Raw genomic sequence first — 72,089 nt, forward strand, 5'->3', positions numbered from 1 at the left:
TTTGAAGGGAGATGCATCGACATGGTATAGGCTATGTGATGATATGGGGTCATGGAACTACAAACGATTGAAATTGGAATTTCATCAGAAGTTTTATCCTATGCATCTTGTTCATCGTGATCGCAATTATATATATAATTTTTGGCCTCGGGAAGGAGAAAGCATCGCTCAAGCTTGGGGAGGCTTAAATCAATGTTATATTCATGCCCCAATCATGAGCTCTCAAGAGAAATGATTATTCAAAAAATTTATGCTCGGCTTTCTGATAGCAGTCGCACCATGCTTGATACTTCTTGTGCTGGCTCTTTTATGATGAAGACTATTGAATTCAAATGGGATTTATTGGAAAGAATTAAACACAACTCTGAAGATTGGGACCTCGACAAAGGTAAGGAGTCAGGTATGACACCTAGTTTTGATTGTGTTAAATCTTTTATGGATACCAATGTTTTCCGTAAATCTAGCACTAAATATGGACTTGACTCTGAGATAGTAGCTTCTTTCTGTGAATCTTTTGCTACTTATGTTGATCTCCCCAAGGAGAAGTGGTTTAAATATCATCCTCCCATAGAAGTAAAAGTAGCCGCACCTATTAAAGTTGAAGAAAAGATTGTCACTTTGAAAGCACAAGTGCTCCCTGGGTGATTTTGGTAATTAATGACAACATATCTCTTGTTGGACTAACACTTTTACCTAGTATGTTTCAGATGAGTTCAACAATGAAGTGGCATGGACTAGAGGATGTGGAACCCCTTCAAAATGCTAAGGACAAAGGATTGGCCCAAGCTCCAAGCTCAAGACTCTACATTTTATATCTTAGTGATCCAAGATCACATTGAGTCTATAGGAAAGCCAATACTATTAAGAAGGGATGAGGTGTTGTTTAATGGCCTGCTTGCTCAAAGTGCTTAGTGATATACTCCAAAGCCCTCAACCACTTTCTCACTTCCAAATATGTCCTAAACCAAAAGTCAAACTCGGCCCCACCGATTCTTTCTATCCGGAGCCACCGAGTTCAGTTGACATAGCCACTACCAGAAACCCTAATCAGTTCGGTCTCACCGATGGGATCTCGGTCTCACCGAGATGGGCTTGCAAACTCTCTGTTACCTGTTGCAATATTTTCAGTTCCACCGAGATATGCAATCGGCCCCACCGAGTTTGCTTGGCCAACTCTCTGTTTCGCTTATTACCCAAATCGGTCCCACCGAGTTTGAGTAATCGGTCAAACCGAGTTTTGGATTTACCCTAACCCTAGCATATCGGTCCCACTGAGTTGATCCAGTCAGTCCCACCGAAAACCCTAACGGTCACTAGGTTTGCTAAATCGGTCTGACCGAGTTTTTCACTTCGGTCTCACCGAGATTGGTAAATTGTGTGTAACAGTTAGTTTTTGTGTGGAGGCTATATATACCCCTCCACCCACTCTTCATTTGTGGAGAGAGCCATCAGAACATACCTACACTTCCAATACACATTTTCTGAGAGATAACCACCTACACTTGTGTTGAGACCAAGATATTCCATTCCTACCATATGAATCTTGATCTCTAGCCTTCCCCAAGTTGCTTTCCACTCAAATCAACTTTCCACCAAATCCAAATCCTGTGTGAGAGAGAGTTGAGTGTTGGGGAGACTATCATTTGAAGCACAAGAGCAAGGAGTTCATCATCAACACACCATTTGTTACTTCTTGGAGAGTGGTGTCTCCTAGATTGGCTAGGTGTCACTTGGGAGCCTCCGACAAAGATTGTGGAGTTGAACCAAGGAGTTTGTAAGGGCAAGGAGATCGCCTACTTCGTGAAGATCTACCGCTAGTGAGGCAAGTCCTTCGTGGGTGATGGCCATGATGGGATAGACAAGGTTGCTTCTTCGTGGACCCTTCGTGGGTGGAGCCCTCCGTGGACTCGCGCAACCGTTACCCTCCGTGGGTTGAAGTCTCCATCAACGTGGATGTACGATAGCACCACCTATCGGAACCACGACAAAAACATCCGTGTCTCCAATTGCGTTTGAATTCTCCAAACCCTTCCCTTTACATTCTTGCAAGTTGCATGCTTTACTTTCCGCTGCTCATATACTCTTTGCATGCTTGCTTGATATGTATTGTGTTAGTTAAACTAGTGCCTAAGCTCCACTTCAACTTAAAGAAATTAAAAACTGCAACTTCTGACACTTAGTGTCTAATCCCCCCCCCTCTAGACACCTCTTCTCGATCCTTTCAATTGGTATCAGAGCTTTGGTCTCCATTGCCTTGCTTTAAACACCATTGGAGTAAGATGGATGAGTCTACTTTGGGGAGTCTTAGATGTAGAGTGCCTATTCTTGATGGAGAATATTTTCATGAGTGGAGAAATGAAATACTTGAGATTTTCAGTGAACATCACTTGAACAAGTATATTTCTAGCCCTTGTGCAGCTCATGTTGATCCCATGCATCCTACCCTTGATGAATCGATTGACATGATTCGCAATCTTAGAACTGTTAATCTTATCACTAGAGGCTTGCCTAGAAACTTGATTGGATGTTTGCCTACTCTTAAGTGTGCCTACACCATATGGAAATTTCTTGAGGAACTCTTTCCAAATTATTCCTTGAAAGATCTAGATGAAATTCTCCATAAGTCTATTGCCTTGATTAAGATGAGTTCCAATGATCCCAAATTTGGTGACCGCTTATTTGAGCTTACTAGTCTTACGAGTGCCAAATGAGATGCTGGAATCATTAGCAATATCATTTCTAGAGCTATTAGAATTCATAAGGATAACTATAGAAATGATCATTTATCTAATGAATTGCCCTCTCCAGGAATTGATCAATCACAAGATGATGTTGAACATGAATACTCGGATGAGGATGATGATGATAGTGACTATGATCTCGATGATGCGATGAGATGATAACCCACAAGTATAGGGGATCGCAACAGTTTTCGAGGGTAGAGTATTCAACCCAAATTTGTTGATTCGACACAAGGGGAGCCAAAGAATATTCTCAAGTATTAGCAGCTGAGTTGTCAATTCAACCACACCTGGAAACTTAGTATCTGCAGCAAAGTGTTTAGTAGCAAAGTAATATGATAGTGGTGGTAACAGTAACAAAGTAAAGACAACAAAAGTAATGTTTTTGGTATTTCTGTAGTGATTGTAACAGTAGCAACGGAAAAGTAAATAAGCGTAAACCAGTATATGGAAAACTCGTAGGCACCAGATCAATGATGGATAATTATGCCGGATGTGGTTCATCATGTAACAGTCATAACATAGGGTGACACAGAACTAGCTCCAGTTCATCAATATAATGTAGGCATGTATTCCGTAAATAGTCATACGTGCTTATGGAAAAGAACTTGCATGCCATCTTTTGTCCTACCCTCCCGTGGCAGCGGGGTCCTATTGGAAACTAAGGGATATTAAGGCCTCCTTTTAATAGAGAACCGGAACAAAGCATTAACACATAGTGAATACATGAACTCCTCAAACTATGGTCATCACCGGGAGTGGTCCCGATTATTGTCAATTCGGGGTTGCCGGATCATAACACATAGTAGGTGACTATAGACTTGCAAGATAGGATCTAGAACTCACATATATTCATGAAAACATAATAGGTTCAGATCTGAAATCATGGCACTCAGGCCCTAGTGACAAGCATTAAGCATAGCAAAGTCATAGCAACATCAATCTCAGAACATAGTGGATACTAGGGATCAAACCCTAACAAAACTAACTTGATTACATGATAAATCTCATCCAACCCATCACCGTCCAGCAAGCCTATGATGCAATTACTCACGCACGGCGGTGAGCATCATGAAATTGGTGATGGAGGATGGTTGATGATGACGACAGCGACGAATCCCCCTCTCCGGAGCCCCGAACGGACTCCAGATCAGCCCTCTCGAGAGAGATTAGGGCTTGGCGGTGGCTCCGTATCGTAAAACGCGATGAAACTTTCTCTCTGATTTTTCTCTCCTCGAAAGCCAATATATGGAGTTGGAGTTGGCGTTGGAGGGCCACCAGGGGGCCCACGAGGTAGGGGGGCGCGCCCAGGGGGGAGGGGCGCGCCCCCCACCCTCGTGGACAGGGTGTGGCCCCCCTGGTCTTCATCTTTGGCGAGGATTTTTTATTATTTATTCTAAGATATTCCGTGGAGTTTCAGGTCATTCCTAGAACTTTTGTTTTCTGCACATAAAACAACACCATGGCAATTCTGCTGAAAACAGCGTCAGTCCGGGTTAGTTCCATTCAAATCATACAAGTTAGAGTCCAAAACAAGGGCAAAAGTGTTTGGAAAAGTAGATATGACGGAGACGTATCAACTCCCCCAAGCTTAAACCCTTGCTTGTCCTCAAGCAATTCAGTTGACAAACTAAAAGAGAAAAAAGAAAAACTTTTACAAACTCTGTTTGCTCTTGTTGTTGTAAACATGAAAAGCCAGCATTCAAGTTTCAACAATTATTATGAACTAACCATACTCACAATAACACGTAGGTCTCACAATTACTCATATCAATAGCATAATCAGCTAGCGAGCCATAATAATAAAACTCGGATGACAACACTTTCTCAAAATAATCATAACATGATATAACAAAATGGTATCTCGCTAGCCCTTTCCGAGACCGCAAAACATAAATGCAGAGCACCTTTAAAGATCAAGGACTGACTAAACATTGTAATTCATGGTAAAAGAGATCCAGTCAAGTCATACCCAATATAAACCAATCATAATGAATGCAAACAACAGTGTGCTCTCCAGCGGGTGCTTTTTAATAAGAAGGGTGATGACTCAACATAAAAGTAAATAGATAGGCCCTTCGCAGAGGGAAGCAGGGATTTGTAGAGGTGCCAGAGCTCGATTTTTGAAATAGAGATAAATAATATTTTGAGCGGCATACTTTCACTGTCAACGCAACAACTATGAGATGGCTGTATCTTCCATACTACATGCATTATAGGCAGTTCCCAAACAGAATGGTAAAGGTTTATACTCCCCCTCCTCCACAAACATCAATCCATGGCTTGCTCGAAACAACGAGTGCCTCCAACATTCAACGGGTCCCAGGGGGAGTTTTGTTTAATTATTTTGATTTGCTTTGATCTTTTGGATCATGGGACTGGGCATCCCGGTTACCGGCCCTTTCTCGTGAATGAGGAGCGGAGTCCACTCCTCTTGAGAATAACCCACCTACCATGGAAGATATAGGCAGCTATAGTTGCACATGAGCTGCTCGAGCATACAAAACAGAATTTCATTTGAAGGTTTGGAGTTTGGCACATACAAATTTACTTGGAACGGCAGGTAGATACCGCATATAGGAAGGTATAGTGGACTCATATGGAACAACTTTGGGGTTTAAGGAGTTTGGATGCACAAGCAGTATTCCCGCTTAGTACAGGTGAAGGCTAGCAAAAGACTGGGAAGCGACCAACTGAGAGAGCGACAACAGTCGTAAACATGCATTAAAATTAATTCACACCGAATATAAGCATGAGTAGGATATAATCCACCATGAACATAAATATCATGAAGGCTATGTTGATTTGATTCAACTATATGCGTGAACATGTGCCAAGTCGAGTCACTCAATTCATTTAAAGGAGGATACCATCCTATCATACCACATCATAATCATCTCAATAGCATGTTGTCACGCAAGGTTAACCATTATAACTCATAGCTAATCAAGCATGGCACAAGCAACTATAATCTCTAAATGTCATTGCAAATATGTTTACTTCATAATAGCTGAATTAGGAACGATGAATCATCATATTTACAAAAACAAGAGAGGTCGAGTTCATACCAGCTTTTCTCATCCCAATGAGTCCATCATATATCATCATTATTGCCTTTCACTTGCACGACCGAATGGTGTGTATAATAATAAGAATGCACGTGCATTGGACTAAGCTGGAATCTGCAAGCATTCAACTCAAGAGAGAAGACAAGTAATATGGGCTCTAAGTTAAATAAACAATCTTGCATATAAGAGCTACTAAGCATTTTCAATATAGTCTTCTCGACCCCCAAAGAAAGGAAAAGAAAAATAAAAACTATTTACACGGGAAAGCTCCCAACAAGCAAAAGAAGGACGGGAAATATTTTTGGGTTTTCTTTTTAATTCTACTACAATTATGGAAAGTAGACTAACACTAATTTTTTTGTTTTTCTTAAGGTTTATTAAACACACAAGAAGAAAGCAGGAAAAAGGAAAATAAACTAGCATGGATATTACAGTGAAAGAGTATGAGCACCGACATCTAGCAATGAGTGTGAACATGAATGTAATGTCGGTGGGAAATACGTACTCCCCCAAGCTTAGGCTTTTGGCCTAAGTTGGTCTATTGCCAGGGATAACCTGGCTGATATCCGTAGGTGAAGCTGGGGTCGTACTGCGATGAAGAATAGTTGGGATCATAATGTGATGAAGAGGACTCTGACTGCCACTGGTTGGCAACCGCCTCAGGATCCCAAGAATAAACAGACATTCGTGGAGGCTCCGGTTCCGAGGCTGGTGCAGGATTCCGATAGGCTTGAACAGCCGCCCACGGAACAATGTAAGTACCTGCAGACAAGTTAAACAAAGAGGTAGCAGGCAAAGTAATAGTCTCAGGGTGATGTTTATGAAAGTACAATTTATATTTAAGCGCCCTTTCGGGATTCTTAACAAGAAAATCATGCGCTACCATACTCTTATAATCTAAATAAGCATGGGGCAGCGCTGTTTCTTCTTTCTCCTCATGCCTAATAGGTATTTCAAAATGTTCAGCTAGGCGTGAAGCATAAATGCCTCCAAAGATGGGGCCCTTAGTACAGTTCATACTCAACCGTCTAGCAACAATTCCACCCATACTAACAGAGTTATTGCGGTATAAACCATGGAGCAAAATAATAATATCAGGAATACTAAGGTTCCCACAGTTCCCGCGACCAATCAAGCAGCGACTAGCAAATAAGGCAAAGTAGCGTAAAACAGGGAAATGTATGCTAGTAATTCTTGCATCAGAAACCTTCCTGGTTTCTCCCACAGTGATAGTGTCAATATAAGCTTCCACTTCATTACGTGTGGTTCATCTAAAGAACCCTCGAAAGGTATTTTGCAAACCTCGCAAAATGCAGCTAATGTCATCTCCCTAGCAACATCATATAAACGGAACTCTACTATTGGAGGTGATTTCTTAGGGAAAAAGTAGAAGTTTTGCACAAAACTATTTGTGAGTAAGAGATACTGATGACGTTGGTCGCGGAGGAAGTTGGTGAGGCCGGCGTTCTCAATCAATAGACAGAAATCTATTGGAAATATGCCCTAGAGGCAATAATAAATTGATTATTATTATATTTCCTTGTTCATGATAATCGTTTATTATCCATGCTAGAATTGTATTGATAGGAAACTCAGATACATGTGTGGATACATAGACAACACCATGTCCCTAGTAAGCCTCTAGTTGACTAGCTCGTTGATCAATAGATGGTTACGGTTTCCTGACCATGGACATTGGATGTCGTTGATAACGGGATCACATCATTGGGAGAATGATGTGATGGACAAGACCCAATCCTAAGCCTAGCATAAAGATCGTGTAGTTCGTATGCTAAAGCTTTTCTAATGTCAAGTATCATTTCCTTAGACCATGAGATTGTGCAACTCCCGGATACCGTAGGAGTGCTTTGGGTGTGCCAAACGTCACAACGTAACTGGGTGGCTATAAAGGTACACTACGGGTATCTCCAAAAGTGTCTGTTGGGTTGGCACGAATCGAGACTGGGATTTGTCACTCCGTGTAAAACGGAGAGGTATCTCTGGGCCCACTCGGTAGGACATCATCATAATGTGCACAATGTGATCAAGGAGTTGATCACGGGATGATGTGTTACGGAACGAGTAAAGAGACTTGCCGGTAACGAGATTGAACAAGGTATCGGGATACCGACGATCGAATCTCGGGCAAGTATCGTACCGCTAGACAAAGGGAATTGTATACGGGATTGATTAAGTCCTTGACATCGTGGTTCATCGGATGAGATCATCATGGAACATGTGGGAGCCAACATGGGTATCCAGATCCCGCTGTTGGTTATTGACCGGAGAGTCATCTCGGTCATGTCTGCATGTCTCCCGAACCCGTAGGGTCTACACACTTAAGGTTCGATGACGCTAGGGTTATAGAGATATTAGTATGCGGTAACCCGAAAGTTGTTCGGAGTCCCGGATGAGATCCCGGACGTCAGGAGGAGTTCCGGAATGGTCTGGAGGTAAAGAATTATATATAGGAAGTGCTATTTCGGCCATCGGGACAAGTTTTGGGGTCACCGGTATTGTACCGGGACCACCGGAAGGGTCCCGGGGGTCCACCGGGTGGGGCCACCTGCCCCGGGGGGCCACATGGGCTGTAGGGGGTGCGCCTTGGCCTATATGGGCCAAGGGCACCAGCCCCAAAAGGCCCATGCGCCAAGAGAAGAGGAAAAGGAAGAGTCCTAAAGGGGGAAGGCACCTCCGAGGTGCCTTGGGGAGGAGGGACTCCTCCCTGGCCGCACCCTTCCTTGGAGGAAGGGCCAAGGCTGCGCCCCCCCTCTCCCTTGGCCCTATATATAGTGGGGGGAAGGGAGGGCAACCATATCTAAGCCCTGGCGCCTCCCTCTCCCTCCCGTGACACATCTCCCTCCTCCCGCAGCGCTTGGCGAAGCCCTGTTGGAATCCCGCTACTTCCACCACCACGCCGTCGTGTTGCTGGATCTCCATCAACCTCTCCTTCCCCCTTGCTGGATCAAGAAGGAGGAGACGTCGCTGCTCCGTACGTGTGTTGAACGCGGAGGTGCCGTCCGTTCGGCGCTAGGATCATCGGTGATTTGGATCACGACGAGTACGACTCCATCAACCCCGTTCTCTTGAACGCTTCCGCGCGCGATCTACAAGGGTATGTAGATCCACTCCTCCTTCGTTGCTAGATGACTCCATAGATAGATCTTGGTGACACGTAGGAAAATTTTGAATTTATGCTACGTTCCCCAACAGTGGCATCATGAGCTAGGTCTATGCGTAGTTTCTATGCACGAGTAGAACACAAAGTAGTTGTGGGCGTTGATTTTGTTCAATATGCTTGCCGTTACTAGTCTTATCTTGATTCGGCGGCATCGTGGGATGAAGCGGCCCGGACCGACCTTACACGTACTCTTACGTGAGACTGGTTCCACCGACAAACATGCACTAGTTGCATAAGGTGGCTGGCGGGTGTCTGTCTCTCCCACTTTAGTCGGATCGGATTCGATGAAAAGGGTCCTTATGAAGGGTAAATAGCAATTGGCATATCACATTGTGGTTTTTGCGTAGGTAATAAACGTTCTTGCTAGAAACCCATAGCAGCCACGTAAAACATGCAACAACAATTAGAGGACGTCTAACTTGTTTTTGCAGGGTATGATATATGTGATGTGATATGGCCAAAGGATGTGATGAATGATATATGTGATGTATGAGATTGATCATGTTCTTGTAATAGGAATCACGACTTGCATGTCGATGAGTATGACAACCGGCAGGAGCCATAGGAGTTGTCTTAATTTATTTATGACCTGCGTGTCAACATAAACGTCATGTAATTACTTTACTTTATTTCTAACCGTTAGCTGTAGTAGTAGAAGTAATAGTTGACGAGACAACTTCATGAAGACACGATGATAGAGATCATGATGATGGAGATCATGGTGTCATGCCGGTGATGATGATGATCATGGAGCCCCGAAGATGGAGATCAAAAGGAGCAAAGTGATGATGGCCATATCATGTCACTATTTGATTGCATGTGATGTTTATCATGTTTATACATCTTATTTGCTTAGAACGACGGTAGTAAATAAGATGATCCCTCACTAAAATTTCAAGAAGGTGTTCCCCCTAACTGTGCACCGTTGCGAAAGTTCGTCGTTTCGAAGCACCACGTGATGATCGGGTGTGATAGATTCTTACGTTCACATACAACGGGTGTAAGACAGATTTACACACGCGAAACACTTAGGTTGACTTGACGAGCCTAGCATGTACAGACATGGCCTCGGAACACAAGAGACCGAAAGGTCGAGCATGAGTCGTATGGTAGATACGATCAACATGAAGATGTTCACCGATGATGACTAGTCCGTCTCACGTGATGATCGGACACGGCCTAGTTGACTCGGATCATGTAATCACTTAGATGACTAGAGGGATGTCTATCTGAGTGGGAGTTCATAAGATGAACTTAATTATCCTGAACATAGTCAAAAGGTCTTCGCAAATTATGTCGTAGCTCGCGCTTCACTTCTACTGTTTAGATATGTTCCTAGAGAAAATTTAGTTGAAAGTTGATAGTAGTAATTATGCGGACTAGGTCCGTAAACTGAGGTTTGTCCTCATTGCTTCATAGAAGGCTTATGTCCTTAATGCACCGCTCAGTGTGCTGAACCTCGAACGTTGTCTATGGATGTTGCGAACATCTGACATACACATTTTGATGACTACATGATAGTTCAGTTCGTAATGCTAAATGGTTTAGAATTGAGGCACCAAAGACGTTTTTGAAACGTCGCGAAACATATGAGATGTTTCGAGGGCTGGAATTGGGATTTCAGGCTCGTGCCCATGTCAAGAGGTATAAGACCTCCGACGATTTTCTTAGCCTACAAACTAAGGAGAAAAGCTCAATTGGTGAGCTTGTGCTTAGATTGTCTGAGTACAACAATCATTTGAATTGAGTGGGAGTTGATCTTCCAGATGAGATAGTGATGTTTCTCCGAAGTCATTACCACCAAGCTGCTAGAGCTTCGTGATGAACTATAATATATCAGGGACATATATGATGATCCTTGAGATATTCGCGATGTTTGACACCACGAAAGTAGAGATCAAGAAGGAGCATCAATTGTTGATGGTTGGTGAAACCACTAGTTTCAAGAAGGGCAAGGGCAAAAAGGGATGCTTCATGAAACGGCAAATCAGCTGCTGCTCTAGTGAAGAAACCCAAGGTTGAACCCAAACCCGAGACTAAGTGCTTCTGTAATAAAGGGAACAGCCACTGGAGCAGAATTACCCTAGATACTTGGTAGATGAGAAGGCTGACAAGGTCGATAGAAGTATATTGGATATACATTGTGTTGATGTGTACTTTACTAGTACTCCTAGTATCACCAGGGTATTAGATACCGGTTCGGTTGCTAAGTGTTAGTAACTCGAAATAAAAGCTACGGAATAAACGGAGACTAGCTAAAGGTGAGCTGACGATATGTGTTGGAAGTGTTTCCAAGGTTGATATGATCAAGCATCGCACGCTCCCTCTACCATCGAGATTGGTATTAAAACCTAAATAATTGTTATTTGGTGTTTGCGTTGAGCATAGACATGATTGGATGATGTCTATCGTGATACGGTTATTCATTTAAGGAGAATAATGGTTACTCTGTTTATTTGAATAATACCTTCAATGGTCTTACACCTAAAATGAATGGTTTATTGAATCTCGATCGTAGTGATACACATGTTCATGCCAAAATATAGTAATGATAGTACCACCTACTTGTGGCACTGCCACGTAAGTCATATCGGTATAAAACGCATGAAGAAGCTCCATGTTGATGGATCTTTGGACTCACTCATTTTTGAAAGGTTTGAGACATGCGAACCATATCTATTGGTGTATATGCATGAAGAAACTCCATGCAAATGGACCGTTTGGACTCACTTGATTTTGAATCACTTGAGACATGCATATCATACCACATGGGCAAGATGACTGAAAGCCTCGTTTTCAGTAAAATGGAACTAACTTGTTGGAAGTAATACATTTTGATGTGTGCAGTCCAATGAGTGCTGAGGCATGTAGTGGATATCGTTATGTTCTTACTTCACAGATGATTTGAATAGGTGTTGAGTATATTTACTTGATGAATCATGAGTCTGAATTATTGAAAGGTTCAAGTAATTTCAGGGTGAAGTTGAAAGATCGTCGTGACAAGAGGATAAAATATCTATGATATGATCATAGAGATGAATATCTGAATTACGAGTTTGGCACAGAATTGAGACATTGTGGAAATTGTTTCACAACTAATATAGCCTGGAACACCATAGTGTGATGGTGTGTCCGAACATCATAACTGCACCCTATTGGATATGATGCATACCATGATGTATCTTATCGAATTACCACGATAGTTTATGGGTTAGGCATTAGAGACAACCACATTCACTTTAAATAGGGCACCACATAATTCCGATGAGATGACACCGTATGAACTATGGTTTAGAGAAACCTAAGCTGTCATTTCTTAAAAGTTTGGGGCTGCGACGCTTATGTGAAAAAGTTTCAGGCTGATAAGCTCGAACCCAAAGCGGATAAATGCATCTTCATAGGACACCCAAAACAGTTGGGTATACCTCCTGTCTCAGATCCGAAAGCAATAAGGGATTGTTCCTAGAATTGGGTTCTTTCTCGAGGAAAAGTTTCTCTCGAAAGAATTGAGTGGGAGGATGGTGGAGACTTGATGAGGTTATTGAACCGTCTCTTCAACTAGTGTGTGGCAGGGCATAGGAAGTTGTTCCTGTGGCACCTACACCAATTGAAGTGGAAGCTTATGATAGTGATCATGAAACTTCAGATCAAGTCACTACCAAACCTCGTGGGATGACAAGGATGCGTACTACTTCAGAGTGGTACGTAATCCTGTCTTGGAAGTCATGTTGCTAGACAACAATGAACCTACGAGCTATGGAGAAGCGATGATGGGCCCGGATTCCGATAAATGGCTCGAGGCCATAAAATCCGAGAGAGGATCCATGTATGAAAACAAAGTGTAGACTTTGGAAAAACTATTTGATGGTCGTAAGGCTGTTGAGTACAGATGGATTTTAAAAGAAAGACGGACAATGATGGTAAGTATCACCATTAAGAAAGCTCGACTTGTCGTTAAGATGTTTCCCGACAAGTTCAAGGAGTTGACTACGATGAGACTTTCTCACACGTAGCGATGCTAAAATTCTGTTGGAATTATGTTAGCAGTAACTGCATTATTTATGAAATCTTGCAGATAGGATGTCAAAACATTGTTTCCTCGATGATTTTCTTGAGGAAAGGTTGTATGAGATACAACCAGAAGGTTTTGTCAATCCTGAAAGATGCTAATAAGTATGCAAAGCTCCAGCAATCCTTCTAAGGACTGGAGTAAGCATCTCGGAGTTGGAATGTACACTTTGATGAGATGATCAAAGATTTTGGGTTTATACAAAGTTTATGAGAAACTTGTATTTCCAAAGAAGTGAGTGGGAGCACTATAGAATTTCTGATGAGTATATGTTGTTGACATATTATGGATCAGAAATGATGTAGAATTTCTGGAAAGCATATAGGGTTATTTGAAAGTGTTTTTCAAAGGAAAGCCTGGATTAAGCTACTTGAACATTGAGCATCAAGATCTATAAGGATAGATCAAAACGCTTAATGGTACTTTCAAATGAGCACATACCTTGACATGATCTTGAAGGTGTTCAAGATGGACCAGTCAAAGAAGGAGTTCTTGCTTGAGTTGTAAGGTATGAAGTTAAGACTTAAAGCTCGACCACGGCAGAATAGAGAGAAAGGACGAAGGTCGTCCCCTATGCTTAAGACATAGGCTCTACAGTATGCTATGCTGTGTATCGCACCTGAAGTGTGCCCTGCCATGAGTCAGTCAAGGGGTACAAGAGTGATCCAAGAATGGATCACAGGACAGCGGTCAAAGTTATCCTTAGTAACTAGTGGACTAAGGAATTTTCTCGATTATGGAGGTGGTAAAAGAGTTCGTCGTAAAGGGTTACGTCGATGCAAGCTTAAACACCTATCCGGATAGCTCTGAGTAGAGATACCAGATACGTATAATGGAGCAACGATTTGGAATAGCTCCAAGTAGAACAGTTATTTGAAATGGCTCCAAATATAGCATAGTAGCTGCATCTACAAGATGACATAGAGATTTGCGAAGTGCATACGGATCTGAATGTTGCAGACCCGTTGACTAAAACCTCTCTCACAAGCAAAACATGATCAAACCCAGAACTCATTGAGTCTTAATCACATGATGATGTGAACTAGTTTAGTGACACTAGTAAACTCTTTGGATGTTGGTCACATGGCGATGTGACCTGTGAGTGTTAATCACATGGCAATGTGAACTAGATTATTGACTCTAGTGCAAGTGGGAGACTATTGGAAATATGCCCTAGAGGCAATAATAAATTGATTATTATTATATTTCCTTGTTCATGATAATCGTTTATTATCCATGCCAGAATTGTATTGATAGGAAACTCAGATACATGTGTGGATACATAGACAACACCATGTCCCTAGTAAGCCTCTAGTTGACTAGCTCGTTGATCAATAGATGGTTACGGTTTCCTGACCATGGACATTGGATGTCGTTGATAACGGGATCACATCATTGGGAGAATGATGTGATGGACAAGACCCAATCCTAAGCCTAGCATAAAGATCGTGTAGTTCGTATGCTAAAGCTTTTCTAATGTCAAGTATCATTTCCTTAGACCATGAGATTATGCAACTCCCGGATACCGTAGGAGTGCTTTGGGTGTGCCAAACGTCACAACATAACTGGGTGGCTATAAAGGTACACTACGGGTATCTTCGAAAGTGTCTGTTGGGTTGGCACGAATCGAGACTGGGATTTGTCACTCCGTGTAAAACGAAGAGGTATCTCTGGGCCCACTCGGTAGGACATCATCATAATGTGCACAATGTGATCAAGGAGTTGATCACGGGATGATGTGTTACGGAACGAGTAAAGAGACTTGCCGGTAACGAGATTGAACAAGGTATCGGGATACCGACGATCGAATCTCGGGCAAGTATCGTACCGCTAGACAAAGGGAATTGTATACGGGATTGATTAAGTCCTTGACATCATGGTTCATCGGATGAGATCATCATGGAACATGTGGGAGACAACATGGGTATCCAGATCCCGCTGTTGGTTATTGACCGGAGAGTCATCTCGGTCATGTCTGCATGTCTCCCGAACCCGTAGGGTCTACACACTTAAGGTTCGGTGACGCTAGGGTTATAGAGATATTAGTATGCGGTAACCCGAAAGTTGTTCGGAGTCCCGGATGAGATCACGGACATCACGAGGAGTTCCGGAATGGTCCGGAGGTAAAGAATTATATATAGGAAGTGCTATTTCGGCCATCAGGACAAGTTTTGGGGTCACCGGTATTGTACCGGGACCACCGGAAGGGTCCCGGGGGTCCACCGGGTGGGGCCACCTGCCCTGGGGGGCCACATGGGCTGTAGGGGGTGCACCTTGGCCTATATGGGCCAAGGGCACCAGCCCCAAAAGGCCCATGCGCCAAGAGAAGAGGAAAAGGAAGAGTCCTAAAGGGGGAAGGCACCTCCGAGGTGCCTTGGGGAGGAGGGACTCCTCCCTGGCCGCACCCTTCCTTGGAGGAAGGGCCAAGGCTGCGCCCCCCTCTCCCTTGGCCCTATATATAGTGGGGGGAAGGGAGGGCAACCATATCTAAGCCCTGGCGCCTCCCTCTCCCTCCCGTGACACATCTCCCTCCTCCCGCAGCGCTTGGCGAAGCCCTGTTGGAATCCCGCTACTTCCACCACCACGCCGTCGTGTTGCTGGATCTCCATCAACCTCTCCTTCCCCCTTGCTGGATCAATAAGGAGGAGACGTTGCTGCTCCGTACGTGTGTTGAACGCGGAGGTGCCGTCCGTTCGGCGCTAGGATCATCGGTGATTTGGATCACGACGAGTACGACTCCATCAACCCCGTTCTCTTGAACGCTTCCGCGCGCGATCTACAAGGGTATGTAGATCCACTCCTCCCTCGTTGCTAGATGACTCCATAGATAGATCTTGGTGACACGTAGGAAAATTTTGAATTTATGCTACGTTCCCCAACAAAATCTTCATAAATCCCGGCACTCCTCAAGAAGTCATCGGAAGACCATTCACACAGCCGGACCTCCGCGATACGAGGCAAATTAAATTTGGGCTTCTGTTCTTCTTCCTTTTGTTTCTCCTTAGAACTTCGGCTCGACGAGCCCCTCAAAAGTCTCTTCATTATTTCCGAAACAATCTGAATTTTTTAGTAACTTGAAACAAAGTGAACCAACTTCAATAAGATTGATAGCAACTACTCATACAAGTACCTAGAGCATATATCAAGCATTAGAACTACTTGGAACCATATATATTTGACATGCAAGCTCAAGAACATGGTCACCTATGCAACACAAATTTTCAATGAATAAAGCACTAGAACAAAAACTAATTGGACCAATGGAGGAGTCACATACCAAGGAACAATCTCCCCAAGCAGTTTTGCGAGAGGTGCTTTGAGCAAGGAGATCGAAAATCGCAGCAAAAGTTGCTGGAACACGAGCTTGAGTTGGTTTTTCGGGTTTGTGCGAGACAGAGGAAAACGATGGGTGCAGGAATAAGTGGAGGAGGGCCACCGTGGGCCCACGAGGCAGGGGCGCGCCCAGGGGGGTAGGGCGCGCCCTCCACCCTCGTGACCAGGTGGCAGCTCTCCCCGCGGTAATTTTTGCACTAAAAATCCTTAAATATTCCCGAAAAAATTATATTAAATTGGCATGGCATTTTGAGGACTTTTATTTTCGGGATATTTTTATATTGCACGGGTAAGTCAGGAAACAGACAGAAAAATACTATTTTACTTTATTTCTACTAAAGAACAGAAAATATAAAGAGGGTACAGAAGGTTGTGCTTCTAGTTTCATCCATCTCATGCTCATCAAAAAGAATCCACTAACAAGGTTGATCAAGTCTTGTTAACAAACTCATTCCGATAATCATGGAACCAGAGAAATTTCGAATAACACTATGTTACCTCAACGGGGATATGGACATCCCCAACAATAAGTATATCATATTTCTTTTTGACAGTAGGAAGAGGAAATTCAAAACCTCCAAATATAATCGATGGAATTTTTCCAATAGAGTTGACACTATAAACTTGAGGTTGTTTCCTCGGGAAGTGCACCGTATGCTCATTACCATTAACATGAAAAGTGGCATTGCCTTTGTTGCAATCAATAACAGCCCCTGCAGTATTAAGGAAAGGTCTTCCAAGAATAATAGACATACTATCATCCTCGGGAATATCAAGAATAACAAAGTCCGTTAAAATAGTAACGTTTGCAACCACAACAGGTACATCCTCACAAATACCGACATGTATAGCAGTTGATTTATCAGCCATTTGCAAAGATATTTCAGTAGGTGTCAACTTATTCAAGTCAAGTCTACGATATAAAGAGAGAGGCATAACACTAACACCGGCTCCAAGATCACATAAAGCAGTTTTAACATAATTTCTTTTAATGGAGCATGGTATAGTAGGTACTCTTGGATCTCCAAGTTTCTTTGGTATTCCACCCTTAAAAGTGTAATTAGCAAGCATGGTGGAAATTTCAGCCTCCGGTATCTTTCTTTTATTAGTAATGATATCCTTCATATACTTAGCATAAGGATTTGTTTTGAGCACATCAGTCAATCGCATACGCAAAAAGATAGGTCTAATCATTTCAGCAAAGCGCTCAAAATCCTCATCATCCTTTTTCTTGGATGGTTTCGGAGGAAAAGGCATGGGTTTCTGAACCCATGGTTCTCTTTCTTTACCATGTTTCCTAGCAACGAAGTCTCTTTTATCATAACGTTGATTCTTTGATTGTGGGTTATCAAGATCAACAACAGGTTCAACTTCTACATCATTATCATTACTAGGTTGAGCATCATCATGAACATCATCATTAACATTTTCACTAGGTTCATGTTCATTACCAAATTGTGTTTCAGCATCAGACATAGAGATATCATTTGGATTATCAGGTGGTTCAACAATAGGTTCACTAGAAGTTTGCACAGTTCTATCATTTTTCTTTTTCTTCCTTTTAGAAGAGCTAGGTGCATCAATATTATTTCTTTGAGAATCTTGCTCGATTCTCTTAGGGTGGCCTTCAGGATACAAAGGTTCCTGAGTCATTCTACCAGTTCTAGTAGCCACTGTAACAACATAATCATTTTTCTTACTATTCATTTCATCAAGCATTTCTTTATGAGCTTTAAGTACTTGTTCTACTTGAGTGGTAACCATAGAAGCATGTTTGCTAACAAGTTTAAGTTCACCTCTAATATTATCCATATAATCACTCAAGCGTTTAATCATAAAGGTATTATGCTTTAATTGTCTACCAAAATAAGCATTAAAGTCATCTTGCTTAAACATAAAGTCATCAAACTCATCCAAGCACTGACTAGCAATTTTAGTAGGAGGGACTTCAACTTTATCATATCTATAGAGAGAATTTACCTTTACTACCTGTGTCGGGATATCGGGAGGTTCTTCAGTAAATAAGTAATTGAGATCATATACTTCTTCAACAGGCGGTAAATTAAGACCATGTATTTCTTCAATAGGAGGTAAATTCTTAACATCTTTAGCTTTAATACCTTTTTCTTTCATAGATTTCTTTGCCTCTTGCATATCTTCGGGACTGAGAAATAGAACACCTCTCTTCTTCGGAGTTGGTTTAGGAATAGGCTCAGTAATTGGCTCAGGAGCTGCCTCAGGAGTTGGCTCGGGAGGTGGCTCAGGAGGTGCCCAATTATTTTCATTTGCCAACATATTATTCAATAAAATTTCAGCGTCATCCGGTGTTCTTTCCCTGAAAAGAGAACCAGCACAACTATCCAGGTAATCTCTGGAAGCATCAGTTAGTCCATTATAAAAGATATCAAATATTTCAGGTTTCTTAAGAGGATGATCAGGCAAAGCATTAAGTAACTTGAGAAGCCTCCCCCAAGCTTGTGGGAGACTCTATTCTTCAATTTGCACAAAATTGTATATTTCCCTCAAAGCAGCTTGTTTCTTATGAGCAGGGAAATATTTAGCAGAGAAGTAATAAATCATATCCTGGGGACTTTGCACACAGGCAGGATCAAGAGAATTAAACCATTTCTTAGCATCACCCTTTAATGAGAACGGAAATATTTTGAGTATATAAAAGTGGCGCGATCTCAGATTATTAGTAAACAGGGCAGCTATTTCATCTAACTTACGAAGATGTGCCACAACAGTTTCAGATTCATAGCCATAAAAAGGATCAGATTCAACCAAAGTAATTATATCTGGATCAACAGTAATATCATAATAATCCTGATCAGGAACACAGATAGGTGAAGTAGCAAAAGCAGGGTCGGGTCTCATCCTACCTCTAAAAGATTCCTTACTCCACTTAATTAGTAACCTCTTACGTTCAGGTTTATCCGGACAAGCAAGAATAGCTTCATAAGATTCATTATTAAAAAGATAACCCTCAGGAATAACAGGCATAGGTTCATCATCACTAACATCATCGTGTTCAGGTTCACTAATTTCTCTATCTCTAGACTTAGAAATTTGCTCATCTAGAAATTCACCAAGTGGCACAGTAGTATCAAGCATAGAAGTAGTTTCATCATAAGTATCATGCATAGCAGAAGTGGCATCATCAATAACATGCGACATATCAGAATTCATAGCAGTAGTAGGTTTAGGTGTCGCTAGCTTACTCATAACAGAAGGTGAATCAAGTGCAGAGCTAGATGGCAGTTCCTTACCTCCCCTCGTAGTTGAGGGATAAATTTTTGTCTTAGCGTCTTTCAAGTTCTTCATAGTGTCCACCAGATATAAATCCCAAGTGACTCAAAGAATAGAGCTATGGTCCCCGGCAACGGCGCGAGAAAAAGGTCTTGATAACCCACAAGTATAGGGGATCGCAACAGTTTTCGAGGGTAGAGTATTCAACCCAAATTTGTTGATTCGACACAAGGGGAGCCAAAGAATATTCTCAAGTATTAGCAGCTAAGTTGTCAATTCAACCACACCTGGAAACTTAGTATCTGCAGCAAAGTGTTTAGTAGCAAAGTAATATGATAGTGGTGGTAACGGTAACAAAGTAAAGACAGCAAAAGTAATGTTTTTGGTATTTTTGTAGTAATTGTAACAGTAGCAACGGAAAAGTAAATAAGCGTAAACCAGTATATGGAAAACTCATAGGCACCGGATCAATGATGGATAATTATGCCGGATGTGGTTCATCATGTAACAGTCATAACATAGGGTGACACAGAACTAGCTCCAGTTCATCAATATAATGTAGGCATGTATTCCGTAAATAGTCATACGTGCTTATGGAAAAGAACTTGCATGACATCTTTTGTCCTACCCTCCCGTGGTAGCGGGGTCCTATTGGAAACTAAGGGATATTAAGGCCTCCTTTTAATAGAGAACCTGAACAAAGCATTAACACATAGTGAATACATGAACTCCTCAAACTATGGTCATCACCGGGAGTGGTCCCGATTATTGTCACTTCGGGGTTGCCGGATCATAACACATAGTAGGTGACTATAGACTTGCAAGATAGGATCTAGAACTCACATATATTCATGAAAATATAATAGGTTCAGATATGAAATCATGGCACTCGGGCCCTAGTGACAAGCATTAAGCATAGCAAAGTCATAGCAACATCAATCTCAGAACATAGTGGATACTAGGGATCAAACCCTAACAAAACTAACTCGATTACATGATAAATCTCATCCAACCCATCACCGTCCAGCAAGCCTACGATGCAATTACTCACGCACGGCAGTGAGCATCATGAAATTGGTGATGGAGGATAGTTGATGATGATGACGACGGCGATGGTATCTAGACTTGCTGATTTCAGTTTCAATGTCCTATTTACTGAAGTAGACTGCCAAGTGTTTCATAGAGATAATCACAAAATTGTCTTTACCGGTATACGTAGAGGAGATCTTTACATTGTTGATTTCACTAAAAAGGCTCAACCTAAAACTTGCTTAATTGCTAAATCTTCTAAAGGCTGGTTGTGGAATAGAAGGCTAGGCCATGTGGACATGCGAAACCTTGACAAACTCATTAAAGGAAATCATATCCTTGGCGTTAACGATGTCATATTTGACAAGGATAGACTCTGTAGTGCTTGTCAAGCAGGGAAACAAGTTTGAGGAAGTCATCGCGCTAAGAACATCATGACCACAAGAAGACCACTCAAGCTACTTCACATGGATCTCTTTGGTCCAAATTCCTACAAGAGTCTCGGTGGTAACTCATTTGGTCTGGTCATAGTTGATGATTTTTCAAGATTTACATGGGTGTTCTTTCTTGATGACAAATCGCAGGTCCAAAAGATCTTCAAAAACTTTGCTAGGAAGGCCCAAAATCAATTTGACGTGAAGATCAAGAAGGTTCGGAGCGACAACAGAACGGAGTTCAAGAACGCAAATGTGGACACCTTTCTTGACGAAGAAGGGATCGCACATGAGTTCTCGGCTACGTACACACCTCAACAAAATGGAGTTGTTGAGAGGAAGAACCGGACTCTTATCGAGATGGCAAGAACGATGCTTGATGAGTACAAGACGCGAAAACACTTTTGGGCAGAAGCGGTAGAGACAGCTTGTCATGCAAAAAATCGCTTGTATCTTCACAAGCTACTCGGCAAGACAGCATACGAGCTCCTCACCGGTAACAAACCCCAAGTTGGATACTTTCGAGTATTCGGCTCAAAGTGCTACATTCTTGATAAGCATCGTCGTTCTAAATTTGCTCCTAAGTCTCATGAAGGTTTCCTACTTGGTTATGGCTCAAACTCTCACACATACCGTGTCTACAACAATTTCACCCGAAAGGTTGAAGAAACGGTAGATGTGAAGTTTGACGAATCTAAGGGCTCGCAAGTAGAGCAATTGCCAATTGATGTAGGAGACAAAGATCCCTCGGAAGCAATCCAAGACTTGTCTATCGGCTAGATTCGTCCAATGGAGGTGAAGGAGAGTACCTCGTCCGTCCAAGTGGAAGCTTCTACCTCACGAAAAGGTGAACCAAGAGTTGATACAGAAGCATCCACGAGTGGGACACACCAAGAAGAAGAAAATGAGGAAGTGCACCAAGACGAATGTCAACAACCTCCTTCTCCACCACGACAAGAGAACGACAACGCCAACAATGAAGAAGGCCAAGAAGAAGAACAAGATGAAGAAGATGTTCAACAAAGACCCAAGCAAAAGCTTTCACGAGTTCGAGCAAGAATTGCTAAAGATCATCCCGTGGAGCAAATCTACAATGATATCCAAACCGGGAGAATCACTCGCTCAAAAACTCGTTTAGCTAACTTTTGTGAACACTATTCATTCATCTCTCGCATTGAACCTATGAAGGTTGAAGAAGCATTGGAAGATCCGGATTGGATAAACGCTATGCATGAAGAGCTATACAACTTTGAGAGAAATCAAGTGTGGACATTGGTTGAAAAGCCCGACAACAACCACAACATCATCGGTACCAAATGGGTGTTTCGCAACAAGCAAGATGAAGATGGACAAGTGGTTCGCAACAAAGCGCGTCTCGTCGCCCAAGGCTACACACAAGTCGAAGGTATGGACTATGGTGAGACGTATGCTCCCGTTGCTAGACTTGAGTCCATTCGCATCTTACTCGCCTATGCTAATCACCATAATATCACCTTGTACCAAATGGACATTAAAAGTGCTTTTCTAAATGGTGAAATTGAAGAGGAAGTTTATGTTAAGCAACCTCCCGGCTTTGTCAACCCTAAGAAACCTAATCATGTTTACAAACTTCACAAAGCCCTGTATGATCTTAAACAAGCTCCTAGAGCATGGTATAAATGCTTGACCAAGTTCCTTATTGAAAAAGGCTTTGAAATTGGAAAAATAGATTCTACTCTTTTTACTAAAAGGGTTACTGGAGAACTATTTGTATGCCAAATTTATGTCGATGATATTATATTTGGATCAACTAACCCTCATTTTAGTGAAAAGTTTGGGAAGCTAATGTCAGAGAAGTTTGAGATGTCCATGATGAGTGAACTCAAATTCTTTCTTGGTTTGCAAATAAAGCAAACTAAGGAAGGCACCTTTGTCTCTCAAACGAAGTACACCAAGGACTTATTCAAGAAGTTCAACATGCAAGAATGCAAAGGTATGACTACACCCATGCCTACTAGTGGACACCTTGATTTGACCAAAGATGGTGAACCGGTCAATCAAAAGGTTTATCACTCTATGATTGGTTCATTGTTATATCTATGTGCTTCGCGTCCCGATATCATGTTAAGTGTGTGCATGTGTGCACGATATCAAGCTGCTCCTAAGGAATGTCATCTTAAGGCCGTGAAAAGGATAGTGAGATACTTAATACATACACCAACTTTTGGCATTTGGTATCCAAAGAGAGCTTCCTTTGATCTTGTTGGCTACTCCGACTCGGACTATGCCGGTGACAAGGTTGATAGGAAGTCCACTTCGGGTACTTGTCAATTCCTTGGTAGATCTCTTGTGTCTTGGTTTTCCAAGAAACAAAACTCGGTATCCTTATCCACCGCTGAAGCGGAATACATTTCTGCGGGTTCATGTTGTGCTCAATTACTCTGGATGACCCAGACTCTTAAAGATTATGGGATATATGTGAAACATGTTCCATTGCTTTGTGACAATGAAAGTGCTATCAAGATTGCTCACAATCCCGTGCAACACTCTCGAACTAGGCATATCGAAGTTTGTCATCATTTTATTCAAGATCATGTTGCTAAGGGTGACATAAACCTTAAGCATGTTCGCACCGATAAGCAATTAGCGGATATATTCACCAAACCACTTGATGAGAAAGTGTTTTGCAGGTTATGAGGTGAATTGAACATCATTGATGCTTCAAACTTGGAGTAGGAACTCCATTGGATACATGCAAGACTTGAGCTTACAACTAATCTCTTGATATTTCTCCTATGATGATTATCTTATGTCTTGAAAATTTGCATCTTGCATGTTATCTAACCCTTGTAGGTACTTGGATGAATCTAATTCTATGAGATTGCAATTCACTCACATCTTGAGCAATCTCTACATCATCAAGTCTCTACACAATGGTGATTGATGACAAGGAAGCACGAAACCTTTCAAACATATCCTTTGACAAATTCTATGTTAAGTTTCATGATTGTCATGTTGGATACACAAGTGCTCTTCCTTGAGAAAACTAACCCATGCAGGTGGATGAACTCAAAATCCAAAGGGTGCTCCCAACTCTTGATGGGCTACATCAACCTTGAGCAACCCACACAAGTTCAACTACATGATCAAGATCAACACCGCCACCCAAGGTATGTTATTCCATCTTAGAGTAGCTTTACTCCAAGTCATGAGTCAAAGAAACTCGACAAGATGTGAATACATCAAGATACTTAAACGAAAAATGGTAACCCCATTTTGAGCTTAAACAATGAGTACGACCTATGATCAAGTGATCTCACTTGACTCCTAAGTCAATGTACTCTAACATAGGTGACTTTGTCACCGCCCAACTCTAGATGAAGGTCTCTTGTGTTCTTTTTGTGTTCTTGCACTTGTCTCATGCATATTTGTTTCCCCTTTAAAACTTCATCTAGACCTTTTTGTTTCTTTTCTTTGTTCTTTGTTCTGCATTTTCTGCATCCAATTCATTGCAAATCTTTGTGAGATCGTATTTGTCTAGTGAGCTGAGGTGACAAGTGTTTTTCTATGATGAACTCGGTTCCACCGGTTTCATGCTTCCGGTCTAACCGAAGATTTTCGAAGCAACCGAAGCATACAACTCGGTGACACCGATTGCACTACAGGAAAAACATTTTGCCATTTATTCCTGCTTCATTCTTGATCCAGCTCCACTCAATGAATCTTGTCCTCTGCAAGCATCACATTTATCTTAATGCTTTGTACTATGATTCAAGGACCGAACCCATTCACAACAAATTCCAGAAGACCCTTCTTGGAAATTGATGTCAAAGGGGGAGAGAGAGATCACATCAAAGCTTAATCATATCTCTAGGGGAGAGATCTCTAGGGGAGGGAATACTCCAGGAAAGAGTAATCTTCAAGGATCCCAGATGCTTGATGTTCAAGAGGAGAGATGCCACATGTCTTCTTGGGGGAAAGACATGTTCATATGTGCTTATTTCATTTGTTTCTTTGAGCTCTGTTTTTTTGTTCCCTATCTTCTCCCAGTATCCCATGCGAGATTCAGGGGAGCAAGACATCCAAGGGAAAGAAAATTCTTAAATTCATTGCATATCCTTCTCTTTGGGGACATGTCAATACCTGTCATGGTACTCTGTACTCACTCTACATGTGTCGGGGGACTAATCCACGAGCACCTATGGGACCGGCGGACCGAGTCCCTTGCGGTTCGGTGGGGGCGAGGGTCGCACGAAGAGCGGATCGAGGCGAAGCACACGAGCAGTTTACCCAGGTTCGGGCCGCACGGATGCGTAAAACCCTACTCCTGCTTTGTGGTTTGTATTGAGTTCTTGCTCAGGAGCGCGGAGTGCTACAGTACACCCCGGCAGCTAACGAGACCGAGCGTGAGTGTTCTCTTCCTCCCCCCCTACGTTGCGCATGGGCCTCCTTTTATATGCTCAAGGGGTCACCGACAGGTGGCAACGAAGACAAGGGTAAAAATGGAAAGGTGTTGCGGTTGGTACAGCTACCTGCTACAGTGTATCATACCTAACCCTGACGGCAGGGGACAAGGGCATTAAATGCCCGTCTGCGTCGCCTAAATAGTGCAAAAGGGACCGTTAGGGACGCCACCGCTCGCCACGATGGCAATCTTGTCAGCACCGCTTGCCACCGCGCACCGCTGGTTGCACAGCCTCCCGCCACGTACGCCTGGAAGGGTCCCAGAGCGACACGTTGGTGGATGTGCTGGAGCGCGGACACAGAGTGGTGGCTTGCCACGGCAAGCGCCTTGCCGCGGTCGTTGTCTTGTCGCGTCCGGGAGCTTGTCGCTCACCGGGCCTTGCCGGGACGCGTGGCGCGTCGCGGCAAGTTCCTTGAGATGCCTTGGTTGGCCTTCCCGGCAAGCTCCTCTTGCCGGGGTCTTGTCTCCTTGGCTTGGATACTTTGTCCTTGAATGGCTCCAAAGGAACCACGGAGGACCTTGGCGGTCACCCGGCAAGCCTTGCCGCGGGATGCTGCGACTGCCCGTGCACAAGTTCGGGATACTAGGGTACCCCTACTCTAGTACACCGACAGGAGCCCCCGGGCCTGGGCCACACACGGTGCCGAGCGCTGTTGGGCCAGGCCCAAAACAGGGCACGGGCACGCGCGGCCTGGGTTACGCCGTATCTCTCCCCGTATCCACCGCGCCCTCCCCGAACGGCACACGTTGAATGCGGCGTCGTGGGATAGATCGTGGGTGGTTTCTTTATTCGGAAAGGCGGAACGTCCGCCCCCTCCCTCTTTATAAGCATGGGAAATAGGGGTAGTTCGCCCATTCGCCAGTTTCTACTCCAATCTCGGAAACCTCCGCCGCTCCCTCGTCTTCCCAAAGCTGAAAGAGAGCAGCGCCCCGCCCCCCATCGCCACCAGCACCACCAACGCCGTCGACCTCCTCCACCACTTCCGCCATGGCTCCGAGAGCCGACAAAGGGAAGGTTGTGAAGTCGACCGAGGCGCAGCGGCTTGTGGCGCTGCGAAAGGAGCGGGCAATCTTCCCCCCCAAGCTCGCCGCGAGGGAGCTGAGGGAGAATTACTACCTCTTCTGGTCGACGGAGACGCGAGCGCATCCGTGCACGAAGGTACTTCTAGCCGCCGCTTGGAAAATGGCTCCAAACGGATATCCTTTCTTCGCCTTGTTCTTCTACTGCGGGCTCTGCCCGCCCTTCTCTGAGTTTTTCTATGATATTATGAACACCTACGGGTTCCGCCTCCTTGACTTCACCCCCAATGCTGTTCTGACCATGGCAGTTTTCGCACATCTCTGTGAAAACTTTGTCGGAGTCTATCCCAATGTAGCCCTTTTTCGCCACTTCTTTATGCCCCGAGTAGAGAGAGGAGAGCCTTTATCCGGCGGAATCGCCTGGATCTCGAGGGCCGGCAAGAAGGACACTTATCTGGAGGGAGAGTTCCGCGGCAAGTGGGAGGAATGGAGAGCAGACTGGTGCTGGATTGCCGAGGAGAACCCGCAGCCGTTTACCGCCCGGCGCCAAGCCCCAGTAGCACGCGGCAGCGATTGGAGTGACGTGGCCCCGGAAGACGATAGGCTTAAGATTGCCGTCACCCGGATCCTACGCCTCAGGCTTGCCGGGCTCACTGTAGGCGCTGTTGGCGCAGATTTTCTTCGCCGCCGCATCGCCCCCCTGCAGGAACGGAGGAGACCCGCCTGGGAATTCAAGAATGCGGCGGATATCATGAGGCTGCGTCCGGGCCTCAACTTCAACTTCACTGTTCTGGAGCTTAACGCGATGCTCCATGAGCTGTTCAAGTACGACCCTCAACATCCCGAAGTGTTCAGGTTGCCGAAGGGTGTCGTTTCGCTGTGCAACAACTCCGCGCTCGACCGCATCCGTGCAATGATGCCGCTGTGCGATTCGCATGGAATTGTCCCAACTTGGCAAGAGCCTGCAGACGACGTCGTGCAGAAGTTCTTTGACGGCTTGGTAGAAGTGCCAGTCCGCTCCGATGAAAAGAATAGCCTCACCCGCGACACCACCGATGCGGAGATGACACGCATCGCCACTAGGCTGAAAGAGGCGGCGGCAGCCGCAGCCACTGGCGAATTTGGATTCACCGTGGAGGAGGCAGAGGCAGCAGAGGCGGCAAGCCGTGCCGAGCGAGAGGAGCTCGTCGGCGAGAAAGAGCTTGCCGGGCATGACGTCGAGTCGAGCGAGCCCGCCGAGGATATGAGCGGCTCGCTGGAGATCAACTCCTCTTCCTCCTCATCTTCAGGCAGCTTGCCGCAAGCAGAGCCTCCATCCCCACCAAGAAGGCGTCTCCGCAAGGCCAGGGACGTAGCGGGGCGGCGGGCGAGTGAACAGTCGCCATGCCGCGCGACACGCTCCACCGCGGCAAGCACTGTTGCTGCGGGGGCACCTCACGCTGCTGCGGCAACTGGAGCGGGGTCCACCCAGACCACCGCTTCTGCTCCTGCCGCTTCTCACGCCGCGGCGGCAGCCGGAGCGGGGTCGTCTCAGACCACCGCCACTGTTCCCGCCAAGCGGCCAAGGGAAACTACTCCTCTGCCTCCTCGCGCCGGACGTGAGCCGGACTTCGACTTCTCCGCGTTCAGCTCCCACGAGGAAGAAGAAGAGTAAGATTCTCTTGTTGTACTTGTAGTTCTTCAATTCTTGCTGTTTTGTCTTGTATCTCATTTGCTTTATTCTGAACTTATTCCTTTTTAGGACTCTGGCCCAGAGAGCAGCGAAGAGAGTCAAGGTCCCCCCGAAATGCCAAGGGAGAGTCCTCCGGCAAGGGACAGCACCAGCGTCCCCCCGGCGGCGGATACTATGACTGCCGAACCCAGTACAGGTAATCTTCTCTTCAAAGCTTCCCTTGGGTTCTTCTTCTTTTTGGGTATTTGCTTGACTTTTCTCACTTTTCCGGCCATCAGACCCATCTGCTGCGGAGCCGATGGAGACCGAGGTTGCTGCCGACGACGCCGCTGCCACTGAAGAAGCAGCCGGCGCTGATGATCCCGCCGGCGACGAGGCTGCCAAAGCTGCCGCCGCAGCAGCTGGCGAGGGGTCTGACAATCGCATTGACGGCCCTGAGGCCGCAGGAGCGCCAGGCGCTACGTCGACCGCCGACCCGTCCGCCACTGCCGTAGCGCCAGGCTCTGAAGAGCCCCAGCCAGGCGTCTACTTGAAGGTCGGCGATGGCGTCTTCATCAACCTCCCTTGGGCGTCAAGCTCCAGGGCGCCGGTCGAGGGAGAGAGCTTTGATGGAGAGGTGCTCGCCTCCGCTAGGCTGACACTAGTTGATGCGCCGAGCAGCAGCAGCGGCGAGCTTGAGGAGGAGCGGCTGCTGCGGAAGCTGTTGTCGCTCTACCGCGCGCGGCAAGCCAAGCTGGAATCCCGTGAGGCGCTTGTCGCGAAGGCGGGAGCGGACATCGAGAAGCGCGCGGAGGAGCTCCGGGGTCTCAACCAGGAAGCTCTCCGGTCCCTGGCAGAGGAGCGGGAGCAACTCGCCGAAGAGCAGAAGGCCTTCTTCCTCGAGAAGGCCGAAGTTGAAGAGCAACAGCGGCTTGCCGCTGAGAAGCTGTCTGCGCAGGAGGGCGAGCTGGTGCAGCGGAAAGTTAACCTCGACAGCCACGAGGAGGAGCTTGCCGCGCGTGAGCAAAAATTCGGTGGAGCCCTTAAGCAAGCAGAGGATGCTGCCGCAGTTGCCGAGGCCGCCAAGAAGGAGCTGGAGACGAAGGTGGCGCAGCTGGAGGCCGATCTCAAGGCGAGTGGTGAAGAGCTTGCCGCGCTCAAGCGTGAGCGGGAGAAGGACGCCCACAGCAACTCAGAGCTGCAGATTCGTCTCGCCGAGAAGGGCAAAGAGCTTAGCACCGCCAAGGACTCCAACGCAGATCTTGAGTTGAAGTTGACCACTTTGACCAAGACGCTGGAGAAAGTGGAGCACTGGACGGAGGGTCTCGTGAATGCTGCCGCAGATATCGACAGGGAGCTGGCGTAGCTGGGGGTGGAGGATCTCGGGTATCCCTCTGATGAGAACCTCCAACCCAGCACCAAGCTCACCTTGTTCTTCAAAGGCGTGGCGACGGACCTCCAGCGGCTCCGGGAGAAGATCCCAAAGCAGCTGGCCGACGAGTCGCGCAAGATCTGCGCGGGAGCTCTTCAAAAGGTGTTGGTGAAGGTGGCCTTCCGCAACCCGGGCCTCAACCTCACCAACATCCTCAAGACCCTGCCGCCGGATGCTGATCTGGAGGCGCTCAAGACCCTTGTCGCACCCATTGTGGATAAGGTGAGCGGGATCAAGAGGATTGAGGGCGATCGCGTAGACTAGGCCGCCCGTTTTCTTCTTTTCTTGTCGCTGCTGGTCATGTTATGAGAACAATCTGTTAGAGCCACGACAAGCTACCTTGTAATATAACTCTATTCCGGGTAATGATTGCAATGTTATTCCCTTTACTTGATTCCTCCCTTTGTATGTTTTTTCCCTACGCTTTTAGGGAACTTGCCGGTGCAGGCACCTTAGCCGCGAGCGCTGAGTGCGGGACGTCAGCAGCCTGCTGGCGGTGCCGCTACCGACAAGAAACCTTGTCGCAACTAGTCGCAGCTCACTTAAGTTGTTGAGCGGACTCGAAACAAAGTAAGGGCGCAACTAGCTACGAGTTGGTTCCTCCGCGCACAGGTTTTCCATACAAAGTGCGGTCGTTCAAGGGAGATAACTTAAAAATTTAAAAAATCTGATTGCTCAAACTTTGGCAACTTAGCTTTTCTGTTGTTTGCTTCCCGGTAAGGTGAAACTTTCTTGAACGACGCCTGGTCCATACCATTATCTTCTCCTGTCCCCCCAGCAAACTTGTGGGCGAGGGAACCTTCCTTTCCTTGAGAAAAAAGAAAGAGGAGAAAATAAAGATATGGAGCCTTACGGCTCGTTATTGCTTACCGGGGAGTAGGTGCTGCACAAAGTGTCAGATCACATATGCAAAAAATAGAAAGCATGAAATTGACAAGGTGTGCGGAGCACATGAGCTTTATGCACGGGGTCTGCGCCCGGCTTTGTACAAAGGATTACATGCAATAGCGACAAGACTTGTACAAAAGGTGGTTGCCGGAACAGGTTCCGGCAACCGCGCCTTACGGGTAAAACTTACAAAGATGCTCAATGTTCCAGGAATTGCTCACTGGAATGCTATCTTCGGTCTCAAGGCGGACAGCGCCAGGCCTAGTGACTCGTTTCACCCAGTAAGGGCCTTCCCACTTCGGCGTCAACTTGTTGGAATTCTTGGCGGACTGAACACGTCGAAGAACAAGGTCGCCTTCCTCGAGACTTCTGGCGTTAACTTTGCGGCTATGGTAGCGGCGCAAAGCTTGCTGGTAGCGAGCAGCTCGTACAGCAGTCTGAAGACGGTCTTCCTCAAGGAGCAGCGCGTCATCTTGTCGCAGCTGCTCTTGCTCAAGCTCATCATAAGCGAGCACTCGAGGTGACCTGTATACGAGTTCCGTGGGGAGAACTGCCTCTGCTCCATAGACTAGAGCGAAAGGTGTCTGGCCAGTGGCTCGATTTGGCGTCGTCCTGATCGACCAAAGAACCACCGGCAGCTCCTCAATCCAGTTTCTTCCGCACTTGTGCAGCCTGTCGAAAGTCCTAGTCTTGAGCCCACGCAGCACTTCAGCATTTGCCCTCTCCGCTTGACCGTTGCTTCTTGGGTGAGCAACAGAAGCGAAGCAGACCTTGGCGCCAAGATCTTGGACGTACTGCATGAAGGTGCGGCTCGTGAATTGCGTACCGTTGTTGGTGATTATCCTGTTAGGGATCCCGAAGCGGCAAACAATCGACCTGAAGAACTTGACTGCTGACTGTGCTGTCACCTTCCTCACTGCTTCCACTTCCGGCCACTTTGTAAACTTGTCGATTGCAACGTACAAGTACTCAAAGCCCCCGACTGCTCGGGGAAAGGGGCCGAGGATGTCGAGCCCCCAGACCGAAAATGGCCAGGATAAAGGGATCGTCTGGAGAGCTTGAGCTGGTTGGTGTATCTGCTTGGAATGGAACTGGCACGCTTCACACTTGGTTACTTGTGCAGTTGCATCCTGGAGGGCTGTCGGCCAAAAGAAACCTTACCGGAATGCTTTGCCGGCAAGTGCTCTTGCGCCAATGTGGTGACCACATATGCCTCCATGTATCTCTGCCAACAGCTTTTGTCCGTCTTCCCGGTGAATACACTTCAATTTCACACCGTTGAGTCTTCTTCTGTACAGTGTGTTGTCGACAAACTGGTACATACTTGACTGCCGGGCTACTCTTTCCGCTTCTTCTTGCTCTTCGGGAAGTTCTCCTGTCTGAAGGAAACGGACAATCTGCTGTGTCCATGCTGGAGCTTGTGGCTCGACAACAAGGACTAAAGGCAAATCTGCTGCTGCGGGAACATCCACTTCTACGGCGAGAACCTGCGGCTCTGCTGGAGCTTGACGTTCCCCGGCAAGCTTGCCGGAGCAAAACTTGTCGGGAGTTTGTGCTTCAACGGAACAAACCCTAGGGCTTGCCGGAGCAGACTGCTCCTCAGCACTCTTGGCGTTGATCTTGGGGACCTTCTTGGCGGCGGCTTCGGGAAGCTCTGCCAGAAAATAGTCACCAGAAATCAACTTCCTCTTCTTGCTCTGTCCAGTTGATGGCGTTATAGACGGTTGAGTCAGCTTGAGCACAAAGATCCCTGGTTCCACAGGTAACTTAAGTGCGGCGCACTTTGATAGGCCATCGGCAATGGCGTTCTGAGCTATTGGAACATGCTCCATCTGTAGGCCGTCAAAGTGCTCTTCTAGCTTTCTCACTTCGTCGACGTAGGCTTCCATCAACGGACTCTGATAGCTCTTGTTCACTTGGCGGACGATAAGCTACGAGTCACCCCTGACAATGAGCTTCTTGATCCCAAGGTCTGCCGCGATCCTGAGACCGGCAAGCAAGCCTTCATACTCTGCAGTATTGTTTGTTGCTTGCTCCTTGGGAAAGTGCATCTGGACTACGTACTTGAGGTGCTCTCCGGTGGGTGCAATAAGTAGCACGCCAGCGCCGGCGCCTTGCAGCGAAAAGGCACCATCAAAGTACATCAGCCACTCTTTGCTTGCTTCCTCGACGGGGATGCTCGTTTCTGGAATTTCTTCATCTGGTGTTGGCGTTCATTCTGCTATGAATTCTGCCAATGCTCTGCTTTGGATAGTTGAAGTACTCTCAAACTTGAGGCCAAAGCTTGACAGTTCCAGTGCCCACTCAACAATCCTGCCTGTCGCTTCTGGATTCTGTAGTATCCTCTTCAGCGGAAAACGAGTGACAACTGTGATCTCATGTGCTTGGAAGTAATGGCACAGATTTCTCGAGGTCATGAGAAGGCCGAAAAGCAATTTCTGCACGCCAGAGTACCTTGACCTAGCCCCCTGCAGAAGGGAACTGACAAAGTAAACTGGGCGTTGTACCATTCTCTTCTGTATCTCCCCGCGCGTCTGCGTAGATCCATCCTTGTCGGGACCAGAGCTTGTCGGGGAAGCCCCCTGCTTGTCGCTGGATGCGCCTGCCGTGGCTGTTGGCTCGTCATCTGCCTCCCTCTCTGCTACTAACGCAGCACTAACCACTTGATTGGTTGCCGCTATATACAACAGCAACTTCTCTTGTGGCTTAGGTGCGACAAGTGTTGGAGTGGAGGACAGGTATCTCTTCAAGTCTTGCAGCGCAGCCTCCGCTTCCGGAGTCCATTTCATTGGACCCGCCTTTTTCAATATTTTGAAAAACGGCAGGGCGCGCTCAGCAGACCTAGAGATAAACCTGCTGAGAGCAGCCACGCAACCGGCAAGTCTTTGTACATCCTTGACGCGCTTTGGTGCTTCAATCTGCTCAATGGCCTTGATCTTGTCGGTATTGGCTTCGATTCCCCGCTGAGACACGAAGAACCCGAGAAGCTTGCCGAAGGGGACTCCAAACACACACTTCTCGGGGTTGAGCTTGAGGGTGATCTTGCGCAGATTTGCAAAGGTCTCGTCTAAATCTTGAATCAGAGTTGCCTTGTCCTTGCTCTTGACCACTATGTCATCCATGTAAGCTTCCACATTTCTGTGTATTTGTGGCTCAAGAGCGACATGGACTACCATTGCAAATGTTGAACCAGCATTTTTTAAACCGAAAGGCATCCGTATGAAACAGTACGTGCCACATGGAGTGATGAATGTGGTCTTCTCCTCATCCTCTTCTGCCATGAAGATCTGATGGTATCCTGAGTATGCGTCAAGGAATGAAAGCAAGTCACATCCGGCCGTGGAGTCAACAATCTGGTCAATGCGCGGCAAAGGAAATGGGTCTTTTGGACAAGCTTTGTTAACATCGGTAAAGTCGATACAAAGTCTCCATTTCCCGTTCGCCTTGCGCACGACTATAGGATTGGCCAACCACGTAGGATGGAGCACTCCTCTGACAAGGCCTGCTGCTTCCAATTTCTTGATCTCTTCTGTGATGAATTCTTGGCGCTCCACTGCTTGCTTCCTGACCTTCTGCTTGACGGGCCACGCATGAGGACAAACGGCAAGATGGCGCTCAATTACTTTCCTGGGTACACCGGGGATGTCAGACGGTTGCCACGCAAACACGTCGACGTTCGCCCGCAGGAAAGCAATGAGCGCGCTTTCCTATTTAGGGTCGAGAGTGGCACTGATGGTGAAGGTACCACCAGTGCCGTCCTCCTTGGCGGACACCTTCTTGGTCTCTGGCGGAGCTGCCATTGTCTTCTTACACTTGCCGGTGAAGCTCGATGGTGCGTCCTCGACGGCAGCGCAGCACTCCGAAGAGGTGCGCTTGCCAGAGTGGGCATCAGAACTCTTGCTGGACTTGGTCTTCTTCTTCCCCCCGGGAGCTTCAACAGCAGGTGACTTGCGATCTGTTGCGGCTGCCACTTCCCGGTAGATCTTGTCGGCGCAGATAAGAGCATCTTTCTTATCGCCAGGGACAGAGATGACGCTTATCGGGCCTGGCATCTTCAGCATGTTGTATGCGTAGTGAGAGGCTGCCATGAACTTGGCGAGTGCTGGACGGCCGAGTATCCCATTGTAAGGCAATGGAAAATCGGCAACGTCAAAAGTGACCCTCTCAGTCCTGAAGTTCACCTCGTTGCCAAATGTTACTGGCAACGTGACCTTCCCCTTCGGCTTGCTCCTTCCCGGGCTGATTCCTTGGAGTGTGCCGGTCTCTTCAAGCTCGCTGTCAGGGATCTGGAGTTTCTGGAGTACAGCGGAGGAGATCAGGTTCAAGCCGGCCCCGCCGTCAACTAGCATCTTAGTGACCTTGAGGTTGCGGATAGTTGGTGAAACCAACATCGGCAAGCACCCGACCGCAGTTGTGCGATCAGGGTGGTCCTCAATATCAAAGATGATAGGCGTGCTGGACCATTTCAGAAGCTTGCGTGACTCGATAGGTGGTTCCGCCGCATTGACTTCCTGCACCCACTGCTTGAGTTGGCGGTGCGAAGTATGCAGAGAAGCACCGCCGTCAACACACAAGACCTCTGTGGCTTTCTGGAACTCCTGCTCACTGGTCTCGACATCATCCATGTCTTCGTCGTCATTGTCATCTTCATCCTTGTCGCGGCCGCGGGGAGGTCTGTCTCCTTGCCGCTGCTTGGCCTTGCCGCGGCGTCCTCCCCGGCCGGCGCGCTTCTTGCCGGATTCTCCAGCGCCTCCTTGGGCCCTCTCCTTGTCGCATTGCTCGTATTCAGCCTTTTGCTGCTGGACAAGCTGCTCGACCTTCTTGCAGCTCTGGAGGTCATGGCCCTTGGTGCGGTGGATCTTGCAGTACTGCTTGTCGGTGCCGTCCTGCTTGTCGGCGGACGCCACAGCCTGGCAGTTGGTGCATGCGGCAATCTCCTTACCGGAGCTACCAGCTTTGGCTTTCTTGGCGCCACCTTCGTTGCTGGACTGCTCAATGACTAGCACATCTTTGCCTTTCTTCTTCCTGTTGTTCCGCCGCCGGTTTTTCTTTGCCGAGGCAGCATCCTCGCTGTCAGATCCTCCTGCTCCTGTATTCTCTCCGGGGAGTTTCCTCCCTTCCTCAGCACGTGCACACTTGTCGGCCAGGGCATACAGCTCACTGACGTCTCTGATCTTGCACATCGCCATCTCCTCCCGCATCCTGCGGTTACGCACGTTCTGATGGAACGCGCTGATGACCGCGGCAGGGTGGACATCTGGGATGTTGTGCTATACACGGCTGAATCTCTGAATGTACTTGCGCAGGGGCTCTCCTTCCTTCTGGGCGAGTAGATGAAGGTCACTCTCCTGGCCATGAGGTTTGTGGCCGCCTGTAAAGGCGCCGACAAACTGATGGCATAGGTCTGCCCAGGAGGATATGGAGTTGTCCGGCATGTGCATGAGCCAGGACCTGACGTTGGGCTTGAGCACCAGCGGGAAGTAGTTGGCAAGGATCTTGTCGTCCCGCCCCCCGGCAGCCTGCACCACGATGGTGTAGATGCTGAGGAACTCCGACGGATGCGACTTGCCGTCGTACTTCTCTGGTACGTCTGGCTTGAAATTCTTCGTGGGCCACTGGACTTGCCGCAGCTCACGAGTAAACGCCGGGCAACCTACCGCGTACGGCAAGTCGCCTGGTTCCCCTGGCGCATGCATGTCGACAGAGGGCCCAGCGCGCTGGTCCGATTGACGTCGCGCTTCTCTTCGGCGCTCGATGCGAGTACGAGCGTCTTCTTGCTGTCGTTCATGAAGAACTTGGCGTTGATCGTGACGAGCTCGTGGATCTGATGACGCGGTGGAGTCGCTGTCGAGGTGGATCTGGCGAGTCGGCGATCTTGGCCTTCGGGGCGGAGAGTGCACAGTGGTTGCACCCCCACTGGTCTTGTCGCCACCGGCTCGTGCCTGGCTGACTTGCCGCGGCTGCGACGTGCTCGGCCGCCGTTGAGTGTCGCCGTTGGCGAAGCCGATGGGACTCTGAATGGTGGCCCTCCAGTCGTCGATCTTGTCTGCCGTTGGAGGGTAGTCCAGGAGCAGTTGAGCTCGCGCCAAAGCTTCTGCTGTAGTGGCGGGTGGCGGTGGCGAACGGTGCGAGGAGCAGGATATGCTCGGACTTCTAACTATGTTAGAAGGAGCAGTATCCCGTCCAGGCGACCGTGCCTCGCTTGTGCCAGCATGTTGGCGTGTATGCTGGTCTTGAGCACTCCGAGATCCACCAGCTCGATCTTGGTCCAGCAAACGCATGGTACCGTGAGTACCATGACGCTGCCGGTCCCGCGCCTCCTGAGATGGGCGTGGTGCGTGTACGGACGCCGAGGTCTTGGAGTGCGCCCGGTCGTTGTGGGAGCCGGCTGCGCCGCCGATGGGCAGCGCAGCCTTGTCCTTGGACCTGGCAGCACTGTGAGCTCCCTCGTCGACACCCGTTCTTCCGCCGGCGTCTGCCCCATCAGCCGTTTGCTCCGGCGGTGGTGGGTTCGGCGCGGACGGAGCAGCCGCCTCCGAAGCCTTCTTCTTCGGCGGCATGTCGATGAAGATGATGAAGATCTAGCTCGTGTGAACGCCGGATCTGGTTCACACAACCTCGACACCCCCTACCTGGAGATGTCGGGGGACTAATCCACGAGCACCTATGGGACCGACGGACCGAGTCCCTTTCGGTTCGGCGGGGGCGAGGGTCGCACGAAGAGCGGATCGAGGCGAAGCACACGAGCAGTTTACCCAGGTTCAGGCCGCACGGATGCGTAAAACCCTACTCCTGCTTTGTGGTTTTGTATTGAGTTCTTGCTCGGGAGCGCGGAGTGCTACAGTACACCCCAGCAGCTAACGAGACCGAGCATGAGTGTTCTCTTCCTCCCCCCTACGTTGCGCATGGGCCTCCTTTTATATGCTCAAGGGGTCACCGACAGGTGGCAACGAAGACAAGGGTAAAAATGGAAAGGTGTTGCGGTTGGTACAGCTACCTGCTACAGTGTATCATACCTAACCCTGACGGCAGGGGACAAGGGCATTAAATGCCCGTCTGCGTCGCCTAAATAGTGCAAAAGGGACCGTCAGGGACGCCACCGCTCGCCACGATGGCAATCTTGTCAGCGCCGCTTGCCACCGCGCACCGCTGGCTGCACAGCCTCCCGCCACGTACGCTTGGAAGGGTCCCAGAGCGACACGTTGGTGGATGTGCTGGAGCGCGGACACAGAGTGGTGGCTTGCCGCAGCAAGCGCCTTGCCGCGGTCGTTGTCTTGTCGCGTCCGGGAGCTTGTCGCTCACCGGGCCTTGCCGGGACGCGTGGCGCGTCGCGGCAAGTTCCTTGAGATGCCTTGGTTGGCCTTCCCGGCAAGCTCCTCTTGCCGGGGTCTTGTCTCCTTGGCTTGGATACTTTGTCCTTGAATGGCTCCAAAGGAACCACGGAGGACCTTGGCGGTCACCCGGCAAGCCTTGCCGCGGGATGCTGCGACTGCCCGTGCACAAGTTAGGGATACTAGGGTACCCCTACTCTAGTACACCGACAACATGTCATCCCAGTCTTGGTACTCTTGTGGTTTCTTTTGTTTGCTCTAGCTAGTAGGTGCATCTGTGTTATCTAACCTTGTTTACGCAGGTTCATACCATCCTAGCCAACTCAAGACCACAAGGTAAGTATATGCATCATGGTCATGTGTATGAGAAATTCTTGCTGATGTACATACTGTTTGCAACAAGGACTCATGGGCATGAAGGTACATTTCTCATATTTTCATCACTTGCTCTGATGCATATAGCCAAGATATATGTAACACATTGCTACTCTGTCATGGTTATTCTCTCACATGCTTCTATATACCATATTCACATGATTGCATACATGTAGGGGGAGCCTATGCTTGTTACATGTCTTTCCAAAGCTTTCCTTGCTATTCTCTATATCTTTATCTAAAGCTTTGATGTATGTTGCCATCAATTACCAAAAAGGGGGAGATTGAAAGCACAAGTGCTCCCCGGGTGATTTTGGTAATAAATGACAACATATCTCTTGTTGGACTAACACTTTTACCTAGTATGTTTCAGATGAGTTCAACAATGAAGTGGCATGGACTAGAGGATGTGGAACCCCTTCAAAATGCTAAGGACAAAGGATTGGCCCAAGCTCCAAGCTCAAGACTCTACATTTTATATCTTAGTGATCCAAGATCACATTGAGTCTATAGGAAAGCCAATACTATTAAGAAGGGATGAGGTGTTGTTTAATGGCCTGCTTGCTCAAAGTGCTTAGTGATATACTCCAAAGCCCTCAACCACTTTCTCACTTCCAAATATGTCCTAAACCAAAAGTCAAACTCGGCCCCACCGATTCTTTCTATCCGGAGCCATCGAGTTCAGTTGACATAGCCACTACCAGAAACCCTAATCAGTTCGGTCTCACCAATGGGATCTCGGTCTCACCGAGATGGGCTTGCAAACTCTCTGTTACCTGTTGCAATATTTTCGGTTCCACCGAGATATGCAATCGGACCCACCGAGTTTGCTTGGCCAACTCTCTGTTTCGCTTATTACCCAAATCGGTCCCACCGAGTTTGAGTAATCGGTCAAACCGAGTTTTGGATTTACCCTAACCCTAGCACATCTGTCCCACTGAGTTGATCCAGTCAGTCCCACCGAAAACCCTAACGGTCACTAGGTTTGCTAAATCGGTCCGACCGAGTTTTTCACTTCGGTCTCACCGAGATTGGTAAATTGTGTGTAACGGTTAGTTTTTGTGTGGAGGCTATATATACCCCTCCACCCACTCTTCATTTGTGGAGAGAGCCATCAGAACATACCTACACTTCCAATACACATTTTCTGAGAGAGAACCACCTACACTTGTGTTGAGACCAAGATATTCCATTCCTACCATATGAATCTTGATCTCTAGCCTTCCCCAAGTTGCTTACCACTCAAATCAACTTTCCACCAAATCCAAATCCTTTGAGAGAGAGAGAGTTGAGTGTTGGGGAGACTATCATTCGAAGCACAAGAGCAAGGAGTTCATCATCAACACACCATTTGTTACTTCTTGGAGAGTGGTGTCTCCTAGATTGGCTAGGTGTCACTTGGGAGCCTCCGACAAAGATTGTGGAGTTGAACCAAGGAGTTTGTAAGGGCAAGGAGATCGCCTACTTCGTGAAGATCTACCGCTAGTGAGGCAAGTCCTTCGTGGGCAATGGCCATGATGGGATAGACAAGGTTGCTTCTTCGTGGACCCTTCGTGGGTGGAGCCCTCCGTGGACTCGCGCAACTGTTACCCTCCGTGGGTTGAAGTCTCCATCAATGTGGATGTAAGATAGCACCACCTATCGGAACCACGACAAAAACATCCGTGTCTCCAATTGCGTTTGAATTCTCCAAACCCTTCCCTTTACATTCTTGCAAGTTGCATGCTTTACTTTCCGCTGCTCATATACTCTTTGCATGCTTGCTTGATTTGTATTGTGTTAGTTAAACTAGTGCCTAAGCTCCACTTCAACTTAAAGAAATTAAAAACTGCAACTTTTGACACTTAGTGTCTAATCCCCCCCTCTAGACACCTCTTCTCGATCCTTTCACACTTATAATGATCCAATTGTTCCTACTTCTTATATTGAGAAACCACCTTTCCCTGTTAGGATAAAGGATCATGCTAAAGCTTCAACTGTGGTTCGTAAAAGCAATATTAAAACTTATGCACCTCCTGAGCAAATTAAAGTTGAACCTAATACTGCTATTGTTAAAGATCTCTTGTCTGATAATATTGATGGGCATGTTATTTATTTCTGTGATGAAACTGCTAGAATTGCTAAACCTTGTGCTAAAGATAAACCTAGAACTGTGGTAGGCATGTCTGTTATTTCTGTTAAAATAGGAGATCATTGTTATCATGGCTTATGTGATATTGGTGCTAATGCTAACCTATTAGCCTATATGGAGAAATCATGCATGATATTGCACCTGTTGAGTTAGAAGATATTGATGTCACAATTAAACTTGCCAATAGAGATACTATTTCACCAATGGGAATTGTTAGAGATGTTGAAGTCTTGTGTGGGAAAACTAAATATCCTACTGATTTTCTTGTTCTTGGTTCCCCACAAGATAGCTTTTGTCCCATTATTTTTGGTAGACCCTTCTTAAATACTGTTAATGCTACCATAGATTGCAAAAGGGATGTTGTTACTATTGGTTTAGATGATATGACTCATGAATTTAATTTATCTAAATTTAGTAGACAACACCGTGAAGAATAATTACCTAGTAAGGATGAAATTATTGGTCTTGCTTCTATTGCCGTACCTCCTAGTGATCCTTTAGAGCAATATTTGCTAGACCATGAAAATGATATGTTTATGAATGAAAGAAGGGAAATAGATGAAGTATTTTTTAAACAGGAACCTATCTTGAAACACAATTTTCCTGTTGAAATCCTAGGGGATCCTCCTCCACCCAAGGGTGATCCCGTGTTTGAGCTTAAACTGTTAATTGATACTCTTAAATATGCTTATCTTGATGAGAAAAAGATATATCCTGTTATTATTAGTGCTAACCTTTCAGAGCATGAGGAAGAGGGATTATTGAAAACTCTAAAGAAGCACCGTGCTGCTATTGGGTATACTCTTGATGATCTTAAGGGCATTAGTCCCACTCTATGTCAACATAAAATTAATTTGGAAGAAGATGCTAAACCAGTTCGTGATCATCAACGACGGCTGAATCCTAAAATGAAAGAATTGGTAAGAAAGGAAATACTAAATCTCCTTGAGGCAGGTATAATCTATCCCGTTGCTGATAGTCAGTGGGTAAGTCTTGTCCATTGTGTCCCTAAGAAGGGAGGTATTACTGTCGTTCCTAATGATAAAGATGAACTGATTCCTCAAAGAATTATTACAGGTTATAGGACGGTAATTGATTTCCACAAATTAAATAAGGCAACTAAAAAGGATCATTACCCCTTACCTTTTATTGATCAAATGCTAGAAAGATTATCCAAACATACACATTTTTTCTTTCTAGATGGTTATTCTGGTTTCTCTCAAATACCTGTGTCAGCCAAAGATCAATCAAAGACTACTTTTACTTGCCCTTTTGGTACTTTTGCTTATATACGTATGCCTTTTGGTTTATGTAATGCACTTGCCACCTTTCAAAGATGCATGATGGCTATATTCTCTGTCTTTTGTGAAAAGATTTGTGAGGTTTTCATGGACGATTTCTCCATCTATGGATCTTCTTTTGATGATTGCTTGAGCAACCTTGATCAAGTTTTGCAGAGATGTGAAGAAACTAATCTTGTCTTGAATTGGGAAAAGTGCCACTTTATGGTTAATGAAGGTATTGTCTTGGGGCACAAAGTTTCTGAAAGAGGTATTGAGGTTGATAAAGCCAAGGTTGATGCTATTGAGAAGATGCCATGTCCCAAGGACATCAAAGGTATAAGAAGTTTCCTTGGTCATGCCGGATTTTATAGGAGGTTCATTAAGGACTTCTCAAAATTTTCTCGGCCTCTGACTAATTTATTACAAAAAGATATACCATTTGTTTTTGATGATGATTGTGTAGAAGCATTTGAAATTCTTAAGAAAGCATTGATCTTTGCACCTATTGTTCAGCCACCTGATTGGAATTTACCCTTTGAAATTATGTGTGATGCTAGTGATTATGCTGTAGGTGTTGTTCTAGGGCAAAGAGTTGATAAGAAATTAAATGTTATTAAATATGCTAGTAAAACCCTAGACAATGCTCAAAGAAATTATGCTACCACTAAAAAAGAATTCTTAGCAGTTGTATTTGCTTGTGATAAGTTCAGACCTTATATTGTTGATTCTAAAGTAACTATTCACACTGATCATGCTGCTATTAAATATCTCATGGAAAATAAAGATGCTAAACCTAGACTTATTAGATGGGTTCTCTTGCTACAAGAATTTGACTTACATATTGTTGATAGAAAGGGAGCTGAGAACCCCGTTGCAGACAACTTGTCTAGGTTAGAAAATGTGCTTGATGACCCACTTCCTATTGATGATAGCTTCCCTGATGAACAATTAAATGTCATAAATGCTTCTTATACTGCTCCATGGTATGCTGATTATGCTAATTACATTGTTGCTAAGTTTATACCACCTAGTTTCACATACCAGCAAAAGAAAAAGTTCTTCTATGATTTGAGGCATTAATTTTGGGATGACCCACATCTTTATAAAGAAGGAGTAGACGGTGTTATTAGATGTTGTGTACTTGGGCATGAACAGGAACAGATCCTACGCAAGTGTCACTCTGAAGCTTATGGAGGACACCATGCTGGAGATAGAACTGCACATAAGGTATTGCAATCTGGTTTTTATTGGCCTACTCTCTTCAAGGATGCCCGTAAGTTTGTCTTATCTTGTGATGAATGTCAAAGAATTGGTAATATTAGTAGACGTCAAGAAATGCCTATGAACTATTCACTCGTTATTGAACCATTTAATGTTTGGGGCTTTGACTATATGGGGCCTTTTCCTTCCTCTAATGGATATACACATATTCTAGTTGTTGTTGATTACATTACTAAGTGGGTAGAAGCTATTTCAACTAGTAGTGCTGATCATAACACTTCTATTAAAATGCTTAAAGAAGTTATTTTTCCAAGATTTGGAGTCCCTAGATATTTAATGACTGATGGTGGTTCACATTTTATTCATGGTGCTTTCCGTAAAATGCTTGTTAAATATGATGTTAATCATAGAATTGCATCTCCTTATCACCCACGGTCTAGTGGTCAAGTAGAATTGAGTAATAGAGAGCTCAAATTAATTTTACAAAAGACTGTTAATAGATCTAGAAAAAATTGGTCCAAGAAACTTGATGATGCATTATGGGCCTATAGAACTGCATATAAAAATCCTATGGGTATGTCTCCGTATAAAATGGTTTATGGAAAAGCATGACCCTTACCTCTCGAACTAGAACATAAGGCTTATTGGGCTATTAAAGAAGTCAATTATGATTTTAAACTTGCCGGTGAGAAGAGGTTATTTGATATTAGTTCACTTGATGAATGGAGAACCCAAGCCTATGAAAATGCCAAGTTGTTTAAAGAAAAGGTTAAAAGATGGCATGACAAAAGAATACAAAAGCGTGAGTTTAATGTAGGTGATTATGTATTGCTATACAACTCTCGTTTAAGATTTTTTGCAGGAAAACTTCTCTCTAAATGGGAAGATCCTTACGTTATCGAGGAGGTCTATCATTCCGGTGCCATAAAAATCAACAACTTCGAAGGCACAAATCCGAAGGTGGTGAACGGTCAAAGAATCAAACATTATATCTCAGGTAATCCCATAAATGTTGAAACAAATATTATTGAAACCGTAACCCCGGAGGAATACATAAGGGACACTTTCCAGAACATTTCAGACTCCGAAAAGGAATAGGTATGTGGTACGGTAAGTAAACCGACTCCAAAACAGTTTTAAGGCAATATTTCTCCGCTTTGGAATATTTAGAAAAATAGAAAAATAAGAAGCAGTCAGGGAAGGACACGCGGGCTCCACGAGGGTGGAGGGTGCGCCCTACCCCCCTGGGTGCGCCCCCTACCTCGTGGGCACCTTGTGTGCTCTCCGGACTCCGTTTTCATACACGACACGTATTTTGGTCGGTAAAAATTCATTATATAATCTCCTGGAGGTTTTGACTCCCGTATCACGCAAAAATCTCCTGTTTTTGTTTCGAGCTGTTTTTCTGACAGATCCAGGTCGTCATCTCATCTTCAAGCGCCCCCAAGGACCAGTTCTTCGAGAAGGTCATCAACCCCTACCTCGCAGAAGTGTTGCAACACCCTCAAACCATTGAGATGCGTGAGGGGTTGTTGCACATCCGTGATGCTGAGGGACCAAGGAAGACCGGAAGCACGGAGGCAAGGCTCGAGGCATTGGAGCAAGAAGTTTTCAAGTCTAAGGAGATGGTGGAGCATGGACTCGATTCCAATCACATTATGATCACGGAGTTCACCAATAACCACAATCTGGACGTCAAGGACATTGGGGAGGCGATCTTCAAGCTTCATGAGAAAAACGAGCACCTCCAAGCCCAGATCTATGACCCGCAAAATCAAAACTGTGAGTATGAATATAGATTCAAGAGGATGAGTTTGGCTGCAGATTTGAGGTTTCAGGAGACTCGATCATCCTTCTATGATGGTGAGCCTGTGCCTTGGAAGAAGGATGACAAGCCTACGCCATCAACAAAATAACCACCGTCTCCACCAACAAAGAAGAATTGAGTATCTTGTATGGGCACTCCCCTTGGCAACTGCCAAGCTTGGGGGGAGTGCCCCAGTATCGTATCACCATCACTTTTATCTTTACCGTTTTCCTTAGTTCGATCCTTTTGGTAATATCTTGATCTAGTAGAATAAAAGTTCTTAGTATGATCTAGTCGTGAGTTTTGCTTTATAATCCTTCTATGTAATCGAGTCTGTGAGCTATATAATAAAGATTAGTGTTGAGTCAAGGGCTTGATTATTTTGCCATGATCCTAAGGGAATAAAAGAAAGGAGAAAGAAATAAAAAGAAACAAAGAGATCATGTGAGTCTTATGGAGATTAATGAGCTCACATAGAAAAAGGTATGATGATAAAAGTTGTTGAGGGTTGACAAACATAGTTTTGGTCATCGTTGCAATTAATAGGAAGTAATAAAGAAAGAGAGGTCTTCACATATAAATATACTATCTTGGACATATTTTATGATTGTGAGCACTCATTAAAATATGACATGCTAAAGAGTTGACGTTGGACAAGGAAGACAACGTAATGGGTTATGTTTTCTTACATCTGAGATAAATTATATTGTCATGGATCATCCAATATGGTTGAGCTTGTCTTTCCCCCTCATGCTAGCCAAATTCATCGCACCAAGTAGAGATACTACTTGTGCTTCCAAATACCCTTAAACCAGTTTTGCCATGAGAGTCCACCATACCTACCTATGGATTGAATAAGATCCTCCAAGTAAGTTGTCATCGGTGCAAGCAAAAAAAATTGCTCTCTAAATATGTATGACTTATTAGTGTGGGAGAAAATAAGCTTTATACGATCGTGTGATATGGAAGAAATAAAAGCGACAGACTGCATAATAAAGGTCCATATCACAAGTGGCAATATAAAGTGACATTCTTTCGCATTAAGATTTTGTGCATCCAACCATAAAAGCGCATGACAACCTCTGCTTCCCTCTGCGAAGGGCCTATCTTTTACTTTTATCTCCTACATTGCATAAGAGTCATGATGATATTCACCCTTCCTTTTTACATTTTATCCTTTGGCAAGCACAGTATGTTGGAAAGATCCTGGTATATATGGCTAATTGGATGTGAGTTTTCATGAACTATTACCATTGACATTACCCTTGAGGTAAAACGTTGGGAGGCAAAACTATAAGCCCCTATCTTTCTCTGTGTTCGATCAAAACTCCATACCCATAAGTATTGTGTGAGTGTCAACAATTGTGAAAGACTCTTATATGTTGACTCTTTCCTATGTTATGATAAATTGCAATTGCTCCATTGACTGAGATTATAGTTTCTTAGTTGTCAATGAAGTTTACTATTCATACTTGAAATTGTGATTGAATTATTACTCTAGCATAAGAAATCATATGACAAGAATTATATAAGTTTCTGTTCCAAGAATGATCATGATGCCCTCATGTCCGTATTTTATTTTTATCGACACCTCTATCTCTAAACATGTGGACATATTTTTCGATTTCAGCTTTCGCTTGAGGACAAGCGAGGTCTAAGCTTGGGGGAGTTGATACGTCCATTTTGCATCATGCTTTTATATCGATATTTATTGCATTATGGGCTGTTATTACACATTATGTCACAATACTTATGCCTATTCTCTCTTATTTTACAAGGTTTCCATAAAGAGGGAGAATGCCGGCAGCTGGGATTCTAGGCTGGAAAAGGAGAAAATATTAGAGACCTATTCTGCACAGCTCCAAAAGTCCTGAAACTTCACGGAAGACGTTTTCAGAATATATAAAAAATACTCAGCGGAAGAAGTTCACCAGGGGGGCCACACCCTGCCCACGAGGGTGGGGGCGCGCCCTACCCCCCTGGGCGCGCTCCCTACCTCGTGGGCCCCCTGGTGGCCCTCCGATGGCCATCTTCTGCTATATGAAGTCTTTCGATGAGAAAAAAAATCGGAAGCAATCTTCTCGGACGAAACTCCGCCGCCACGAGGCGGAACCTTGGCGGAACCAATCTAGGGCTCTGGCGGAGCTGTTCCGCCGGGGAAACTTCCCTCCCGGAGGGGGAAATTATTGCCATCATCATCACCAACGTTCCTCTCATTGGGAGAGGGCAATCTCCATCAACATCTTCATCGGCACCATCTCCTCTCAAAACCCTAGTTCATCTCTTGTATCCAATTCTTGTCTCCAAGTCCGGGATTGGTGCTAGTAGGTTGCTAGTAGTGTTAATTACTCCTTGTAGTTGATGCTAGTTGGTTTAATTGGTGGAAGATCATATGTTCAGATCCTATATGCATATTAATACCCCTCTGATTATGAACATGTTTATGCTTTGTGAGTAGTTACGTTTGTTCCTGAGGACACGGGAGAAGTCTTGCTATTAGTAGTCATGTGAATTTGGTATTCGTTCGATATTTTGATGAGATGTATGGTGTCTCTCCTCTAGTGGTGTTATGTGAACGTCGACTACATGACACTTCACCATTATTTGGGCCTAGAGGAAGGCATTGGGAAGTAATAAGTAGATGATGGGTTGCTCGAGTGACAGAAGCTTAAACCCTAGTTTATGCGTTGCTTCGTAAGGAGCTGATTTGGATCCATATGTTTCATGCTATGGTTAGGTTTACCTTAATACTTTTGTTGTAGTTGTGGATGCTTGCAATAGAGGTTAATCATAAGTGGTATGCTTGTCCAAGTAAGGACAGTACCCAAGCACCGGTCCACCCACATACCAAATTATCAAAGTACCGAACGCGAGTCATATGAGTGTGATGAAAACTAGCTTGATGATATTCCCATGTGTCCTCGGGAGCGCTTTTCTCTATATAAGAGTTTGTCCAGGTTTGTCCTTTGCTACAAAAAGGATTGGGCACCTTGCTGCACTTTATTTACTTTTGTTACTTGTTGCTCGTTACAAATTATCCTATCACAAAACTATCTGTTACCACTTGTTTCAGTACTTGCAGAGAATACCTTGCTGGAAACCGCTTATCATTTCCTTCTGCTCCTCGTTGGGTTCGACACTCTTACTTATCTAAAGGACTATGATAGATCCCCTATACTTGTGGTCATCAATCCATTTATGTATTTTGATAATCAAAGTGCAATTCAGCTTGCAAAAGATGATTTTTTTAGGAAAGAATCAATCATACTGATGTGCGCAACTTATTCCTTAGGCATGATGCAAAAGACAAGACTTTCTATATTGAGAAGATTGGCACAAAAGACAATCCAGCTAATATGTTAATGAAGGAGGCCGCGAAGGAGAAGTTTGAGCATCGCTTGAACTTGGTGAGCATCCCTGCATGCCCGAGCTAACTCTCGTGTGGAGCATTGGAGGCAGTGAGTATGTCACTTGTCGGTTTGTTCATGTGGAAATGACTCTTTTAGAGATTGGGTTTTTGGCATTGATAAGCTTGATGTGTTTGTTATATGGTTCAATCATCGCTGACGTGGAGAATTATGATAATGTGCACCTCTATTTCGCCATTTAGAAGCAATTTTGCCATTCTAACATGTGAAACAACACATAAACATGTTATAGACTAAAATATGGGTTGTTTGACATGGTTACGAAGCTGAGGATGCTTTATGTAAACTTGTTTGTTTATCCCCCTCTCCCCCCGCCTAGTTCAGGAATAGACAGATGGTTGAGTTTTTTCTCTTCTTGGGAGAGTTATAGAGTAGAAGAGAGAGGGAGAGAGATATGGAGAGAGGGAGAGGGAGAGAGTGAGGCCACCTAATCTACAAATTCACCCAAATCTGAGTGCTACAATTGGCGATTTGGAGCCTCCCTTTCTTGTTGGCTTCCACCTTGTACTAGATTCATCTCTATAGTGGAAGATTGCTCTCCATCGCCTGCGGTTTTTCCACGCAAGGGGTTTCGACATAAATCCTTGTGTCTCCCCTTGATTTGTTGTTTGTCTTGACATATTGGTTGTTTCTCAAGTGCTTGCTTGTTATTAGTGCCTATTGCTCAAGTCTGGTACAATTTTATTGTGTTGAGATTGGAGGCATGTTGTTATGTTGAGGCATTGGTGTTGTAGTGACCTGCTCTTGCAAGTATATCATTGTGATGAACATTTGATAGCTTGGTGCTTGTCAATTTCATGATATAATTTAGATGTTCTACATGCACACAAATTGCTTGTTGAAATGTTTGTGAAGAACTAACTCGTTGTTTTAGTCGCTTTCCTTGCTCCTCTACGCTCACACAACTAATCTTAGATTTGGCGCTCCTGTTATCTACACAATTATACTAACTAGCTAATTGCCCTTGCTTTACAATGTGGCCACATATATTCTAGTGGTTCAACACCAATCGTGTCCTACATATACCTTACACCCACTGTCGGTGTCAAAACTGGCGGATCTCGGATAGGGGGTCCCGAACTGTGCATCTAGGCCGGATGGTAACAGGAGGCAGGGGACACGAAGTTTTACCCAGGTTCGGGCCCTCTCTACCCGAGATCCGCCGGTTTTGACACCGACATTGGTGCTTGCATTGAGAGTTCCTCTGTGTCGTCGCCATCAGGAAGGATGCCTCACCCCGTCTTTAAAGACGGCACCGTTGCTAAGGGAGCTTTGGCTGTCGGCCAAACCCTCCGGCTAGGTGGTTTTCTTATGACCACCTGTTCGGCTTCTACGCCGACGATGACCTCTTGAGCCATCGAAAACAATCTTCATGTCAACTCGGAACTGGCCGAGCAGTTAAATCCAATAGAGCTTTCCTCCATAAACGAGCTCTTGGATCGCTTCGCCGCCCTGGGAGTCGCTACGGATTATGACTAGATTGGGCCTAAAACCAATCTGAGAGAGATTAACTCTCCCCAAGCCACCCATCACGTTGCCATGGTAGAGGGACAGTGCGGCGACCCTTCATCTATCCTAAGGACTCGCTATGTCCGGATTCCCGATCCCTCCAAACCGGATGACCGCGGAGGGGAGGATATCACTCAAGACCTGAACCGAGAATCAGGCTCCGGACTGGATTCATTGGACGACATCCAGGAATCCAAACTTTCGAGTTCGGAAATTCCTCGGCCTCTGAGCCTCAGAAGGGGTAAGGCTTCGGATTCAATTCCACCCACCCACCCGAACATTAGCGATCTATCCCAAATCAGGCAAGAGCCCAAAGAAACAGTACATCATTACTGGGCCAGATTCCTCCTGGTTATGCACAGGATAAAGGGCTGCCGCGAGGAAGACGCAATTTCATCCTTCTGCAATAATTGCACGGACAAGGGAATACTCAACGCCATAAGTCGCCGTGATATTACACGCTTTGTTGACTTAGCGTCCATAGTACGAAAGTACTGTGCGATGGAAAGCGCCTGGAAAACCGAAACATTATCAACAACCGTGACGCAACGGGCTGGATTGCGAAATGGGCCATCGAGCTTCTCCCGTTCGACATAACTTATAGGCCACGACGAGCCATCAAATCACAAGTTTTGGCCGATTTTGTCGCAGAATGGACGGAGGCCGAACTCCCTAAAGAGTACGGCACATATTCAAATTGGATCATGCATTTCGACGGCTCCAAAATGTTGGCCGGACTGGGGGCTGGTGTCGTTCTGACATCCCCCACAGGAGACATAGTTCAATACGTACTACAGATTCTGTACACGGACTCCAACAACGCAGCCGAATACGAGGCTCTTCTACATGGTCTCCGGATGGCAGTATCCATGGGCATCCAACGCCTAGAGGTGCGCGGGGACTCAAACCTCGCAATATCCCAAATAAACGGAGACTTCAATGCCAAGGATCCAAAAATGGCAGCTTACCGCAACGCCGTCCTAAAAATGTCAGCTCGGTTCGAGGGGCTTGAATTTCACCATATAGCCCGGGAAAATAATCAGGCGGCAGATGTCCTGGCACGCATCGACGCAAAACGCGATGTAGTCCCCCCCAACATCTTCTTGGAAAGGCTTTTTAAGCCATCCGTGACATGGGAAGGGGAGCCAAACAATAACAGCGCGGACCCAACCACACCGCCTGACTCCGAGCATTCTGACACAATCGGTGGCTCTGCCATTGAAGTAACACCTTCAGCCCACGTAATAATGGCCATCATTGCCCCATGGACGGAACCATTCCTCACCTACCTTACTAGGCAGGTACTCCCCGAGGACCAGAATGAGGCACGCTGCATAGTGCGGCGATCCAAAGCCTATAGAGTCCACGAGGGGGAGCTTTATAAGAAAAGCACTACTGGAGTCCTTCAAAGGTGCATCTCCGAAGAGGAGGGGCGGAATCTCCTGGCTGAAATCCATTCCGGACTCAGCGGTCATCACGCTGCAGCCTGATCTCTGGTAAGCAAGGCCTTCCGTACAGGTTTTGATTGGCCGACGGCCCGGGAAGACGCTCAGGACTTAGTCCAGTGATGCACCGGTTGCCAGCTCTTTGCAAACCAAAGCCATATGCCACCCACCGCCCTCCAAACTATCCCCATCACTTAGCCCTTTGCGGTCTGGGGGCTTGATATGGTTTGACCCCTTAAAGGCGGAACCCACAAGCACAAGTACCTACTCATCATGGTGGATAAGTTCACCAAATGGATAGAAGCCAAGCCTGTTAAGACGGCTGAATCCGGGCCTGTGATAGACTTCATATCCGGGGTTGTACACCGTTATGGCGTCCCCCACAGCATCATCACTGATAATGGCACGAACTTTACGGTCGACGAGGTAAAACTCTGGTGCAAAAACTTGGGCATCAAGCTCGATTACGCTTCTGTCTATCACCCACAGACTAACGGCCAGGTCGAACGTGCAAACGGTCTTATCATGAGCGGCATTAAACCCAGATTAGTACGATCCCTCAAGGAATCTAACACACACTGGGTAGAGGAGCTCGACTCCGTAATCTGAGGGCTGCGGACCACACCGAATCGCACCACCGGATATACACCATTCTTCATGGTGTACGGCGCAGAGGCAGTTTTGCCTTGCGACATAATTCATGACTCACCTCGAGTGCGCAGGTACGAAGAAAGGGAAGCCGAGCTCGATCGGCAGGACAGTTTGGACGCATTAGAGGAGGAGCGTGACGTGGCAAAAGCCCGTTCCGCATTTTATCAACAGCAGGCTCGAAGATACCAAAGCAGAGAAGTACGGGCCAAAAATTACAACGTTGGCGAATTAGTTCTACGCCTGCCGGACAAGAAAAAGGACAAACTCAAGACCAAGTGGGAAGGTCCCTTCATCATCGACCAAGTCCTGACTGGTGGTGCATACCGCCTGCGAAGTGCATCGGATAACCGACTCGAGCCAAACCCATGGAACGCAGCCCACCTCCAAAGATTCTATGCCTAGCGCCGGATCCTGTGTTCGTCTCCTTACTCTGTCCATCTTTTATATATACCTTCTGTCTTACATTTCTGTCCTTCTCTCTCTCTTTCCCTCTTATAGCCTTTAGAGGCTCACAAAGTGACGCGCTATCCGCGCTCAGCAAACCTGGGGGCTTCTTTCAACAGAAGCTTATTTCTTCGGGCTTCACGCCCAACACATGTGTCAAACTTCCACGTGTACCTTTTATTCACCACTATATGCATCGATATGACTTAAGTTTTGGCCAAGCTGGGTTGCTTGGCTCCTGTGCTTACCCCTACGTTCCCGATTGTTTGGCTAGGCGGTAAAGGGAGCACCTCTGCGATTGTTACTGCCGGGTCAGCCGGACGTGTACCTCAGACTGGGTGAAGCCGAAAGCTAGCGTTCTTAAGGGAATATTCGGTCGGTGAACTAAAGACGATCTTTTTTATTTTTTCCACGTGCCCCCAGATGTTTTTCCTGCATTTATCTTCGCAGCATGGACATGCACTTTTGGGCATGCCTCCCAGGGAAAGGAACCCCTAACGGAACTATTCTCCCTGGAAGATGTTTCTTACTAACCATGTAATATAACATAACTAGTCGGGCACTTGTCTGTTCACGCCATAATGACCCCTACTCCTAGTCTCCACGCATTCCCCGGTTCCTATATAACCGCACGGGAATTCGAACACACTCCGGACCGTAAGGTCCCGAGGCTGAAGCGAAAAGGTCGGCCATGACAAATGATCTACAATCCGGCTAGAAGGCATTATAAATGTCAATTAAATTACATAGTCATTTTGACTGATTGTACTCCTCTTCAATACCATCTAACAGGCTGTCTAATTTATAGTCCTGCTGGGAATACTTTGCGGCCAACTCTACTTGGCCGTATACTAAGCTCACAGGGATCTCCTTCCCATCGGGCCCTACAGGACCAACCTCGGCCATATGGTTGGGGTCGGCCTGTGAATACCGCGTCTTCACCATGGCCCAGGCCTCCCTAGCGCCTTGACGGTAGGCTGATATCTTCCACAACTGGAAGCGCCGCCGTGCTCCCCTCAGCTTCTCCGCAAGCTCTCCAAGACCTTCGGGTGTGGAGATGGATGGCCACAGGACCTGGGCGACGCCTCGCATCGCCTGCCGAACTCGATCGAGTAATTGCAAGAGCTCGGGAAGAAGGTCACCCGTAGAACCGGGCATCTCCTCTGCAGGACGACCTGTTAACATACCTACGGACATTGCTCTGTTAATCAACGGCACCGCCGAACTTTCTTTTAAAAGGTTCGTTCAAAGCACTTACTAAATATGCCGCGCCGAAGCCGCTGATTCTCCTTTCACGGAGTCTGACAGCTGGGCACAAACATCTTTTAGCTCGACGCCCAGCCGGGTGTTGGCATCTTGGAGAACATTCTTCTCCCCCATCACCTTTAACAGAACCCTCTCACCACCCTTTAGTTGGCGTTCGAGGTGTTGCCTTTCCGGATTCAATCCGGCGCCATCTGCAATTTTATTTGTCAGATTCGCACAAAAGCCGTGCTTCGCCACACACTTATCTTTCGAAATTTATATTACCAGAGGGGGTCTCCTTAGGCTCCCCTGCCACGGCTAGTGCGGCCTCCAGTTGGGATTTGCACTCTTCCAGCTCCTGGGTCAGTAGGGAATTCTTTTCTGTAAGAACCTGCATTTCAAATGATCCTTAAACCAGTTATTCTAACTGTTTTCAGTCTCGGGGGCTATTGCTACATATATATTTACCAAAATTTTCTTACCCGTATGTCTTTTACATATTGCTCCGTGGCTCTGGCTAGACCATTTTGAGCGGCACGGAGGTGCGCATCTCCCGAATTGAAGGCATCTAATGCCTCTTGGGAGAAGCAAGTGTCGTGAAGAATTGTCCGGCGACGCCTGTGGTTCATGGCACTTTCCACCTCTGAGTTGGTGGCACATAACCCGTCCGCATCCTCCGTCGGAGGAACGTCTGGCACACGCCTTGCGTTCGCCTCTGCCCCCGGATCAGGCTTTGGAGCCTGGCCGGTGGAGGCGCGATTAACAGCCTCTCCGGATATAGTCTGGCGAGGTCTCTTTGTCCTGAAAAGGGCATGAGTGTCAAGTGTGCCTCGAAGGTATAACAACTGGGATAAAGGGGCGCGCCATACCTTCGCACTGATGCCTCGGTCCGGACTGCACCTCTTTTCTGCCCATGGGCCCCTGCGGCCCCTGGTTGGTTTGTCGCCGTAGGTTCAGCCTTTTGCCTTAAAAACCTCCCCTGCAAAGTTCAGTTACAATCAGGAAATTAAACAAGCGTGGACGGACCCCTGTCTGGGGTACAGGGACTTCGGTCTTAGGTACCTGGGGTGTTTGGATTAGCCCTGGGTAATCAGCCGTAATGGCCACCAGGGCGTTGTCCTCGCTCAATTGATGAAACACTCCATCAATCAGCTCCACAGTATGTCCGGATCCTCTTGAGAGGCCGGGTCGAGAGACCGTCCTAAGTCCTCGGGTTGTGGAGGCGGGCTGCTTATGTCCTTAACGGCCCGGCGCAGTTCCTGCGTTGAAGTCATCAGACTAAGTATTTAACAATGGGAACACTAAACGGATGAGCAAGTAAATGCGACCACTTACCCAGCTTGGGGGATTGTGCATAGAGAATCCACCCTGTGGGTTGACGCGGAGAAATTCCTCCTCTTCTCCCTTGTACAAAGTGGACAAGATCTTTAATAGAGCGGCAACTGAATCTGGCCCTTTACGGCCGTAGCGGGTGGCATCGTCCTCCCCGTTAAAATCCCACATGGGGTGGCTTCTGTATTGAAGCGGCTGCACCCCCCACATGATGCATTCGGCCATAACTCCGATCATGGTTAGTCCGGAATGGGCCAACAATCTTATTCGGCCCATGAGATAAACGATGTCCCTGTCACTTTCCCTTTGAGGGCTCCGTGGACGCCAGCTTAGGCGCTTCTTTAAAGGAGCACTATCGAACTCTAGGAGGCCGATCCGGATAGGATCCGGCAGTGGGACGTCTTCTATACAGAACCATTCCGAGGGCCAGTCTTCGGACGCCTTCTTTGGAGTTCCGGACAGATATCCGGTCCCGGCAATGCGCCATACTTCGGCTCCGCCCACTTGATACATTGACCCTTTCTTGGAACGGGGCACGAGGCAAAAAAGCTCCTTCCACAGTCCGAAATGAGCTTCAATACCCAAGAACAGCTCGCAGAGGGCTACAAAGCCCGCGATGTGCAATACTGAGGCAGGCGTCAGATGATGTAGCTGGAGGCCGTAGAACTCCAGCAGCCCCCAGAGAAACGGGTGGATGGGAAATCCGAGCCCCCTTATTAAGTAAGGAACGAGGCACACCCGCTCTCCTTTGGATGGATTAGGGGCATTCTCTGCTTGCTCTCCGCCATTGTAGACGGCAAGACCGGCTCGGACCGGGACCATATACGCCGGGGGGAGAAATCCCTTGGTCTGAAGCGTCACTAGCTCGCTATGCGGAGTAGAATATCTCTCCCAATATCCAGGCTTAGGGCTAGAAGGATGAGAGGAGGAGTTGCGGCGGCTGGCCATGTTGGAATGGACCTTTGACGGATGCGCTCTGATGAACACTCGTGGAGGGGAGAAGGTGTGGATTGGATCTAAATCCTCGTCCCCTTAAAAAGGGCAACTCATTTACACGGCAAGGGGTGTGAACATAAAAACACTCAGACTTTTCATATTCGTTTGGCACGTGGGGAGCGGCCATTATTGGGCGTAGAAGCCGAGGAGTGCAACATCTACAAGAAACTGGACTTTATTCAAACAGGTACACGGAATTTGGAGGAGAACCCGCCTTGCAATGCCGAAGACAATCTGCGCGCCGGACTCATCGTCATTGAAGCCTGGTTCGGGGGCTACTGAGGGAGTCCTGGATTAGGGGGTGTTTGGACAGCCGGATTATATCCTTTGGCCGGACTCCTGGACTATGAAGATACAAGATTGAAGACTCCGTCCCGTGTCCGGAAGGGACTTTCCTTGGCGTGGAAGGCAAGCTTGGCGATACGGATGTTCAGATCTCCTACCATTGTAACCGACTTTATGTAACCCTAACCCTCTCCGATGTCTATATAAACCAGAGGGTTTTAGTCCGTAGGAGAACATACACATCAACAATCATACCATAGGCTAGCTTCTAGGGTTTAGCCTCTCTGATCTCGTGGTAGATCAACTCTTGTAATACCCATATCATCAATATTAATCAAGCAGGACGTAGGGTTTTACCTCCATCGAGAGGGCCCGAAGCTGGGTAAAACTTCGTGTCCCCTGCCTCCTGTTACCATCCGGCCTAGACGCACAGTTCGGGACCCCCTACCCGAGATCCTCCGGTTTTGACACCGACACCCACTATATTGTAATTCAGACAATGATTTGATTTGATTTGATTTGATTCAGTTAATCCAAGATATTTGATTTGATTTGATTGGCCGACATATAGTTAGAATGATTTGATTTGACTGAGTTCATGCAATTATCGTACAACCACCAACTGGGGCATTGCAAAATATTTGATTTGATTGAGTTAATGCAGAACATGAAGGATGGGAGGCTTCATCAGCGAATGTACAACCACCAACTCCCCTTCAATAGTAGAGAATTTCCCTAAAAGGAAGGCACTTTGAGTCAGGGATGACAAAATCAATGTATCTATATATGTCCTATGACCATATTCTATCCATAGACTATTCTGCCACATGTTTTGCAATTTCCCCACAAGCAAGCGTTGAACATTGTTGGTCTTGTACCCAGATGACCATATTCTATCCATAGACTTACGGATTATGCTAGAATGTGATATGATTACTACAACAATAACATCAACACACGAGACACAATATTGTAACATGGAAAGCCCATAAATTGATGAAATACATATGGGTGAAACCATCCAAATCTTCTTTCACTTAATATCAAAAGTGAGGCACAACAAGTTAATCTCTGGGTGAAACTAGAGGTTCACATGCATCGAGGTTTTGTCAGATTGCACAAGAATATGGTAGCAAAAGCGAATGATGAACAATATCACAAATGATGGTGGCATCATATCTCAAAAGGGACAAGTGGGTATATGTGAACCTCAGAACATTGAGGACGAACTCACTTTTCTTGATAGCAAGCTTATTTGTTTGATCTTTCTTCTCTTTTCTCTCGGTATATTAGAATTCTCTTCCTTCTTCTCGAATGGACTTGAAGTCTTGTCTCTCCTTACTCGTTGATTGGGAGGCTCAAACATCCCCATTTGTGAATATACAGTCCAAAGTGCACTATTTAGAAAGTCAAGTTAAACCAAATGGCTTGTGAGCTCTTGCGCTTGTTGTGCAAATAGGGTCTCAAATCACCTCTTCAATGCTCAAATGAAGAGGATCATCCAACACTATCAATATAAACTACGGTATACTTTTGGACTAGATAAAAAGAGCCATCACGTGGTATAATGAAAAGTCGTGTATGCGTGACGGTATCAGGGTTAAAATTTAAAAAAATATTTGTGTATGTATGTATGTTGAAAGATTTACGGATTTATGCCCAATTTTCTTCAATGTTGTCGTGTGCTTTGGTGGCGCAATAGGGTGACCTCCTAATAATAATATAAAAACACTAAATCTAACATAGAATCATTGATATCCCTGTTAAAAGACAAATTGAAGCCATTCTTTGATTTAGCGCTCCTATTCTCTAAACAGCTCTACTAAATTTGTTAACTAACACGCCATCTTCCCCCGAAAAAGACAAAAAAACTAAAACACAATCAAATGCACGTCCTTGGGCAATGCAAGTTGGGAGTTATTTACCCAAAACCATCACACTTGGGGCTAGGGTAACAACTTGGTACCACATTTGAACCAGGGCACAAAAAAACCACCGAAAATGAGCCTAATACATAACACGGAGCATTGATGCTAGAATTTGGTCGCGAAAACAGCGAAAACGACAGGTAGGGCCCACTGTCAGGCTGACATGGCGAAGACCAAAAACTTTGAGCGATTGATGTGGCAAATGAGACGCAGGCCTCGCCTGTCAATGACTAAACGGTTGTGTTCTTCACAACATTTTTTCTACGGGGCATTCCATCGAGCAGCTTCCGTGCATTCATCTTCTGGTCGCTGAGGAAGGCACATCACGCCAATGGGCACGCCGGAGCAGTAACCAGAGGAACGGCGGGCCGGGCGCCTTCATCAAGGCCGCGAGCTCGCGCAACTCTTCCCGTACTCCTACCAAGGGGGTGACCACCTTGCCGAGTTGGCATACACGGCGGCGCGAGCAGGTTGTCGATCGACCCAAGTCGTGGCCATGCGGGGAAGGAACGAGAGATCACCTTGAGCACATGTGCGTGCTCGGACACAAGGAGGTACGACTCAAGCGACGTCCTCGTTAGCGGCAGCGGCCGACGGAGCATGGCAGGGTGGGGAAGACGGCTCAGTGATGCGCATCTTGTCCATGTTTGCAGTGGAGGCATCGGGAGGATGTGTCGAAGCCCAGTGACCAGATGCGAGGCGCGGAGGTTCGCCGGAGCGGGAGATGGAGGCCCGGTGGTGAGTGGTCGGAGGTGGAGAAGATGACCACAGCATGGCCGATTCTGGACGTCCCAATCGAATTTCTCTGGTAGGATTGGTCAGGGAGGCCTTCCAGAGCTCCTAGACAAGGTGGTGGAGCTCGCGGTGGTCTCTGGCCATGAGAATGATGGCCGCCGGCGACCGGGTAATGGGGACGAGTTGCTCCTTGTGCATGCTAGGGAGTGATACGTCTCCAACGTATCTATAATTTTTGATTGTTCCATGCTATTATATTATCTGTTTTGGATGTTCATGGGCTTGATTATACACTTTTATATTGTTTTTGGGACTAACCTATTAACCGGAGGCCCAGCCCAAATTGTTGTTTTTTTGCCTATTTCAGTGTTTCGCAGAAAAAGAATATCAAACGGAGTCCAAAAGGAATGAAACCTTTGGGAGCGTGATTTTTGGGACAAACGTGATCCAGAGGACTTGGAGTGGACGTCAAGCAATCAACGAGGCGGCCACGAGGCAGGGGGCACGCCTACCCCCTGGGCATGCCCTCCCCCCTCGTGTCTCAACCGACCTACTTCTTCCTCCTATATATGTTCACATACCCCGAAAACATCCAGGAGCACCACGAAACCCCATTTCCACCGCCGCAACCTTCTGTACCCAAGAGATCCCATCTTGGGGCCTTTTCCGGAGCTCCGCCGGAGGGGGAATTGATCACGGAGGGCCTCTACATCAACTCCATGGCCCCTCCAATGATGTGTGAGTAGTTTACCTCAGACCTTCGGGTCCATAGTTATTAGCTAGATGGCTTCTTCTCTCTCTTTGGATCTTAATACAAAGTTCTCCTCAATTCTCTTGGAGATCTATTCGATGTAACTCTTTTTGCGGCGTGTTTGTCGAGATCCGATGAATTGTGGGTTTATGATCAAGACTATCTATGAACAATATTTGAATCTTCTCTGAATTCTTTTATGTATGATTGGTTATCTTTGCAAGTCTCTTCGAATTATCAGTTTGGTTTGGCCTACTAGATTGATCTTTCTTGCAATGGGAGAAGTGCTTAGCTTTGGGTTCAATCTTGCGGTGCTCGATCCCAGTGACAGAAAGGGAAACGACACATACTGTATTGTTGCCATCGAGGATAAAAAGATGGGGTTTATATCATATTGCATGAGTTTATCCCTCTACATCATGTCATCTTGCTTAAAGCGTTACTCTGTTCTTATGAACTTAATACTCTAGATGCATGCTGGATAGCGGTCGATGTGTGGAGTAATAGTAGTAGATGCAGGCAGGAGTCGGTCTACTTGTCACGGACATGATGCCTATATACATGATCATACGTAGATATTCTCAGAATTATTCAATTTTCTATGAATTGCTCGACAGTAATTTATTCACCCACGGTAATACTTATGCTATCTTGAGAGAAGCCACTAGTGAAACCTATGGCCCCCGGGTCTATTCTCCATCATACAAGTTTCCAATCTATTTTATTTTGCAATCTTTACTTTCAATCTATATCATAAAAATACCAAAAATATGTATCTTATTATCATTATCTCTATCAGATCTCACTCTTGCAAGTGGCCGTGAAGGGAATGACAACCCCTTTATTGCGTTGGTTGCGAGGTTCTTATTTGTTTGTGCAAGTACGAGGTGACTCGTGCGTGGTCTCCTACAGGATTGATACCTTGGTTCTCAAAAACTGAGGGAAATACTTGTGCTGCTTTGTTGCATCACCCTTTCCTCTTCAAGGGAAAACCAACGCATGCTCAAGAGGTAGCAAGAAGGATTTCTGGCGCCGTAGCCTGGGAGATCTACGCCACGTCAAGACATACCAAGTACCCATCACAACTCTTATCCTTCGCATTACATTATTTGCCATTTGCCTCTCGTTTTCCTCTCCCCCACTTCACCCTTGTCGTTTTATTCGCTCTCTTTCCGTTTGCCTCTTTTCCGCTTGCTTCATCGCTATGGCTAGTCCTTTATCTGCTCCTTTATCTCCCGAGAATGAAGTTCTTAATTTTAAACAAAGGGAGGGAGAAAATCTAAAAGATGCTTGGTACAGAATTTGCAATGCGCAAAATAGATCTACTAGGAAGCAATCTACTTCCGTTCTTCTTCGCAATTTTTATGTAGGCATCACTCCTTGGAATAGATATATTCTTGATACCATTACCGAAGGAAATTTCTTGGGTAGCCATACTTTTGATTCTTATAATGCTATGATAGATTTGTTTGGCCCACCACCTATTTTGGTTAATGGAACTATTTTAACTTTGGAACACGTGATGCAACGACTTGAAATTATTGAAAATAAAGTTGCCACCGTAGAGTTGATTGAAAATTTGGATAGAAAGATCCATAACCAAATTACCCAATACGAATCTAAGGTAGGAGTTGCTCTTAAATTTTTTAAAGAAAAGGAACCTATGGTTAATGAAAAGATAGATCAAGATTCCACTAGAATTGATAAAATTGAGGATATTATTACCAACCTAGGGTCTGCCTTCTCTTCCGTGAAAAATACTCCTTCTAATGCTAAGATTGCCAAATTGATTTATGTTCCTAAAAATAAGGGTGAAACTTCTAGTAAAGGAAATGCAGACCTCAAATCCATCAGTGTTCACCCCAACTTTCTCACTATCCTTAAGGAACCTTTTGCTACAACTGATTTTCTCGATTTCGTGCCTAGGAGTTTGATAATTAATAAAAAGAAAGAAACTCCTAGGAGTTATAGGTGTCTTATTGAAGAATTGCCTATCAAAGATGGCAATACCTAGATCTATCCTCGCTTTTATGCCTAGCTAGGGGCGTTAAACGATAGCGCTTGTTGGGAGGCAACCCAATTTTATTTTTATTCCTTGCTTTTTGTTCCTGTTTAGTACTCCCTCCGTCCCAAAATAAGTGACTCGAGTTTGTACTAACTTTGTACTAAAGGTAGTACAAAGTTGAGTCACTTATTTTGGGACGGAGGGAGTAATAAATAATTTATCTAGCCTCTGTTTTGGTTGTGTTTTTTATGTTTAATTAGTGTTTGTGCCAAGTAGAACCGTTGGGAAGACTTGGGGAAAGTCCTTTTGATCTTGCTGTAAAAAACAGAAACTTTAGTGCTCACGAGAATTGCTGCCATTTTTTTACTGGAGAGTACTATTTAGTTAATTATTTTTGTAGATGATTAATAGATAAATTCCTCACGTCCAGAAATTTATTTTAGAATTTTTGGGGTTTCAGAAGTATTCAAAACCTACAGATTACTACAGATTGTTCTGTTTTTGACAGATTCTATTTTTCGTGTGTTGTTTGCTTATTTTGATGAATCTATGGCTAGTAATAGAGTTTATGAACCATAGAAAAGTTGGAATACAGTAGGTTTAACACCAATATAAATAAAAAATTAGTTCATTACAGTACCTTGAAGTGGTGGTTTGTTTTCTTTTACTAACGGATCTCACAAAGATTTTCTTTTAAGTTTTGTGTTGTGAAGTTTTCAAGTTTTGGGTAAAGATTTGATGGATTTTGGAACAAGGAGTGGCAAGATCCTAAGCTTGGGGATGCCCAAGGCACCCCAAGGTAAAATCCAAGGACACCAAAAAGCCTAAGCTTGGGGATGCCCCGGAAGGCATCCCCACTTTCGTCTTCGTCCATTGGTAACTTTACTTGGAGCTATATTTTTATTCTCCACATGATATGTGTTTTGCTTGGAGCGTCTATTATGATTTGAGTCTTTTCTTTTTAGTTTACTACAATCATCCTTGCTGTACACACCTTTTGGGATAGACACACATGAATTGGAATTTATTAGAATACTCTATGTGCTTCACTTATATCTTTCGAGTTGGATAATTTTTGCTCTAGTGCTTCGCTTATATATTTTAGAGCACGGCGGTGGTTCAATTTTATAGAAATAATTGATCTCTCATGCTTCAGTTATATCATTTTGAGATTCCTTTAGAACAGCATGGTAATTCACTTTGGTTATAAATTTTAAATGCTAAGAGAAGTTGGATGCTTGATAGATTGTTTTGAGATATAAAGGTGGTAATATTAGAGGTGTGCTAGTTGAGTAATTGTGAAATTTATGAATACTTGTGTTGAAGTTGGCAGGTCCCGTAGCATGCACGTATGGTAAACGTTATGTGACAAATTTGAAGCATGGGGTGTTCTTTGATTGCTTTCCTTATGAGTGGCGGTCGGGGATGAGCGATGGTCTTTTCCTACCAATATATCCCCCTAGGAGCATGCGCGTAGTGCTTGGTTTTGATGACTTGTAGATTTTTGCAATAAGTATGTGAGTTCTTTATGACTAATGTTCAGTCCATGGATTATACGCACTCTCACCCTTCCATCATTGCTAGCCTCTTCGGTACCGTGCATTGCCCTTTCTCACCTTGAGAGTTGGTGCAAACTTCGCCAGTGCATCCAAACCCCGTGATATGATACGCTCTATCACACATAAGCCTCCTTATATCTTCCTCAAAACAGACACCATACCTACCTATTATGGCATTTCCATAGCCATTCCGAGATATATTGCCATGCAACTCTCCACCGTTCCATTTATTATGACATGCATCATCATTGTCGTATTGCTTTGCATGATCGTGTAGTTGACATCGTATTTGTGGCAAGGCCACCATGCTTAATTTTTCATACATGTCACTCTTGATTCATCGCAATCCCGGTACACCGGCGGGGGCATTCACATAGAGTCATATTTTGTTCTGAGTATCGAGTTGTAATCCTTGAGTTGTAAGAAAATAAAAGTGTGATGATCATCATTAGAGCATTGTCCCATGTGAGGAAAACATGATGGAGACTATGATTCCCCCACAAGTCGGGATGAGACTCCGGATGAAAAATAAAAAAGGAAAAGAGGCCAAAAGAAAAAAAAAGCCCCCCCCCCCCAAAAAAAGAGAATGAGAGAAAAAGAGAGAAGGGACAATGTTACTGATACGTCTCCAATGTATCTATAATTTTTGATTGCTCCATGCTATATTATCTACTATTTTGGACATTATTGGGCTTTATTATCCACTTTTATATTATTTTTGGGACTAACCTATTAACCGGAGGCCCATCCCAGAATTGTTGTTTTTTGCCTATTTTAGGGTTTCGAAGAAAAGGAATATCAAACGGAGTCCAAACGGAATGAAACCTTCGGGAACGTGATTTTCTCACCGAACATAATCCAGGAGACTTGGACCCTACGTCAAGAAACAAAGGAGGAGGCCACGAGGTAGGGGGGCACGCCTACCCCCCCCAGGCGCGCCCTCCACTCTCGTGGGCCCCCTGTTGCTCCACCGACGTACTCCTTCCTCCTATATATACCTACGTACCCCCAAACGATTAGATACGGAGCGAAAACCCTAATTCCACCGCCTTAATTTCCTGTATCCACGAGATCCCATCTTGGGGCCTGTTCCGGAGCTCCGCCGGAGGGGGCATCCATCACGGAGGGCTTCTACATCAACACCATAGCCTCTCCGATGAAGTGTGAGTAGTTTACCTCAGACCTTCGGGTCCATAGTTATTAGCTAGATGGCTTCTTCTCTCTTTTTGGATCTCAATACAATGTTCTCCCCCTCCCTTGTGGAGATCTATTCGATGCAATCTTCTTTTTGCTGTGTGTTTGTTGAGACCGATGAATTGTGGGTTTATGATCAAGATTATCTATGAACAATATTTGAATCTTCTCTGAATTCTTTTATGTATGATTGGTTATCTTTGCAAGTCTCTTCGAATTATCAGTTTGGTTTGGCCTACTAGATTGATCTTTCTTGCAATGGGAGAAGTGCTTAGCTTTGGGTTCAATCTTGCGGTGTCCTTTCCCAGTGACAGTAGGGGCAGCAAGGCACGTATTGTATTGTTGCCATCAAGGATAACAAGATGGTTTTTTATCATATTGCATGAATTTATCCCTCTACATCATGTCATCTTGCTTAAGGCATTACTCTGTTTTCATGAACTTAATACTCTAGATGCATGCTGGATAGCGGTCGATGAGTGGAGTAATAGTAGTAGATGCAGGCAGGAGTCGGTCTACTTGTCTCGGATGTGATGCCTATATACATGATCATACCTAGATATTCTCATAACTATGCTCAATTCTGTCAATTGCTCAACAGTAATTCGTTCACCCACCGTAAAATACTTATGCTCTTGAGAGAAGCCACTAGTGAAACCTATGGCCCCCGGGTCTATCTTCATCATATTAATCTTCCAATACTTAGTTATTTACTTTGCTTTTTTACTTTGCTTTTATTTTACTTTGCATCTTTATCATAAAAATACCAAAAATATTATCTTATCGTATCTATCAGATCTCACTGTCATAAGTGACCATGAAGGGATTGACAACCCCTTGTCACGTTGGTTGCGAGGAGTTATTTGTTTTGTGCAGGTACTAGGGACGCGCGCGCAACCTCCTACTAGATTGATACCTTGGTTCTCAAAAACTGAGGGAAATACTTACGCTACTTTGCTGCATCATCCTTTCCTCTTCAGGGAAATCCAACGCGGTGCTCAAGAGGTAGCAAGAAGAATTTTTGGCACCGTTGCCGGGGAGGTTCGCGCAAGTCAAGATTTGACTCCCGACAACGAGCCATTTCTGGCGCCGTTGCCGGGGAGTCTACACAAAAGTCAAAATACCAAGTACCCATCACAACCCTTATCTCCCGCATTACATTATTTGCCATTTGCCTCTCGTTTTCCTCTCCCCCACTTCACCCTTGTCATTTTATTCGCCCTCTCTCTCTATCCTCCCTCTCTTTCTCTATTTGCCTCTTTTTGCCCACTTGCTTTTTGTTTGCTTGTGTGTTAGATTGCTTGCTTGTCACGATGGCTCAAGATAACACTAAATTGTGTGACTTTACCAATACCAACAACAATGATTTTATTAGCACTCCGATTGCTCCTCTTACCGATGCTGAATCTTGTGAAATTAGTGCCGATTTGCTGAATCTTGTCATGAAAGATCCATTTTTCGGCCTTCCTAGTGAAGATGCCGCCACCCATCTAAATAGCTTCGTTGATTTATGTGATATGCAAAAGAAGAAAGATGTGGACGACGATATTGTTAAATTGAAGCTATTTCCTTTTTCGCTTAGAGATCATGCTAAAGCTTGGTTTTCGTCTTTGCCTAAAAATAGTATTGATTCTTGGAACAAGTGCAAAGATGTTTTTATCTCTAAGTATTTTCCTCCCGCTAAGATCATCTCCCTTAGAAACGATATTATGAATTTTAAGCAACTTTATCATGAACATGTTGCACAAGCTTGGGAGAGGATGAAATTAATGATACGTAATTGCCCTACTCATGGTTTGAATTTGTGGATGATTATACAAAACTTTTATGCCGGATTGAATTTTGCTTCTTGAAATCTTTTAGATTCGGCCGCGGAAGGCACTTTTACGTAAATCACTTTAGGATAAGCTACTAAACTCCTAGATAATATTATGGTTAATTATTCTCAATGGCATACTGAAAGATCTACTAATAAAAATGTGCATGCGATAGAAGAAATTAATGTTTTGAGTGGAAAGATGGATGAACTTATGAAATTATTTGCTAGTAAGAGTGTTTCTTATGATCCTAATGATATGCCCTTGTCTACTTTGATTGAGAATTATAATGAATCTATGGTTGTGAATTTTGTTGGTAGGAACAATTTTGGTAACAACGCGTATAGAGGAAACTTTAATCCTAGGCCTTATCCTAGTAATCCCTCTAATAATTATGGTAATTCCTACAACAATTCTTCTGCAAATTATAATACGATGCCCTCTTATTTTGAATCTAATATTAAAGAATTTATTACTTCGCAAAAGAATTTCAATGCTTTGATTGAAGAGAAATTGCTTAAAATTGATGATTTGGCTAGGAATGTTGATAAAATTTCTCTTGATGTTGATTCTTTGAAACTTAGATCTATTCCACCTAAGCATGATATCAATGAGTCTCTCAAAGCCATGAGAATTTCCATTGATGAGTGCAAAGAAAGAACCGCTACGTTGCGTGCTAAGAAAGATGCCTTTATAAGAGCGTGTTCTTCTAGTTCCTATGAAAATAAAGATGAATATCTAAAAGTAATTGATGTGTCCCCTATTAAATCTTTGTTTTGCAATATGAATCTTGATAATGATGGGACTGAATATGATCCACCTTTACCTAGAAGGCGTTCCAAAAATTCATAGTTTTTAGATCTTGATGCTAAATTTGATGAAAGTGGGATTGAAGAAATTAAAACCCTAGATGTTGCTAAACCCACTATTATGGATTTCAAGGAATTTAGTTATGAAAATTGCTCTTTGATTGATTGTATTTCCTTGTTGCAATCCGTGCTAAATTCTCCTCATGCTTATAGTCAAAATAAAGCGTTTACTAAACATATCGTTGATGCCTTGATACAATCTTATGAAGAAAAACTTGAGTTGGAAGTTTCTATCCCTAGAAAGCTTTATGATTAGTGGGAACCAACTATTAAAATTAAGATTAAAGATCATGAGTTTTATGCTTTGTGTGATTTGGGTGCTAGTGTTTCCACGATTCCAAAGACTTTGTGTGATTTGTTAGGTTTCCGTGATTTTGATGATTGCTCTCTAAACTTGCACCTTGCGGATTCCACTATTAAGAAACCTATGGGAAGAATTAATGATGTTCTTATTGTTGCAAATAGGAATTATGTGCCCATAGATTTTATTGTTCTTGATATAGATTTCAATCCTTCATGTCCTATTATTCTTGGTAGGCCTTTCCTTAGAACGATTGGTGCAATTATTGATATGAAGGAAGGAAATATTAGATTCCAATTTCCATTAAGGGAAGCCATGGAACACTTTCCTAGAAATAAAATTAAATTACCTTATGAATCTATTATGAGAGCCACTTATGGATTGCCTACCAAAGATGGCAATACCTAGATCTATCCTTGCTTTTTATGCCTAGCTAGGGGCGTTAAACGATAGCGCTTGTTGGGAGGCAACCCAATTTTATTTTTATTCCTTGTTTTTTGCTCCTGTTTAGTAATAAATAATTTACCTTGCCTCTGTGTTGGTTGTGTTTTTTGTGATTAATTAGTGTTTGTGCCAAGTAGAACCGTTGGGAAGACTTGGGGAAAGTCTTGATATCTTGCTGTAAAAAAACAGAAACTTTAGCGCTCCCAAGAACTGCTGCCATTTTTATTTGGAAAGTGCTATTTAGTTAATTATTTTTGGAGATGATTAATAGATAAATTACTCACGTCCAGAAATTTAGTTTAGAATTTTTGGGGTTCCAGATCTTGCGCTAGCTACATATTACTACAGACTGTTCTGTTTTTGACAGATTCTGTTTTTCGTGTGTTGTTTGCTTATTTTGATGAATCTACGGCTAGTAAAATAGTTTATAAACCATAGATAAGTTGGAATACAGTAGGTTTAAAACCAATATAAATAAATAATGAGTTCATTACAGTACCTTGAAGTGGTCTTTTGTTTTCTTTCGCTAACGGAGCTCACGATATTTTCTACTTTTAGTTTTGTGTTGTGAAGTTTTCATGTTTTGGGTAAACATTTGATGGATTATGGAATAAGGAGTGGCAAGAGCCTAAGCTTGGGGATGCCCCGGAAGGCATCCCCTCTTTCGTCTACTTCTATCGGTAACTTTACTTGGAGCTATATTTTTATTCACCACATGATATGTGTTTTGCTTGGAGCGTCTTGTATTATTTGAGTATTTATTTGTTAGTTTACCACAATAGTCCTTGCCGTACACACCTTTTGAGAGAGCCATACATGATTTGGAATTTGTTAGAATACTCTATGTGCTTCACTTATATCTTTTGAGTTATATAGTTTTGCTCTAGTACTTCACCTATATTTTTTAAAGCACGGTGGTGGATTTGTTTTATAGAAACTATCGATCTCTCATGCTTCACTTAGATTATTTTGAGAGTCTTAAATAGCATGGTAATTTTCTTAAATAATCCTAATATGCTTGGTATTCAAGAATAGTAAAAACTTTCTTATGAGTGTGTTGAATGCTAGGAGAAGTTTGACGCTTGATAATTGTTTTGAGATATGAAGATGGTGATATTAAAGTTGTGCTAGTTGAGTAGTTGTGAATTTGAGAAATACTTGTTTTAAAGTTTGTGATTCCCATAGCATGCACGTATGGTGAACCGTTATGTGATGAAGTCAGAGCATGATTTATTTTTTTGATTGTCTTCCTTATCAGTGGCGGTCGGGGACAAGCGATGGTCTTTTCCTACCAATCTATCCCCCTAGCAGCATGCGCGTAATACTTTGCTTTGATAACTTGTAGATTTTTGCAATAAGTATATGAGTTCTTTATGACTAATGTTGAGTCCATGGATTATACACACTTTTCTTCCTTCCACCATTGCTAGCCTCTCTAATACCGCGCACCTTTCGCCGGTATCATACACCCACCATATTCCTTCCTCAAAACAGCCACCATATCTACCTATTATGACATTTCCATAGCCATTTCGAGATATATTGCCATGCAAATTTCCACCGTTCCATTTATTATGACACACTCCATCATTGTCATATTGCTTAGCATGATCATGTAGTTGACATCATATTTGTGGCAAAGCCACCATTCATAATTATTTCATACATGTCACTCATGAGTCATTGCATATCCCGGTACACCGCCGGAGGCATTCATATAGAGTCATATTTTATTCTAAGTATCGTGTTGTAATTGTTGAGTTGTAAGAAAATAAAAGTGTGATGATCATCATTATTAGAGCATTGTCCCAGTGAGGAAAGGATGATGGAGACTATGATTCCCCCACAAGTCGGGATGAGACTTCAGACGGAAAAAAAGAAAAGAAAAGAAGCCATAAAAAAGAGAGAGAAAAGGCCAAAAAATGAGAGAAAAAGAGAGAAGGGGAAATGCTACTATCCTTTTACCACACTTGTGCTTCAAAGTAGCACCATGATATTCATGATAGAGAGTCTCTCATTCCGTCACTTTCATATACTGGTGGGAATTTTTCATTATAGAACTTGGCTTGTATATTCCAATGATGGGCTTCCTCCAAATGCCCTAGGTCTTCATGAGTAAGCAAGTTGGATGCACACCCACTTAGTTTCTTTTGTTGAGCTTTCATATACTTATAGCTCTAGTGCATATGTTGCATGGCAATCCCTACTCACTCACATTGATATCTATTGATGGGCATCTCCATAGTCCGTTGATACGCCTAGTTGATGTGAGACTATCTTCTCCTTTTTGTCTTCTCCACAACCACCATTCTATTCCACCTATAGTGCTATATCCATGGCTCACGCTCATGTATTGCGCGAAGATTGAAAAAGTTTGAGAATGTCAAAAGTATGAACCAATTGCTTGGCTTGTCATTGGGGTTGTGCATGATTTAAATACTTTGTGTGGTGAAGATAGAGCATAGCCAGACTATATGATTTTGTAGGGATAAGTTTCTTTGGCCATGTTATTTTGAGAAGACATGATTGCTTTGTTAGTATGCTTGAAGTATTATTATTTTTATGTCAATATTAAACTTTTATCTTGAATCTTTTGGATCTGAATATTTATACCACAATTAAGAAGAATTACATTAAACTTATGCCAAGTAGCATTCCACATCAAAAATTCTATTTTTATCATTTACCTACTCGAGGACGAGCAGGAATTAAGCTTGGGGATGCTCAATACGTCTCCAATGTATCTATAATTTTTGATTGCTCCATGCTATATTATCTACTGTTTTGGACATTATTGGGCTTTATTATCCAGTTTTATATTATTTTTCGAACTAACCTATTAACCGGAGGCCCAGCCCAGAATTGTTGTTTTTTTGCCTATTTTAGGGTTTCGAAGAAAAGGAATATCAAACGGAGTCCAAATAGAATGAAACCTTCGGGAAGGTGATTTTCTCACCGAACATGATCCAGGAGACTTGGAATCTACGTCAAGAAACAAAGGAGGAGGCCACGAGGTAGGGGGCGCGCCTACCCCCCCCCCTCCCCAGGCGCGCCCTCCACCCTCGTGGGCCCCCTGTTTCTCCAACGACGTACTCCTTCCTCCTATATATACCTAAGTACCACCAAACGATCAGATACGGAGCCAGAACCCTAATTCCACCACCGTAACTTCCTGTACCCACTAGATGCCATCTTGGGGCCTGTTCCGGAGCTCCGCTGGAGGGGGCATCCATCACGGAGGGCTTCTACATCAACACCATAGCCTCTCCGATGAAGTGTGAGTAGTTTACCTCAGACCTTCGGGTCCATAGTTATTAGCTAGATGGCTTCTTATCTCTTTTTGGATCTCAATACAATGTTCTCCCCCTCTCTTGTGGAGATCTATTCGATGTAATCTTCTTTTTGCGGTGTGTTTGTTGAGATCGATGAATTGTGGGTTTATGATCAAGATTATCTATGAACAATATTTGAATCTTCTCTGAATTCTTTTATGTATGATTGGTTATCTTTGCAAGTCTCTTCGAATTATCAGTTTGGTTTGACCTACTAGATTGATCATTCTTGCAATGGGAGAAGTGCTTAGCTTTGGGTTCAATCTTGCGGTGTCCTTTCCCAGTGACAGTAGGGGCAGCAAGGCACGTATTGTATTGTTGCCATCGAGGATAACAAGATGGTTTTTATCATATTGCATGAATTTATCCCTCTGCATCATGTCATCTTGCTTAAGGCGTTACTCTGTTTTCATGAACTTAATACTCTAGATGCATGCTGGATAGCGGTCGATGAGTGGAGTAATAGTAGTAGATGCGGGCAGGAGTCGGTCTACTTGTCTCGGACGTGATGCCTATATACATGATCATACCTAGATATTCTCATAACTATGCTCAATTCTGTCAATTGCTCAACAGTAATTCGTTCACCCACCGTAAAATACTTATGCTCTTGAGAGAAGCCACTAGTGAAACCTATGGCCCCCGGGTCTATCTTCATCATATTAATCTTCCAATACTTAGTTATTTCCTTTGTTTTTACTTTGCTTTTATTTTACTTTGCATCTTTATCATAAAAATACCAAAAATATTATCTTATCATATCTATCAGATCTCACTCTCATAAGTGACCGTGAAGGGATTGACAACCCCTTATCGGTTGGTTGCGAGGAGTTATTTGTTTTGTGCAGGTACTAGGGACGCGCGCGCAACCTCCTACTGGATTGATACCTTGGTTCTCAAAAACTGAGGGAAATACCTATGCTACTTTGCTGCATCATCCTTTCCTCTTTGAGGAAATCCAATGCAGTACTCAAGAGGTAGCAGTTACTATCCTTTTTCCACACTTGTGCTTCAAAGTAGCACCATGATCTTCATGACAGAGAGTCCCTTATTTTGTCACTTTCATATACTAGTGGGAATTTTTCATTAAAGGACTTGGCTTGTATATTCCAATGATGGGCTTCCTCAAATG

The sequence above is a fragment of the Triticum urartu genome, chromosome 3A, assembly GCF_056163025.1.
Source record: "Triticum urartu cultivar PI428250 chromosome 3A, HENAU_Tu73, whole genome shotgun sequence".
NCBI lineage: Eukaryota > Viridiplantae > Streptophyta > Magnoliopsida > Poales > Poaceae > Triticum > Triticum urartu.